Source organism: Rutidosis leptorrhynchoides, chromosome 2 (assembly GCF_046630445.1).
Source record: "Rutidosis leptorrhynchoides isolate AG116_Rl617_1_P2 chromosome 2, CSIRO_AGI_Rlap_v1, whole genome shotgun sequence".
In the NCBI taxonomy this organism is placed as follows: Eukaryota; Viridiplantae; Streptophyta; class Magnoliopsida; order Asterales; family Asteraceae; genus Rutidosis; species Rutidosis leptorrhynchoides.
Genome location: NC_092334.1, coordinates 76915129 through 76987217, shown reverse-complemented (window position 1 = coordinate 76987217; position 72089 = coordinate 76915129). Strand labels below are relative to the sequence as shown.

The 72089-nt window shown below is 33.6% G+C and overlaps 2 protein-coding genes across 2 annotated transcripts; both read left to right on the top strand.

Moving 5' to 3' along the window:
* Window positions 1-43623: 43623 nt before the first annotated feature.
* Window positions 43624-46226, top strand: LOC139891045 (uncharacterized). The gene is made up of 4 exons (XM_071873972.1): window positions 43624-43791; window positions 43898-43997; window positions 45048-45422; window positions 45927-46226. The coding sequence occupies exons 1-4, from the start codon at window positions 43688-43690 to the stop codon at window positions 46056-46058; spliced, it is 711 nt and encodes a 236-aa protein (XP_071730073.1). The 5' UTR covers window positions 43624-43687; the 3' UTR covers window positions 46059-46226.
* A 3594-nt stretch (window positions 46227-49820) lies between these two features.
* Window positions 49821-53585, top strand: LOC139891044 (zinc finger protein CONSTANS-LIKE 10-like). The gene is made up of 5 exons (XM_071873971.1): window positions 49821-49954; window positions 50662-51410; window positions 51979-52277; window positions 52913-53076; window positions 53154-53585. The coding sequence occupies exons 2-4, from the start codon at window positions 50721-50723 to the stop codon at window positions 53040-53042; spliced, it is 1119 nt and encodes a 372-aa protein (XP_071730072.1). The 5' UTR covers window positions 49821-49954; window positions 50662-50720; the 3' UTR covers window positions 53043-53076; window positions 53154-53585.
* Window positions 53586-72089: the final 18504 nt, after the last annotated feature.

The following is a 72089-nucleotide window of genomic DNA, read 5'->3' as shown; positions in this document are numbered from 1 at the left end:
CAAGCTTTTGAACAAATACACTTAAAAACACCATTTTAACACTAAAATGATCATGAAAGCTCATGATTCATACCTTAAAAGAATCAGTAGAGTGTAAAGAACGTGATTTCAAGACCAATTCGAGCTCAAGATCAACAATGGGGAATTAGGGTTTGGTTAGGTGGGAATGTAAAGGACGGGAGGTGGACTTGGGGATTTTTGTGAAAATGGAAGTATTACTTCTAAGATACTCACTTAAGGCTGCCTTTTCCCCCACTACACAACACACGGGTATTTACCAGTTATCTAACAACTTAACACAACTGGTAAAGTACCCTAACGAGGTCCAAATTAAATAAACCAACCACCCCCGGGACCCTGGTCACAAAGCGCATCTAACCATATAGATAAATAATAATAAAGCACAATATTAATTAAAAGCATATAAAACACATAATAAAACCCTAAGGGCAAAATAGTCCACTTACAACTAGCCCGGGTTTCAGTCTGTTACAGACGGTGAATATGTTAGTGATGTTATGACGATTATATAGGTGGTAATTGAAATGTCCCGTTCTTATTGATTAAAAACGTTCCATATTAATTGATTTCGTTGCGAGGTTTTGACCTCTATATGAGACGTTTTTCAAAGACTGCATTCATTTTTAAACAAACCATAACCTTTATTTCATCAATAAAGGTTTAAAAAGCTTTACGTAGATTATCAAATAATGATAATATAAAATATCCTGTTTACACACGACCATTACATAATGGTTTACAATACAAATATGTTACAACAAAATAAGTTTCTAGAATGCAGTTTTTACACAATATCATACAAGCATGGACTCCAAATCTTGTCCTTATTTAAGTATGCGACAGCGGAAGCTCTTAATAATCACCTGAGAATAAACATGCTTAAAACGTCAACAAAAATGTTGGTGAGTTATAGGTTTAACCTATATATATCAAATCGTAACAATAGACCACAAGATTTCATATTTCAATACACATCCCATACATAGAGATAAAAATCATTCATATGGTGAACACCTGGTAACCGACAATAACAAGATGCATATATAAGAATATCCCCATCATTCCGGGACACCCTTCGGATATGATATAAATTTCGAAGTACTAAAGCATCCGGTACTTTGGATGGGGTTTGTTAGGCCCAATAGATCTATCTTTAGGATTCGCGTCAATTAGGGTGTCTGTTCCCTAATTCTTAGATTACCAGACTTAATAAAAAGGGGCATATTCGATTTCGATAATTCAACCATAGAATGTAGTTTCACGTACTTGTGTCTATTTTGTAAATCATTTATAAAACCTGCATGTATTCTCATCCCAAAAATATTAGATTTTAAAAGTGGGACTATAACTCACTTTCACAGATTTTTACTTCGTCGGGAAGTAAGACTTGGCCACTGGTTGATTCACGAACCTATAACAATATATACATATATATCAAAGTATGTTCAAAATATATTTACAACACTTTTAATATATTTTGATGTTTTAAGTTTATTAAGTCAGCTGTTCTCGTTAGTAACCTACAACTAGTTGTCCACAGTTAGATGTACAGAAATAAATCGATAAATATTATCTTGAATCAATCCACGACCCAGTGTATACGTATCTCAGTATTGATCACAACTCAAACTATATATATTTTGGAATCAACCTCAACCCTGTATAGCTAACTCCAACATTCACATATAGAGTGTCTATGGTTGTTCCGAAATATATATAGATGTGTCGACATGATAGGTCGAAACATTGTATACGTGTCTATGGTATCTCAAGATTACATAATATATAATACAAGTTGATTAAGTTATGGTTGGAATAGATTTGTTACCAATTTTCACGTAGCTAAAATGAGAAAAATTATCCAATCTTGTTTTACCCATAACTTCTTCATTTTAAATCCGTTTTGAGTGAATCAAATTGCTGTGGTTTCATATTGAACTCTATTTTATGAATCTAAACAAAAAAAGTATAGGTTTCTAGTCGGAAAAATAAGTTACAAGTCGTTTTTGTAAAGGTAGTCATTTCAGTCGAAAGAACGACGTCTAGATGACCATTTTAGAAAACATACTTCCACTTTGAGTTTAACCATAATTTTTGGATATAGTTTCATGTTCATAATAAAAATCATTTTCTCAGAATAACAACTTTTAAATCAAAGTTTATCATAGTTTTTAATTAACTAACCCAAAACAGCCCGCGGTGTTACTACGACGGCGTAAATCCGGTTTTACGGTGTTTTTCGTGTTTCCAGGTTTTAAATCATTAAGTTAGCATATCATATAGATATAGAACATGTGTTTAGTTGATTTTAAAAGTCAAGTTAGAAGGATTAACTTTTGTTTGCGAACAAGTTTAGAATTAACTAAACTATGTTCTAGTGATTACAAGTTTAAACCTTCGAATAAGATAGCTTTATATGTATGAATCGAATGATGTTATGAACATCATTACTACCTTAAGTTCCTTGGATGAACCTACTGGAAAAGAGAAAAATGGATCTAGCTTCAATGGATCCTTGGATGGCTCAAAATTCTTGAAGCAAAATCATGACACGAAAACAAGTTCAAGTAAGATCATCACTTGAAATAAGATTGTTATAGTTATAGAAATTGAACCAAAGTTTGAATATGATTATTACCTTGTATTAGAATGATAACCTACTGTAAGAAACAAAGATTTCTTGAGGTTGGATGATCACCTTACAAGATTGGAAGTGAGCTAACAAACTTGAAAGTATTCTTGATTTTATGAAACTAGAACTTTTGGAATTTATGAAGAACACTTAGAACTTGAAGATAGAACTTGAGAGAGTTCAATTAGATGAAGAAAATTGAAGAATGAAAGTGTTTGTAGGTGTTTTTGGTCGTTGGTGTATGGATTAGATATAAAGGATATGTAATTTTGTTTTCATGTAAATAAGTCATGAATGATTACTCATATTTTTGTAATCTTATGAGATATTTCATGCTAGTTGCCAAATGATGGTTCCCACATGTGTTAGGTGACTCACATGGGCTGCTAAGAGCTGATCATTGGAGTGTATATACCAATAGTACATACATCTAAAAGCTGTGTATTGTACGAGTACGAATACGGGTGCATACGAGTAGAATTGTTGATGAAACTGAACGAGAATGTAATTGTAAGCATTTTTGTTAAGTAGAAGTATTTTGATAAGTGTATTGAAGTCATTCAAAAGTGTATAAATACATATTAAAACACTACATGTATATACAATTTAACTGAGTCGTTAAGTCATCGTTAGTCGTTACATGTAAGTGTTGTTTTGAAACCTTTAGGTTAACGATCTTGTTAAATGTTGTTAACCCAATGTTTATAATAACAAAAGAGATTTTAAATTATTATATTATCATGATATTATGATATACGAATATCTCTTAATATGATATATATACATTAAATGTCGTTACAACGATAAACGTTACATATATGTCTCGTTTCAAAATCATTAAGTTAGTAGTCTTGTTTTTACATATGTAGTTCATTGTTAATATAATTAATGATATGTTTACTTATCATAATATCATGTTAACTATATATATAACCATATATATGTCATCATATAGTTTTTTTACAAGTTTTAACGTTCGTGAATCACCGGTCAACTTGGGTGGTCAATTGTCTATATGAAACCTATTTCAATTAATCAAGTCTTAACAAGTTTGATTGCTTAACATGTTGGAAACATTTAATCATGTAAACATCAATCTCAATTAATATATATATAAACATGGAAAAGTTCGGGTCACTACAGTAATTTGATGATGTTACAATTGCAAATTAGATAGTGTTAATTAGGATTAAAATTGTAAGAGAATTATGATACGATGCATAATGAAAATAGACTCGATATTGATGACTCTATTTTGATGATGATTGTATGAAGATCATAATGAAGATGGCAATTATAAATGATGTTATCATGATAATGATACCCGTGGATGATGATGATGCGATCTATTGATGATGATGCGAATATGATTATGATTTGTGATTTTATGTGATGATATATGAAGAAGAAGCAGGTTATATATATATATATATATATATATATATATATATATATATATATATATATATATATATATATATATATATATATATATATCTGGTAATAGAACCGAAAAGCGAAGTCAGAGGAGTGAGTTAGGTTGTTATCGGGTTAGCGGGACGTCGCGGGTTCAAACCCGAACTTGGGAATTTTTTTTAAAGGGCTACTTCTTTGAGGTAGTTTACTTACTACTCACTTTTATTATTATTATATTTGTTATTATTAGTTATTATTGTTATTATGTTATTACTAATATGAAGAACATAATTATTAGTATTGTTAATATAATTAATATTATTATCATTATTGTTAGTATTAGTAATATCATTATTATTATTATTATTATTATTATTATTATTATTATCATTTCTATTAAAATTATTATCCTTATTATTAAAATGATTAATAAAATTATTATTATTATTATCACTAACATTGATATTAGAATTAACATTTTTATTATCATTTAGGTTATTATTATTATTATTATTATTATTATTATTATTATTATTATTATTATTATTATTATTATTATTATTATTATTATTATTATTATTATTATTAGTATCATTATTGAAATTATTATCATTACCATTTATATTAAAAGTTATCATTATCAAAAGTATCATTTTTATTATTATTATTATTGTTATTATTACAAATAAATATTCAAAATACATTACAAATATATTAATATTATATCTTACTAAATTTTTATTATTAAAATGACATTAAGTAAGCTATATATAAAGTATATTAACGAATATAAATATATATTCTTATCATATATATAAACTTTGAAATAAATTCTATTTGTAATATATTATGATAAATGATAAATATTATATTATTAAACTACTTTAATATGTATTTACTATATTAATATTAATAAATATAATATAGAAATAAATATTAACTACTTAAAATACATAGGATAAATATAACTTAATTAGTAATATGATATGTAAATTAATAATATATAAACTCGTTAGTTGTTATTATATGTTTTAATATATATATAACTGATATAGGTTCGTGAATCCGAGGCCAAACCTGTATTGTTCAGTTTCGCCATATGTATTTTTACTACAAAATACAGTATTGTGAGTTTCATTTGCTCCCTTTTTAAATGATTTTGCAATATATATTTTTGGGACTCGGAATGCATGCACTGCTTTTATAAATGTTTTACAAAATACACACAAGTAATCGAAACTACATTCTATGGTTGGATTATCGAATCGAATATCACCCTTTTTAGTCTGGTAATATAAGAATTAGGGAACAGACACCCTAATTGACGCGAATCCTAAAGATAGATCTATGGGCACTAACAAGCCCCAATCAGAGAATTTGAACTGCTTTAGTACTTCAATTTTATCATGTCCGAAGGGTGTCCCGGAATGATGGGGATATTCTATATGCATCTTGTTAAGGTCGATTACCAGGTGTTCGATCCATATGAATGATTTTTATCTCTATGTATGGGATGTTTATAAATGGAAATGAAAATCTTGTGGTCTATTAAAATTATGAAATGATTATTTATGATAAACTAATGAACTCACAAACCTTTTGGTTGACACTTTAAAGCATGTTTATTCTCAGGTATGAAAGAAATCTTCCGCTGTGCATTTGCTCATTTTAGAGATATTACTTGGAGTCATTCATGACATATTTCAAAAGACGTTGCATTCGAGTCGTTGAGTTCATCAAGATTATTATTAAGTCAATTATAGTTGGATATATTATGAAATGGTATGCATGCCGTCAACTTTCGATGAAATGAAAGTTTGTCTTTTAAAAATGAATGCAATGTTTGTAAAATGTATAATATAGAGGTCAAGTACCTCGCGATGTAACTAAATGTAATGTATTTGTCTAGATAGATTAGGACAGGTCTCTACACTTGCTCCTTTGCGTCCACCCAATAACTGAGACGCAAGGTGTTTCTTGCATCTTTGCGCTTGTCTTTAATTAACACTGAACTTTTGTTTCCAGGGATATGTTGAAGCCAAGCTAACGATGAAGAATATGTTGAATCTTCTACCTGTGGTTAAGAAAGCCTTGACTGAAAATCAACAAAAAATATCTATTTCTACATGTTTCGGTTCGTGGTTAGATTTAGTATACACGAATAATGATCCCGGACTAGTACATGCCATGCTCCAACGAAAAACTGAGCGGCCAACAGGAATAGATGATAGGTACCCAGCCGAGGAGGAAGATATATGGTTCAGTTTTCGTCATAATTTCCAAATTAGATTTGGTAGACGGGAGTTTTGTCTAGTCACGGGTTATATGTTTGGTCGCCGGACGGACATAGCATTATACATCTCTAGTAATTATGATGTACAGTTACCGCCGATTAGACGACGTTGCTTCCCGAAGCATCCAGCAAATTCTAACATTACGATTAACCATATCCAAAGATTATTCAATAATCATGGTGATGTTAGGGTTAGTGACGAAGATGTGGTGCGACTCGCAATTATTTTGATTATCAAGAGGGGATTCTTGGGTAAACAAGGGATTCATGTGGTGAGCAAAAAGTACCTTTGGTTGGTGGAAGATTTTCAAAAAGTTAATGAGTACTCATGGGTGAATCGTATTTGGGAACCCAATTACGCAACAGTTAACTAGGGGTTTCAATCTCGGGGAACCCAGTTAGAGGTCAATAGGGGGTACACTCTGGTGGGATTTATGTAGGCTTTTAAGATATGGATTCTTGAGGCATACCGTCGTACCATTAAATGTTTGGCAGAAAAGATGGGCAAGGATAGAGTATCGAGGGCCGTATTTTGGAAACGTTCATAAGCCGAGGCTTTTGCAATAACGGATTACCTTCGAATCCTTAACGTTATGGTTAGTTTTCAATTTTGATCTATCGTTCTTACGTTAATTCTACTTATCTGTTTTAATAAATTTATTGACTGGACAGGTGCAAGGTAGGTCTTGCGACCATGCGCCTCATTTTGTAGACGCAAGGTATGTCCTTGCGACCTTGCGCATTTGGCATGTTCACTACGCAAGGTCAATACTGTGACCTTGCGCAATGGTGATGCAGGTGCAAGGTAGGTCTTGCGACCTTGCGCCTAGTTTTGTGGACGCAAGGTATGTCCTTGCAACCTTGCACATTTGACATGTTCACTACGCAAGGTCAATACTACGACCTTGCGCAATGGAGATGCAGGCACAAGGTATGTCTTGCGACCTTGCGCCGAGTTTTGTAGACACAAAGTATATCCTTGAGACTTTGCGCGTTTGACATGTTTACTACACAAGGTCAATAATGCGACCTTGCACAATGGTGATGCAGGCGCAAGGTGATACTTGCGTCCTTGCGGTTAGTAATTGTGTCACTTTTTCTGACCAAATCTGTTTTATACAGGATAATTGTTAGAAGAATAAAAGACATCTTCGTGGCTTGAAACCCATTAAGATTGAGAGTGTGTGTCAATGGTGGATAAACAGTAACTCGTACTTTCAAGGCACAAATGTTGATGACGAGGAGCCTGTCAAAGAGCCTGTGAATGAGCCTATCAATGAGCCTGTCCATGAGCCTGTGGATAATGAGGAGCCCGTGCTTGATCACCCTACCAACAAGATAGATTTACATCGCCTATACTCGTAATTGGTGAAACGATTGGAAAATCAAAAAAAAGAGTTGTCCGAGTGTAGGAAACAAGTGTCCGAACAAGAAAAATGATTGTCAGATCAAGAAAAACGGTTATTCGAACTAGCAGAACATCATAATGAGAAAGATGATATTATTTCTCGATCACTATCTAACAATGAGAACGACAAATCAGCTCCACGGGTTAGACGTGGTAAACGCGAAAGACGACCAACTAATATCTTAAACTCCTCGTTCACAACAGCGGGCTACAGAAAACCCGTTGAGAAGGTTAGTGTATTTTACAAATATAAACTGATAATTCTTTTATTTTAGTTAGTTTTATAATTTGTACTTACCTGGGTATACGCAAGGTGAACCTTGCATCCTTGCGAATTGTTTTCTGCTGGGCGTAAGGTATTCCTTGCGTATTTTCGTGTTGGTTGCAAAGCATGCGCAAGGTCTTCTTTGCGACCATTCGCCTGAGTTGAGGCGCAAGATTTGTCTTGCGTCATTGCGTGTGTCTGCTTGACTTCTTATTTATTGTATTTTCACAGTTGGATGATGTTGTTGAACGGAAACTGAAAAGGATGAAGGTGACCAATGATCATGAAGTTCATCAGGAAGATCAAGTAGTGGTGAATCTAGATACCGAGGAACAAAACGATCCTCAGAAAACAGTTGAAGAAACTATTACGCATGCTAATGAGGTGCCTATGAAGACTATTGCTAAGCGTAAAAGGTCTCAAAAGGAGTGGGTTAGTGACGAAGAAATAAGGGCAATGGTTGATAAGCTAGTGAATGATCAAGGAACTCTACAACCACCACCACCACCTATTGCTTCGAGAGATGTGAGAAAGCATGTCGGCCCATCAAAAGATCCGAAGACTATGGCCGAGAATAATCAAAAAACCCGATGCATGTTCATTTTTCAGAATGAACAGTTTATTTACATCAACGCCGAGTTTTGGATCAGGTTACTTGGAGATGGATATTCCGGTTATTTGGAGAACTTAGTAAGTTTCTTCGTGATTAATAATTTATTTTTATTATTTGAAAATTTTGTAAGATTGTGTCTTAATAATTTATTTTAATCAAACATTATATCATATTAATGGATGGACGACATTCTTGCTGAGATATCGACAGAGAGTACTCCCCCGAGCCAGCCAGATGACTATGAGTCCTAATTACCCGATAGGGGACTCGTATACTTGTAGTTCTCAGTGGACAATCATGCCATTGGGTTTCCTTGATCAGCTTGCAAAGTTTTAAACTTTCTACGATTCCACTCAAACCCAGAATGAGATACAGGAGCAATTAGGTAATTTGGAAGAAAAACTAAGGATCACGCGAGAAAACCCTCTGGATTACATGTATGTTATTGGACTTGGGGATGCTAGTCAGGAGCTCTATCCATCTTGGGCAGACTGTGAAAAGGTTAGTCTTTCTCATCTTAAACTGTTTTGTAATAACTTTGTTTGTTTCTGTTTGGTCACAAGTTATCCTGTGCCCTTGCGTATGGTGTGCAACCATGCGCAAGGTATGTATTGCATCCGTCTGGCGTACTTGCGTATTATACAAACAAGCGCAACACTAATCTTGCAACTAGATGTAGGCGAAATATTATATTTGCGCCCTTGCGTACCTTCCTTACGTCCTTCCGCCTTTTTGGTAGACTGGACACAAGTCAACCTTGCGTCTTTGCGTCTTTTGGGTTGACCGGACGCAAGGTCACCTTGCATCCTTGCGCCTTTGAATTTAATGATTCTTTTATTGTTAATGTTGCACATAATTATCCCTGATCACATTAAGGATCCTGAACACTTTGTACTGTTTGTGTTGAGTTTGGAGGATCGGAAGATTACAGTATTTGATAGTTTACCGGGTATTGCGGCCAAAGAAATTGTCGTCGTCTACAAAAATATGGGAGATAACTTGCCTATCTACTTGAAGGCAATTGATTACTACAACAAAATGCAAGACTTCCAGATTGTTGATTACTACGAGAACAAGGAGAGCGTAGAGTTTATGATCGAGAATGCACCGGTCTTTCCAATGCAGTGTGATATTAATGGGGATTGCGGTGTTTGGGTATGCATCCACATGGAGGGAGTTGTTTTTGGTTGGGATGAAATCCCAAACATTGGAGATGCAAGAAAGGTGGCACAAGATTACAGATTGAGAATGGCGAGAACGTTCTTCCGGGCACGGTTTGATATGCTTGATATGCCACCACCGAAATAGGTTGCTGATAAATACTTTTTGTAACTAAAACTGTATATATGGTCTTTATAAATGGTCTGTATATTTGGTCTGTATATTTGGTTGTGTAGGTTAAAAAATTGGTCAGGCGCAATGTATGATTTAGATCTTGCGTCCTCTTTTTTTGGTAGGCACAAAGTTATCTTTGCAACCTTGCGCTTCCGGTGGTCAGGCGCAAGGACTGTTTTGCGTCCTTGCGTTTTGGTGGTCATGTAGGCGCAAGCTTTGCCTTGCGCCCTTGCGCGTCTTACTTAATATTAGGTACATATAGGAACATTAATTCTGATTATTTGTTACAAGAAACAAAATCACACATAAAATACATTAAATAATCCTAATCGCTCCCTAAATTGCACGTTGAATAAAACTAAGACTGATAAGCTTTAAAATCTTCGATTTTATCTTTACCCTTCGTTTTTGAGGCCGATTGTGTGATGCCCCGTACAAAACCATCATGTACGAATCATCAACAACAGGATCATTACAAGGTTAAGTACTATATGCTGTAATAAAAGAAGTTGCATTCACGATAAAAAGATGACGTCATAACCGACGTCAATTGTTTTACACCAACAGTATCCTTAGGTCGTTACAAAACATAGTTAAAAAGTATTAAAGTTTGAATGCAAGATAAACAGTTCATGCGGTGATAACACTAGAGCAGCGGGTGTCTACGGCAAGATTAGCACTACAGCGGAAGCAAATAACCTTAAGCACCTGAGAAAAACATGCTTAAAAACGTCAACACAAAGGTTGGTGAGCTATAGTTTAAGTATAACAGTATGTAAGGTAGGCCACGAGATTTCAGTGCTACAAAGAGCATTTCAAAACAGTAATCCAAATCCGTATGTTTAAGTATATGCTTAACCGTGGGCACTCGGTAACTAACTTAACGTTTAATAATATATCACCCCCTGAAAGTACACTTGGCAAGTGCGTATGTTTACGAAGTATTAAACACTTGTTAAATGCTAGCGCGACTAGCCCGAGTGGGGATATCAAACCCTATGGATCCATATCTAAGATTCGCGTTCACGGTTAAAAAACCAATGATTAAACGTTACCGAGCTAAAGGGAGTGTTTATGCCGTTGTATAACCCACACATATATAAGTTTAAGTACTCATGCCTAGTATGTAAAACATAAATCTACATGTATTCTCAGTTCCCAAAAATAGTTAAAGTAAAAAGGGAATGCTATAACTCACAATGATAAAGTAGCGGTAAAGTATGACTCGGAAAGTAAGCAAGTAATGAAGGTCGTCTAAACGGGTCCTCAACCTAAGTCAAATAGTACTAAGTCAGTAAATCATTCGAGAAGGTTTAAAAGTAAGTAAATAAGGTCTTTAAGGGTCATCATCATCCATTATCAAATAAAAGGCGTAAAGTAAATTTCGTTTATGAAAGTAGTTTAAAACAAAGGCTGACTTCGATCAGTCACCACGGCCTCTACCCTTAGTGAAATAAGGTGAGAACAGTGGCCATGGCTCCGTATATGAGTCCTTTAAGTGTGGTAAAATTTACAGAAACAAACTCGTCTTCATTTGACCGTGGCGACGGTCTAAGTGCGAGTAGGTCAGAAATTTCTGCACAACGTTAAAAGGACATAGTGATGATCGGAGGGCCATAAATCCTAAACCGTAACTCGGATTAAGATGAGTCCTATATGAAAAGTTATCTACTCGAATATAGCTATCTGAAAATAAACATTAAAACAGCCCAGGTGTGACGACCCGGAAATTTTCGACCAAATTTAAACTTTAATCTTTATATTATTCCGACACGATAAGCAAAGTTTGTTAAGTTAAATCTCAAGAATTTTAAACTGTGTTCATACATTCATTATAACCTCGACCAAATTCTGACGATTCACGAACCGTTATATATAAATAGATATGTATATGTATATATATATATTATAACTTGAGAATATTAATAAAGTATTAAACGTATAATACTTTACACGAACGTATTTGTTTCAATATGATTTTCGATGAAAAAAATATATATTAAATGATTGAATTATCAGAAACATTGAATTATGATTACAAGTCTCTGTTGAGAGGTCCACTATGATTTAAGAAAATCTATTCCTCTTAACGGTATTCAAAATAATTTGTAAAGCTATTTATAAATAAAAACAAAAAGTGTCATTTACGAAAGTTAGACAAAAGTTAGTGGAGAATTGGTTTCTATAATATTCTATTAATCTATTTTCAAACGTACAAAGACGTTTTCAGTTTAAAAAGAACTTTATTATTAAAACGTATATAACTTTTATAAATATCTAGAATCACTTTTGACAACTCATTACTTAACCAGTATAATAAATATAACGATATTTATATTTTATTTCATTAAATATATATAACGATTTAAATTAATATTATATATATTTATACTTGTATTATACATACATAGTTTTTTATACTTTTACTATACTTTAACTTTACCTTTACTTTACTTCTACTTTACTTTAACTTTAATAATTCACTTTAATAATTCATACTTTAATAATTCACTTTAATAATTCATACTTTAATAATTCACTTTAATAATTCATACTTTAATAATTCATACTTTAATAATTCACTTTAATAATTCATACTTTAATAATTCACTTTAATAATTCATACTTTAATAATTCACTTTTATAATTCAAAAATCTATTATAAATAGAATTCAATAGGTTTCATTATTTCATAGAAACTTGAAAATATATTTCTCTAAACTCTCTCAATTGATATATATATATATATATATATATATATATATATATATATATATATATATATATATATATATATATATATATATATATATATATATATATATATATTTGCTCTGTATTATTTCAAGATATTATTAGTATACATAAAATATTACGACGGAGTGCTGTCCGAGTGATTTCAAAATAGTTTATTTGAGTTAGTCGAAGCTAAGGAAATTATGGGTTATAGCTATGGAGGTGATGGGTATGGTTCATGGGTATGCTCGTGAGGTCAATCTAGTGTTTATCATCTCCGTTGCGTCTACGTACTTTCCTGCAATATTGAATCTCAATATTGATACGTTCGTGAATCCGAGGCCAACCTTGCACTTATTAAATGACGTTATATGTATTTTTACTACGAAATACAGTATTGTGAGTTTCATTTACTCCCTTTTTACATATATTTTTGGGACTGATAATACATGCGCAACTTTTATAAATGTTTTACGAAATAGGCACAAGTACCAAAACTAATTCTACGTGGGTTTAAACCAAAAATATACCCTTAGCTTGGTAACATTAAACTACTTGTCTATGTACGGTAGGCGCGAATCCTAAAGATAGATCTATTGGGCCTGACAAACCCCATCCTGACTATGGGATGCTTTAGTACTTCGAGGTTATTTTAAACACACCTGATCTGGTGTACTTCAGAGGGTAAAACATGAACGTTAAGGCTTGTTACCGGGTGCCTACAACTTATAGAATACTTTTATACACTTGCGAGTATACATATATTTATAAACGGAAATCTTGTGGTCTATTAATATATTGAAATGATTGTTATGATAAACCTATGAACTCACCAACCTTTTGGTTGACACTTTAAAGCATGTTTATTCTCAGGTATTAAAGAAATCTTCCGCTGTGAATTAGCTCATTTTAAGGATATTACTTGGAGTCATTCATGGCATATTTTGAAAGACGTTGCATTCGAGTCATTGAGTTCATCAAGATTATTATAAAGCCAATTATAGTTGGATGTATTATGAAATGGTGTGCATGCCGTCAACTTTCGTTGTAAAGAAAGTTTGTCTTTTTAAAACGAATGCAATGTTTGTAAAATGTATCATATAGAGGTCAAATACCTCGCGATGTAATCAACTATTGTGAATCGTTTATAATGTATATGAACGGGTCCTTTCAGTTGGTATCAGAGCGGTGGTCTTAGCGAACCAGGTCTGCATTAGTGTGTCTAACTGATAGTCGTTAGGATGCATTAGTGAGTCTGGACTTCGACCGTGTCTGCATTTCAAAAGTTTTGCTCATCATTCTTGTCAGAAATTACCTGCTTATCATTCTTAGTCTAGACACATCTTATTGCATTGATTGCATGAATAGTGTATAGATAAAATTCATATCTTAGCGTATCTGCTAATTCATATCTTAGCGTATCTGTTACTGTAAACTTTGCCTGGCATATTCCGTAAATTCCTCCGTAATCTACGAAACCTTTTGCTCTATATAATTAGAATACCACCCGATAGCCGGAAAATCATTTTATATCAAAAAATTCTTTATTCAATCGTACGAAATGGAATTTGTCATTAGTTCAAGTCCCTCGGATTCCGAAATGGAATCCTACTTAAGTTCCGAAAGCAGTGTGACCGGAATGGATCAACCAATTAGTCATCATCTATTCTGGATGAATTGGGGATGGGTTCGTAGCCTCCTTAATCATTGGAGACAAGAAGAAGGTGATCCCTTCCATCCACTACATTGCCCTCTTGGCGAAGAACCTGAAGCACTTACCGGCGAACCTATCCGAAACACCATTTTCTCTCTTATTTCTAGAGTATCTCATCACGATTACATACTACACCAAATTCTAGATTTTATTTATCCGCTCGTCCGAACCGACAATCACCCCGGTGTAATAGAAGAAGTCAACGAGCTTCGCGCTCGGGTAGTGGCTTTGGAGAATATGGTGCAAAGGTTACAAACACCAGCAGCAGCACCAGCAGCATAAATAGTACCACCATCAGCAACACCAACAGTACCATCACCACCACCAACAACAACATCCACATCCCACACCGCAACATCACAATATGTATCTCAAACATCAACGTCATACGCCCTGTAAATATCCAGGAATATCAACAACAACAAACGATGAAGTATTAATTCATAAACTTCATTGAAGAGATATCTCTGCGGCAGTTATGTAATCTCCAAAATCTTAGAGATTATTTAATTCTGACCGTAAATCGGATGAGTGAACGGAGATGGTAGAGTAGAAACTTTGATCGAAAATGGTGTACGATTTACAAGCTAGAATTGTTTTACCAACAGCATCAACAGGACCGTAGCATCATCAACACAGTCAGTGTCATCAGTATCGTCAGAATCAACAGCACCTGTAACATCACAAACTCTGTCAGTTCAAGAATCATTGTGGACATCATTACGAATCAACAACAAATATATTGTATCAACGAGTTATGAAGTATTAACTCATTTCCAATCGAAAGATTTATATGTATATTTTATATGTATAAATTTTTAAACCATAATAAATCTTCCCGTACTAAGCTATTATGTGTGAATCTTAACTACTCAGTTAATTCATATTACAAATATGCAATGATGTACGTCCTTTGTCCGTAACTTAACCATCGTTAATTACAATCTCTGTCTCAATTCAATAAAAAAAATCCAATTCATAATAAATCAAGTGTATTATTCGAATATATGTTTGATTTTACACTTTCATCATCGATGTACTCGAAACTTTTCAAATAACATCATTCGTACCTTGCGAAGTTCACAAGAATTTCACGAAAACCAACAAATAACAAAGTAATGATTCATAATTTCAATATTATTGAAGAAATACTTATGCAATTTATAAAGTTTTAGGGATTACTCAATTCTAGTTCCAACCATAAAACAAATGAGTTTAATTTAATATTAACTCATTAAATCTATATTACATCTAAAGAAAATATACACATATATTTTCATAAAGACTGTAATAAACTTCTTTTGTACAAAATATTAACTGTGAAAATTTTTTTAACGGGTAGGTAATACCCGAGAGATATATAAATTCACAATTAATATATTACATTTTTCGAAACTGATTCAGCAATCATCAACTATACTCCCTACTTTCACAACAATATCCATTCTTTCATATAAATCAAAACAATCATACTCATTCAAATTCAATTACATATTCTGATTTTGAAATCGCATAATTCAATTCGAAATATAACCAGTATCATCACTCTTAGATTCCTATATCTTTCAAAGCTATACTTTGGCTTCAAAACTGTGTTAGAACATCATATGTATTAACGATTACAATATGTGCTCAAACCCTTCGAAATTCCTGAAGACACTTCAACTAAGGAACAATCGATATGATGATCCAACCACATGTTACCCACAGTTATACACCTGAAAAACTCTCAAAACCCAAGTCATAGTTCGACACGTATCCGTGTTAGACCCTTTGGCATTTACTAGCTAAAATAACTTTTCAATTCCGTTTCAAAATAGACAGTTTTGTCACAGCTCCAGCAAGTCATCTTCGACTTCTCAATCAAAACAGTCTTATTATAACCTCGATAGATACGTTGCCCTTTCACCAACGTTACCGGGGAATCGTTTATATTCACCACATTAGCAATAAACTTACCAACAACTTCATAGATCTTTGACTTTCCAAAAAAAAAATCATTATAATTATCGAAACCCTATCATATACTCATTCGTACCTTATAACAAGAATTGCCATACCAATTATTGAGAATCGGCAATCAGTATTTTGAAACCTCGCAGCATGTCTACATCAACAATTACATATACACACAACGTCTACCTCGAAGACTTACATTCTTTGAATGAGAAATTTCTGAAAAACACCCTAAACTGCGAACCAGTTCTCGAAATTTTGAAAAATGCTGATGAAGCAGCAAAAACTGTAAACGACCTTAACAGTAAAAAGTTTGATGATAAAGGATAGTATATTGGCAAAGCTCAGAAAAAGAGAAGCTTTGAAACTGGAAAACGGATTGAGCAAAGTATGAAAGAGGCTGTGGACAAATCACAAAGACTGAACCTGCCTTCAAAGAATCCAAATGATTCAGTACTTGCTGAAGTCATTAACGAATACCTTGCTCCTGACTCTAAACCCCTGCGGACAATATCCTTCATTATCCTCTGATATTAGACATTCTAAGATATCATCGTATCATTCATTATAAATATCATCCATACTTCTGAAGATATTTTTATAATTATTCTTATCTGAAATCATTTACCTCTTCACGCTATCTGTATTATATCATAAAAGAAACTATTTTAGTTTCTAAATTCTGAAACATTCGAGTTTAAAATAGGAATATTCTTGAAGAAGTGTTGGGAGCTGAAGCATGAGTTAGTATAATATAATGACACTTGATCAATGTGATTATATTACAGTAATTCATGCTGAGTTTCTAAATGGAACATGATGATTCACAGATCATAACGTCATCATGTGCTATGTTACACGACTCTTGTATTCTCTTTGATCTCGAAATATCAAGAAAATATTTCTAGATGATTCGTCCTTTTCCGAGGTATTCTGGTAATTTGACAAGTCAAGATCGTGTCATTACAATTTCCTTCCTAGAACATTAACAATGTTCATTCCGAAATTTATATCTGCGAATTCTGGACCATTACAAGCGGTGCTTAATCGCAAGAAGAAGAAACGAAAGGACAAAGCTCCGAACTAGAAATGGGAGTATAAGTCATAGCAAATAGAAGAGAGCATTAACTGTGGATGACAATGATTATAGAAGAAGCAAGGACTTTGAAATATAAGGGAAGATATAAAACCCAACAACAACCCAGAAATCACAAACCGTATATATCAATGCATATAGCAATATAAAGACACGGGAGAACTAAAAAGACTATAAAACCAAGAGTATAGTAGAAGTAAATAGATTCTTCCGGAGGCAGATGAAAAAGAAGAGCGACAGATATGAAAGTGAGGACTATATCAAGAATTAGCACTGGATGAAGCATATTGACAAATACTTTAAAATATGAGTTGAGAAGGTGTCAGTTGTAAGAAAACAAATGAGGTAGATTTATAGTGAACTATCCGACAGAGAAATCAAAATGGATTATCGCATTAATTCAAAGAGGATCATAATTTCCTTAATCGCTGAATAATCAAATCCAATATAGATTACAAAGATTTTCTTTTCGGAGATCAATCGTGATGACGTCAAAAGATACGACGAATCACTATTATCTTATTTCATTCATTTACGATAACTTCACTCACACGCTTCGAGTAATCGAATTATTTTATCCATTCTTCTTGAACATGATAAAACTCTATAATCGTTATAATAACATTCTCATTGTTAGTCATGACGACCTCTATCAAATTTCGGGGACGAAATTTCTTTAACGGGTAGGTACTGTGACGACCCGGAAATTTTCGACCAAATTTAAACTTTAATCTTTATATTATTCCGACACGATAAGCAAAGTTTGTTAAGTTAAATCTCAAGAATTTTAAACTGTGTTCATACATTCATTATAACCTCGACCAAATTCCGACGATTCACGAACCGTTATATATAAATAGATATGTATATGTATATATATATTATAACTTGAGAATATTAATAAAGTATTAAACGTATAATACTTTACACGAACGTATTTGTTTCAATATGATTTTCGATAAAAAAAATATATATTAAATGATTGAATTATCAGAAACATTGAATTACGATTACAAGTCTCTGTTGAGAGGTCCACTATGATTTGAGAAAATCTATTCCTCTTAACGGTATTCAGAATAATTTGTAAAGCTATTTATAAATAAAAATAAAAAGTGTCATTTACGAAAGTTAGACAAAAGTTAGTGGAGAATTGGTTTCCATAATATTCTATTAATCTATTTTCAAACGTACAAAGACGTTTTCAGTTTAAAAAGAACTTTATTATTAAAATGTATATAACTTTTATAAATATCTAGAATCACTTTTGACAACTCATTACTTAACTAGTATAATAAATATAACGATATTTATATTTTATTTCATTAAATATATATAACGATTTAAATTAATATTATATATATTTATACGTGTATTATACATACATAATTTTTTATACTTTTACTATACTTTAACTTTACCTTTACTTTACTTCTACTTTACTTTAACTTTAATAATTCACTTTAATAATTCATACTTTAATAATTCACTTTAATAATTCATACTTTAATAATTCACTTTAATAATTTATACTTTAATAATTCATACTTTAATAATTCACTTTAATAATTCATACTTTAATAATTCACTTTAATAATTCATACTTTAATAATTCACTTTTATAATTCAAAAATCTATTATAAATAGAATTCAATAGGTTTCATTATTTCATAGAAACTTGAAAATATATTTCTCTAAACTCTCTCAATTGATATATATATATATATATATATATATATATATATATATATATATATATATATATATATATATATATATATATATATATATATATATATATATATATATATTTGCTCTGTATTATTTCAAGATATTATTAGTTTACATAAAATATTACGACGGAGTGCTGTCCGAGTGATTTCAAAATAGTTTATTTGAATGAGTCGAAGCTAAGGAAATTATGAGTTATAGCTATGGAGGTGATCGGTATGGTTCATGGGTATGCTCGTGAGGTCAATCTAGTGTTTATCATCTCCGTTGCGTCTACGTACTTTCCTGCAATATTGAATCTCAATATTGATACGTTCGTGAATCCGAGGCCAACCTTGCACTTATTAAATGACGTTATATGTATTTTTACTACGAAATACAGTATTGTGAGTTTCATTTACTCCCTTTTTACATATATTTTTGGGACTGAGAATACATGCGCAACTTTTATAAATGTTTTACGAAATAGGCACAAGTACCAAAACTAATTCTACGTGGGTTTAAACCAGAAATATACCCTTAGCTTGGTAACATTAAACTACTTATCTATGTACGGTAGGCGCGAATCCTAAAGATAGATCTATTGGGCCTGACAAACCCCATCCTGACTATGGGATGCTTTAGTACTTCGAGATTATTTTAAACACACCTGATCTGGTGTACTTCAGAGGGTAAAACATGAACGTTAAGGCTTGTTACTGGGTGCCTACAACTTATAGAATACTTTTATACACTTGCGAGTGTACATATATTTATAAACGGAAATCTTGTGGTCTATTAATATATTGAAATGATTGTTATGATAAACCTATGAACTCACCAACCTTTTGGTTGACACTTTAAAGCATGTTTATTCTCAGGTATTAAAGAAATCTTCCGCTGTGCATTAGCTCATTTTAAGGATATTACTTGGAGTCATTCATGGCATATTTTGAAAGACGTTGCATTCGAGTCATTGATTTCATCAAGATTATTATAAAGCCAATTATAATTGGATGTATTATGAAATAGTGTGCATGCCGTCAACTTTCGTTGTAAAGAAAGTTTGTCTTTTAAAAACGAATGCAATGTTTGTAAAATGTATCATATAGAGGTCAAATACCTCGCGATGTAATCAACTATTGTGAATCGTTTATAATGTATATGAACGGGTCCTTTCACCAGGTCTTACTGATCAGACCCAGAAACAACAAAACAGTAGGGTCAGTAGGTTCCGGTGGTTCTTGGTGCTCGATGCTTATCATGGTTCTCATCCTTGATGCATATAGCTTCAAGTGTACAACTCGTTGATGTGTTTGCATCATTTTCACCAAGGTTTGACCATCATAACCCAAGTGTAAGTCTAAGACATGAAGCACAACTCACTTAAGTGTTGCAAGTGTTTTGATGAACCAAAGTTACATCAAAGTCTTAGATCTAACACATACATGAACTATAAAAGTAATATTAACCAAGTTTTGACTATTATGACACAAGTGTAGGTCTAAGACATGTAGCACAACTCACTTAAGAGTTGTATGAAGTTTGATGAACCAAAGTTACATCAAAGTCTTAGATCTAACACTTACATGAACTATAAAACTAATAATAAGTTACAAACTTGAAAGTGAACTTTCGAAATCAAGATCTTAAGTTGTAGAACATAATTCTTAGTTTGATCTTGAAGATCCAAGATTCAAAAGTCTAGATCTAACATAAGTGTACCAAGTTCTAATTAAAGAAACTTACTTACATGTTCTTGAACTTTTAAAGTTAATTTTAGTTCAAGATTAATGAGATCAAAGTTAACTAGTAACATTTGACCAATTACAACCAACAAACATGAAATTAAAGTGCATAAGATGAAGACATAAACTAAGTAAACAAGTAATTAGTTCATGGTTTGTTCATACTTTAAAGATTCAAACCAAAGTTTGATCTTTAAGAAAGTAAACTTTAAAGTTTACTAACATGACTTACAAGTATGATTTGCAACACATGAACTCTAAATCTTTTAAAAACAACAAGTGTAGAACATAACTAGAAAGCTTATGTTCTTGTTTGTTCTTGTAAATACAAGATAAAAATGAAGAATAAACTAGAGAGTTGATTCTTGTAACTAGTAAAGAACAACAAGTAAGTAACTAGACAACATGAACAAATTTAAACAACAAACAAATGATGATTATGTTGTGTAGCCTTAGGCTACGGTTTAAGCAAAAAAAGAAGGGAAAGGAGAGCTCAAGTTGCTTACAAGAATGTAGAGAAATGCTTGAGAGAAAGAGAGAAAAAAGAAAGCTAGTAAGTGTGTGTTTTGAAAATGAGAGAAACAAGCAAATGAAGTGATGAGAAAATGAAACAAAAACTCCTCCCCATGCACTATAGGGCCGACGGTTTTTGGGGTCAAGAGGGGGAGGGGATAGTTCAATGGTTACTAGCATGAAAGGCTTAAAAAGGTTGGTTAAATGGGGTGGTTTCATGGGGATTATGTAGCAACTAGATTCTATGCAAGTTAACTAACTAGTTTATTTCTAAGTAATACTTACATATAGTATAAATGGGCTAGTTAATCCAATAAGGTGTAGGGTGGGTTTATAAGCCCATACTCATGAGTCCATTAACATTAACAAGGCCCAAGTTCAAGTAATTAACAAATAAATTCAATTAAAGCCCGAGTAATTAACTATTAACCATAGTTAATTAAAATGATTAATAAAACTTAATCATGAATGTAAATAATATTCAAAAATATTATTCGTGTAATGTACGTGTGCCACAAAGACGTTTCGGGCATCCAAAAGTCAAGTACGATAACAAGTAAATGTAATAACATACATTCGTTAAATCATGAGTATTAATAATAATAATTATTAATAAATAACGTTGGAAAATCCAAGGTTGTTACATTACCCACCTGTTAAAGAAAATTTCGTCCCGAAATTTTAAGAGTGACCAACAATGGTACTGCATTTAAATAAGAAGGAGCGTATCAAATTTCCGCGAGACTCGTGGTTCAGAAGTGAGTTATTTACCTTGAAAGGTACTTCGGCGCACGAAAGTAAGAATAGGTACATGCCATTAATTAAGTCTCTTGTCCTAAGAGGTCAACAAATTGCTTTCGTTTCTGATTAACAGGAGTATGTCATCTGAATGTATATCCACAAGGGAAAAATGGTGTGTTTTAGCCTTACAGGCATCTTCAGTAAGCTGGATGCGTGAAATGCATCATGAATGTTTCTAAACCCATCTAAAACATCGAGCGTTTATGTGGTAATACAAAGTTGACAGGTAGGATGGAAAATATGGCGATCACAACCCTGCGATTTGATGTCTGGATAGTGTTAGTCACGGATTTTACAAAACCCCTTCATTTCAGAAGGAGGCCATGGGCATAAGGAACCCGATATTTAAGAACATTTCATTTGAATAAATGAGCTGAAATTTTAGCTGAAAGTGATCAATCGGACTTGCAAGCCATAATTATTCATAGTGTCTTCATAACGGTCTAAACGATCAATGAGGGATATCACCTAGTTTACCATACCGTAGGTGAACCTATCCTTGGATGAAATGAAAACACAGTTTCGCAATGTAACTTTATCCTTTCAGTTACATGTTGAAGTTAGGGTTAACGTTAACTAGAGCAACATACAGTTGCAACCAATGAAAGAAGAAATATATAGAGTATCCACCTGAGTGTCGTAGATTTTTAAGCAGTCTCTTCCCAAATGGGATAACGAGATTCATAGGTTCTCAAAGTATCTTATATGACATTTCCGAAAGAAAGTCGCACGAAAGGTGTGGTCCTGAACGAGAGTGAACTCTTCGAGTGGTTCGTTTTGAATTTTTTTTCCGTGTACATAAGGGGATGTGCGAAGGAGAAGATACGTGAACTCTTGGTCCTAAAGAATGGTTTACTCCGAGTGGAAAAGAGTCTCCAAAAAAAATATCCTTGTGTTCTTAACATACAGTTTCATAGAGATGAGGTTTACGAGGGTGTTGTGATTTGCCGTGAAGTATTGAGAACGGTAACCCACCTAGTACCTTTCCTACAATAGGGTGACCAATGAGTGTACCTCAGAAAAACTGATTTATCGGCCCGCGTTTTTGTCATGTCTAGCTTTAAAAAGACATTTTATGGGTGTAAAGATTTTCTAACAAATTTTATAAAATCGCCATCCAAAGTGGCTCAAGAGTTTTTCACAAAAGATCTTAATAGTAAGTTTCATCTCTTAACAGAGGGTGAGAAAAAGTGTGGTCCACACATGGTGTAGTCTGATACGAAAACCTTTAATAAAGTCAACCGAGAGAGTTTTGAAAAGCAAAACCTTTAAACGTTTGTTGTGACAACATAAACGGAACGAAGTTCCTAGTAAATTTAGAAGTAGGTACAACGTGTACCATTGTGCACAAAACTATTTGACTCAAGTTGAATAACTCGGTACAGGAGCGGTTTTTAAATAATTTGAAGATATAACTTAGTGTCAAAATAAGTAAGTATAATTTATGCATATACGATTTTATAAATCGTATATGTGGCAGAAAAGTTTTTAGTACTTTCATTGTCTGTAAATCTTGTGAGGACCACACAAATAAACGACGTGTAAAAATTTTGATAAACATAGTTTTTCGTATTTCAAAGGTTACGAGTTGAAAAAGGTTGAGTGGAAAATCTTTGAATCATCGGGTGACCGGTTACTAGGTAATGAGAACTAATGACATAAATGTTGTTTTGGTAATTATCAGGACACAAGTCATTGGGCCAAAATATTCACGTGCGAGGCCGTTGCTAAAAAGTGAGGTACGAAGGATAGAGCACGAGGATGAGAAGTTAATTGCTTCTTGAATTTGTAAAATGCCAAACAGGTCGTGACTAATAATGAAGTCAAAATACCGATGGTGTTAATGTTACTAAATGAGAGTTTCTTGGGATGAGTTAGGACTTAGAGTTATGTAAGAAAGAGCATTGTTCTAACTGGTGTGGTGAAATAAATTCATGGGGTAACGCAATAGTTTTGAATGGTTTATGTGGATGTCCGAAGGCCTTGCATGACGTGGTAGTCAGTGACTTTATCACATATACATGAATCTCTCGATTTCGAAGGTTATAAAGCCTTTATGATGACTTGGATACAGATAAGCAACAAAAATTTTTATATAATAAGCAACAAAGGTTTTATAAAAATCATTTATGGTGACAATGTAAGAGAAAGAACGAAGTTCTTAGTAAATTAGGGTTATGTATAACACGTACCGTTCAGAGTATGATATCTTTTGAATAAAAGGTTTGATTTGTAAAAGTGAAGGTGAAGTTTCATATGTACTTGTCGAAAATAAGTACTCATTTACTTTATTTTATATAACGGGTACGATTTCAAAAAAAAAAATTTGCATGAATGGCAAACAAAATAAATTTATTTTTATAAAGCTTTGAGAGGATAGCACAGTAAAAATAATGTGTGTAAAGTTTTGGCAAACAAAATTTCATATTTCGGAGGTTACAAGTTGGAAAAGATTGATGAGAATCGAGTAAGAGACTTTTGAAAATTTCGAGTGATATTTGAGGTAATAAAAACCATTGAATTTATATGTGTTTGACGACTATTAGTAGGACATAAGTCCTTTGACCAAAAATGCTTAAGTGTGAAGTTGTTGCTTATAAGTGAGATACGAATGGGAGAGTATGAGGATGAGAGTTAACCACTTATTGATTTTAGGAAAATTTCGAACTGGTATGACTAATATCGAAGTAAAAAGGATGATGTTGTGGTTATCATCGAATAAGAAGTTTCTCGTAATAAGTTAGGATTTAGAGTTGCGTAAGAATGAGTATCAAATGAGATTCTTGGGAAATCTTCAATATAGCATTTGAATTGTTGAAGGGACGGAATACAATTCCTTTAAGTATCGTTGTACAAGTTTGTCCATTGTATCGGTTTCTTTCATGGCTAGAAGGTGAGCAGTTTTGGCGAGATGGTTAATAATAACCCAGATGATGTCCTAACCGCCTTACCGTCTTTGGTAGTTTAGTGATGAATTTCTTCCCATTTCCATTGTGGGATTTCGGATTGTTGTCATGTAACTAATAAGGTTCAGTTTTCGGGCTACATCTCCTCCCATAATAGTTTCACCATTCTTGCGAGGTATACGAATAAAGTTTTCCTCATTATAAATAATTTCCGCTTTCATCCTTGAAAGTCAGTTTGTTCCAACTATTTCATTAAAGCTTTCTAACCTGATGAGTATTAGGTTAATCCCAAAGTTCATCCCAACTATTGCATCCAATTTCCCAAATTGATGGGTGGTAGGTTAATTGTAGGGTTCATTCCAACCAATCTTATTATACTGCTGTGAAAATTTTATCAATCTTCTCAAATAACATATGCATGTACGTAGGTAACTAATCCTTCTCAACTACTACATTAAAACTCCCAAGTTTGGTTAACATGAGGTCATCTCCAAATGACCCACCTGTAAATCTTAAAGTACCACCTTAAATTATTCCTCTATCTATGCCAGCTTACCATTTGCTGGTCCTATAGAATACTTAACTCTCATGGTTGTTGATGGCTTATTATGCATAACGCTAAGGTGCTTAGATATAAGGTTTCTATCGTTCTAGTATTAGACAACTCCGAAACAATAAAACGTTGTGATGAAACGTACCCTAACCAAAATCAGGATCCATGCGAGTTTCTATAACTGAGATAACGATTGCTCTACCACAAGTTAGTACAAAGTTTTTCCTATTTGAGAACTTTTTCCTTAAATGTCCAGGGTGTCGATATTTATAACAAATTTTCGGGTTATCAATTCTGCAATCAAGGCCCCTCTTGTACAGTATCTTGGCTAAGTGGTTATTCTTTCCCTACCTTTAACAGGCTAAAATGTGTATGCTCAAGTAATTCCTGACAAAATTCTCCCTGGATCACCCCATATTCCTCATGTAATAACATTGGAACTTCTGCATGATTTACTTCAATATAATCACGCTGGCCTCGCATCATTATATTGTACTAAATCGTACGTTCATTCCAATATCATTTCATATGGTCAATGTAACGTGATCACTTCCAATTATACACAATTTCATCTAACGGTGCTTTATCTATGCCATCACAAAACGGAATCGACATAACTAATCTCACAGTTTCTCGATGTGGGTGCGTAGGTTCCGTAGGTCATGTATTAATGCCTAAGTGTCCCTAAGTTTCTTCAAAGGTTCAGATTCAGGTAATGTTGTTAGGTTCCTTCTAGATATTCATTCCGAGTCTCGCGTCGGGTTGTACGTGTAGCAAGTAGTGATACGATATGTCTCGAGGTGACTCGCAAGTCTTTGGGTATGGCTGAGTATTAGTAGAAGGCACTATAACCTCATTAAAGGGAATGCCTTCCCGACTTCTCCAATGTCTAGGAGTGGTAGGGACCTAAGTGCAGAAGTGTCGTTAGTTCGTTGAGCAGTCGTGAAGAATGAAAGAGTTAAGTGACGGTTATGAAAGCGTACAGTGTATGTGTCAACTGAACAATCTTCTATATTGCGTGAAGTAATGTTTCGATCTCTGGAACGGTGGAACAGTAGTAACAGGTGGATTACACTACTAGTTCTTAGGGTTAGACGAGTGGGAAAGTAGTTCAGGAAAACATCTGAACCGGGAAGGATAAGTTCTCCAAGTCGGTATAGCGGATAGTAGACAGGTAGCAAGAGCGTAATCAGGCATAATAACTACAGCAGCCTAGATTGTTTACAGCAGCACGTAGCATGGCAATAGTAACAGTATCATACCGAGGTAACATGCTAAAGGCAGATAGTGGCATGCAGTAATGTAACACAGTAGCATGAAATCGAAAGTAGGCAATATCATGCAGTAGTGTAAACAAGTAGCAGCATACGATATATAGTAGTAAAAGCAAGCAGCAGTATGCAGTAAGTTCAGCGGAAACAAGTAAACTAGCAAGTTGTAGATTAGTCCTATTAGTGAATCCTACTCGGGTCGGTCTTAGACTCACTAATGCAACCTAATTCCCTACAACCAATGCTCTGATACCAAATGTGATGCCCCGTACAAAACCATCGTTTACGAATCATCAACAACAGGATCATTACAAGGTTAAGTACTATATGCTGTAATAAAAGAAGTTGCATTCACGATAAAAAAGATGACGTCATAACTGACGTCAATTGTTTTACACCAACAGTATGCTTCTACGAATAGAAAGCATGAATAAATGTATGTGACCCTTAGGTCATTACAAAACATAGTTCAAAAGTATTAAAGTTTGAATACAAGATAAACAGTTCATGCGGTGATAACACTAGAGCAGCGGGTGTCTACGGCAAGATTAGCACGACAGCGGAAGCAAATTACCTTAAGCACCTGAGAAAAATATGCTTAAAACGTCAACACAAAGGTTGGTGAGCTATAGTTTAAGTATAACAGTATGTAAGGTAGGCCACGAGATTTCAGTGCTACAAAGAGCATTTCAAAACAGTAATCCAAATCCGTATGTTTAAGTATATGCTCAACCGTGGGCACTCGGTAACTAACTTAACGTTTAATAATATATCACCCCCTGAAAGTACACTTGGCAAGTGCGTATGTTTACGAAGTATTAAACACTTGTTAAATGCTAGCGCGACTAGCCCGAGTGGGGATGTCAAACCCTATGGATCCATATCTAAGATTCGCGTTCACGGTTCAAAAACCAATGATTAAACGTTACCGAGCTAAAGGGAATGTTTATGACGTTGTATAACCCACACATATATAAGTTTAAGTACTCGTGCCTAGTATGTAAAACATAAATCCGCATGTATTCTCAGTTCCCAAAATAGTTAAAGTAAAAAGGGAATGCTATAACTCACAATGATAAAGTAGCGGTAAAGTATGACTCAGAAAGTAAGCAAGTAATGAAGGTCGTCCAAACGGGTCCTCAACCTAAGTCAAATAGTACTAAGTCAGTAAATCATCCGAGAAGGTTTAAAAGTAAGTAAATAAGGTCTTTAAGGGTCATCATCATCCATCATCAAACAAAAGGCGTAAAGTAAATTTCGTTTATGAAAGTAGTTTAAAACAAAGGCTGATTTCGATCAGTCACCACGGCCTCTATCTTTACTGAAATAAGGTGAGACCAGTGGCCATAGCTCCGTATATGAGTCCTTTAAGTGTGGTAAAATTTACAGAATCAAACTCGTCTTCGTTTGACCGTGGCGAGGTCTAAGTGCGAGTAGGTCAGAAATTTCTGCACAACGTTAAAAGGACATAGTGACGATCGGAGGGCCATAAATCCTAAACCGTAACTCGGATTAAGACGAGTCCTATATGAAAAGTTATCTACTCGAACAGAGCTATCTGAAAATCAACATTAAAACAGCCCAGGTCTTACTGATCAGACCCAGAAACAGCAAAACAGTAGGGTCAGTAGGTTCCGGTGGTTCTTGGTGCTCGATGCTTATCATGGTTCTCATCCTTGATGCATATAGCTTCAAGTGTACAACTGTAACGACCCAGAATTTTCCGATCGTTCTATACTTATGAGATTAATATTTACACAAATTAAACCTTACCAACATGATAAGCAATTCAAATTGTTGGGACTTATATTTTTGAAAAGAGTTTTACACAACGTTTGACCGTCCAATTTGACCGATGATATCACGAACTATATAACACACGATAATTATACGATTATGTATATGTACATATCTATACATATTTAACATGATTTAAGGATGGTTTAACATCTCATTGTGAACTAACAACAATGAGTTATAAGTATACTTTGAGACCACTAACTTAAGTTTTCAAAACGATAACTATATGTAACGATCTTTGACATATATACTTACAATCTATAATGTGTTGTGATTTATGTCACCAATATGATTTAAGTGTAATGGGATTAATTTGTAACCAAAATAATCTTGATAAATATCGAACAAGTTTGGGGAAGTGTGGAGTGCACACTTGTTTGAACTTATCTTGATTATGACGGGGGTTCGGGGGCAGCGCCCCCGATAAGCGGGGTCCAAGGGGTGGCAACCCCTGGCGGAATCTTATTTGTATGCTAGCATACATTATTACTCAAAAATTCAACACAATAATTTGTCCTTGTTCCCTCAACAACCAGACTGTCCTATAAGTATCACCATCGCCCTGGTTTTTCATTTCATTCTTACAACCTTCTTTCTCTAACCAAAAACACACTCTTAGGAACTCTAAGTGTTCTTCACAATCTCAGCAAATACTCATGAAGAACTAGCTTCATGAACAACCTATAATCATCATAAGAAAGTTTGATCAAGATTATTTTCTATCTTTTCCAGTAGCTTTATCCAAGTAACTTGAGGTAGTAACCTTATTCATAATCTTATTCAATTCATATTTATATAGCTATCTTATTTTATGTTATAAATTTTTAACAACAAGAACATAGTTTGAATAATTTCAAACCTGTTCGCAAACTAAATAGATCCTTCTAATTTGATTTTTAAAACACTTCAAAACCTGTAATATATCATATTATGACAAAATCGGATTAATCATATCTTGGCTAATTAACATAATATTTAATATATATTTACTTATGATTTAATTTTATATATTCCAGGACCACCCGTAAACAACACGAGAAGATTAATCATAAGACCTCATGATTGTACGCAACACGTCATCTGACAACACGGTACTTTATGTACGCAACACGTCATTTGACAACATGGTACCATGGGTCGAGATTAATTCTGATCAATACGAATATGATGGGGTCTTTATTTATTTTATTGAGCAACTAATTGTGGACCATTAACAACAGACTGCTAACTACGGACTAAGAAAAATATTAAAAGTATTATAAGTATATATATATATATATATATATATATATATATATATATATATATATATATATATATATATATATATATATATATATGTAACGATTACTTGAAAAGAAAATATGTTGATATATTATATATATGGTTAGGTTCGTGATATCTATCGGAGACCAAGTCGAGTTAAATACCTTCAAGGAAAAGGTGAGTATATAGTCCCACTTTTAAACTCTAAATATTTCGGGATGAGAATACATGCATTTTATGATTTACGTTATGGACACAAGTGATTAAAAATATATATTCTACGTTGAGTTGTACCACTGGCATACTTCCCTGTAACTTGGTAACTACTATTTACATGAGGTATTGTAAACGCGAATCCTGTTGATAGATCTATCGGGCCTGACAACCCCAACCGGACTGGACGACCAGTATTCAACGGTTGCACAGTACTTCGTTTCGGTAACTACACTTGGTACGGTGTAGTAAGATTTCATAATAAAGGGAATATGCGACGTTGATTAAATGTTAAGTATGGTTATCAAGTGCTCAACAACTTAGAATATTTTTATTAAAACGTTTATATATGAAATCTTGTGGTCTATATTTATAACGCTGCCGGCATTAAAACTATATCTCACCAACTTTATGTTGACATTTTATGCATGTTTATTCTCAGGTGATAACTAAAAGCTTCCGCTACAACATGTTGAATTTAAGCAAGATCTTGAGTATGCATATTTGTGTCAAAAATAAAACTGCATATCGGAGGATTTGTAATGTAAAATATGTTGGAGGTCGTATTGTTATTATCACATGTAAAGTTTGTAAGTCTAAGATTATCGCTAAACGATAATCATTATTAAGTTGTTTAAACCTTGTATTTGTAATAAAAGCTATGGTTTGTATTGTAAAAACGAATGCAGTTTTTGAAAAGTGTCGCATTTAGAGGTCAATACCTCGCGATGAAATCATATGTTATTGTATTCATCCTTATGGTTAAGGTCGGGTTATGACATGTGGTATCAGAGCGTTGGTCTTAGAGAACCAGAGAATTTGCATTAGTGTGTCGTATCGAGTTTGTTAGGATGCATTAGTGAGTCTGGACTTTGACCGTGTTTGATTTCAAAAACTATTGCTTATCCTTGTTGGTTAAAAATTAATATGTAAATATTATGTGGTATTAACGTGCTAGTTGTTATGTGATAGATGTCTGGCTTAGAACTTATTATCACATTCAGCGACTCCGAACCAGACTCTTCAGATGGTGTTCCAGTCATTAATCTATCCGATGATGAAAACGACACCTTTGGGGAAGACTCACAAGTTTCGGATGAATCAATTGAAGAGGAACCGGAAAGTGATCCTGAGGAGGAAGAAATACAGGAAATTACAAAAGACAAGTTCGAACGAGGAAAGAAACGAAAGGCTACTGAAATGGAAAATCTAAATCCCGAGTCTAGAGAGGATGTTGTTGCACCAACTCCACCAGAAACTTCCACACCTATTCCCGCTATTCATATTAGTTCTATCCCGACATCTAGTTCTTCGGTTCCTCAGCCAAAACGCAGGGAGACAACCAGGATAACCTTTAAGTGATTTCTTTGAACACAAACGCTTTGGGTTAAATGATGCGATGTTGTTTTAAACCATGGGATCATATAATGTTTTGTATAATATTACTAGTGTGGTTTGCTTAATGTTTGATGTAAGATAAGCATATGTAAAATAGTGAAGTGTGAAATGCAATAATTTTCCATGGTTAAGTATTATTTGGGTGGTAGTAATTGATTTTCGTACTAAGCTATTAAGTATGAACTTTAACGGGTAGGTACTACCCTAGATATAATTATAAAATGCTAATAAGAAGAAAAGGCTTTTATAATAATAACTGGTTCATATTATTAATAAGCTACGATGTACTGTAAATACATACTACATCTATAATATTCCATGTGAACAATTATTTTTTCATTCTTATTGAAGATTATGGCGCGATGGAACCGAATGACGGAACAAGAAATCCAGGAACTCATCAATCAGCGAGTGAACGACAGAATGTTATGGGTCGAGGCTGCAAGAGGTGCTGCAGTTAACCCAAATCCTCGTGTGGGGTGCACTTACAAAACTTTTCAAGGTTGCAAACCCTCATCATTCAGTGGAACAGAAGGACCGGTCGGTTTAACCCGGTGGATCGAAAAGATTGAGTCTGTGTTTAAAATCAGTGGTTGTATTGAGAAGAACATGACCAAGTATGCATCGTGCACCCTACAAGATAGTGCACTCACGTGGTGGAAAAACTATGTGAAGGCAGTAGGAGGAGATGTAGCTTATGATACTCCTTGGGAAGAATTCAAAACAATGCTAATCAACGAATATTGTCCAAGGAACGAGGTTAGGAAGTTGGAAGCTGAATTACGAAGTCTGAAAGCTGTTGGTACTGAACTCACCAACTACAATCAGCGATTCATGGAATTAGCTTTGCTATGTCCCGAATTGGTACCAACCGAAGAACGGAAGATTGAACTGTACAAAGACGGTTTGCCTAAAAAGGTCAAGGCAAATGTTACAGCATCCAAACCCAAGACTATTCATGAAGCTATCACCATGGCGAACGAATTGATGGACCAGATTATTCTGGATAAGAACACCGATGTCAAGACCTCAGGAAACAAAAGAAAGTGGGAAGGTAATCATCAACAATCCAACAAGAAACAAGAAACCACGCAAGGTGCGCGTAGCGGTTCAAACTCAGGTTACAAAGGACGAAATCCTTTATGTAACAGATGCCACAAACATCACTCTGGTTATTGTAATGTGGTGTGCAACAATTGTAATCGAAAAGGTCATCTTGCTGAAGATTGTAGGGTTCCTGCTACAAATACAAACGGTACCAAGACTCCTGCCACCAATGCAAATAGAACTGCCTTGGCCACTGTTACTTGTTATGGGTGTGGGAAACAGGGTCATTATAAGAGCCAGTGTCCGAATCCAGAGAAGAATAATGGATCTGCACGTGGAAGAGCATTTGTTATTAATGCTAGAGAGGCGTGTGAAGACCCGGAGCTTGTTACGGGTACGTTTACCATTAATAACTTATCCGCATCTATTATATTTGATACTGGTGCCGATAGAAGTTACGTGAGTAGAGACTTTTACGCTAAATTGAATTGTTCATCATTACCTCTAGATGCTAAGTACATGATTGAGTTAGCTAATGGTAAACTAATTAAAGCCGATAAAATTTGCCGTGATTGTAAAATAAATTTAGCCGGAGAAACATTTAAGATTGATTTGATACCCGTAGAATTAGGAAGTTTTGATGTAATAGTCGGCATGGACTGGATGTCCAAAATAGGAGCTGAAGTTGTGTGCGCCAAGAAGGCAATTCGCATTCCTCGTAAGGATAAAACGCCAGTAATGATTTATGGAGAGAAGGGTAACTCAAAGCTAAAACTCATTAGTTATTTGAAAGCTCAAAAGTGCTTGAAGAAAGGGTGCTATGCTATCTTAGCATATGTTAATAAAGTCAAAACGAAGGAAAAAGTGAAGAGCATCAACGACGTGCCTGTGGCAAGAGATTTTCCTGAAGTATTTCCGGAAGAGTTACCAGGATTACCTCCATTTAGATCTGTAGAATTTCAAATAGATCTAGTACCAGGAGCTGCACCAGTGGCTCGTGCTCCATATAGACTTGCACCATCTGAGATGAAAGAGTTACAAAGCCAGTTACAAGAATTACTAGACCGTGGTTTCATTCGACCGAGCACTTCACCGTGGGGAGCTCCGATTTTATTCGTCAAGAAGAAAGACGGATCTTTCCGAATGTGTATAGATTATTGTGAATTAAATAAGTTAACTATCAAGAATCGGTATCCACTACCGAGAATTGATGACTTATTTGATCAATTGCAAGGATCATGTGTTTACTCGAAAATCGACCTAAGGTCGGGCTATCATCAACTACGCGTCAAAGAAGAAGATATTCCGAAAACTGCTTTTCGGACACGCTATGGTCATTATGAATTTTTGGTCATGCCGTTTGGGTTAACGAATGCGCCAGCTGTATTCATGGACCTCATGAATCGAGTTTGTAGTCCGTATTTAGATAAGTTTGTTATCGTTTTCATTGACGATATTCTTATCTATTCCAAGAGTGAGCAAGAGCATGAGCAGCATTTAAGATTGGTATTAGAATTGTTAAGAAAAGAACAATTATACGCAAAATTTTCTAAGTGTGCGTTTTGGTTGAAAGAAGTGCAATTTCTTGGCCATGTTGTTAGTAGCAAAGGAATTCAGGTTGACCCAGCTAAAATTGAGGCCATTGAAAAATGGGAGACTCCTAAGACACCAACGCAGATACGCCAATTTTTGGGTTTAGCTGGTTATTATAGAAGGTTTATTCAAGATTTTTCTCGAATAGCTAAACCATTAACAGCGTTAACACAAAAAGGGAAGAAGTACGAATGGACTTCTGAGCAGGAGAGTGCATTTCAATTACTGAAGAAGAAGTTGACTACAGCACCTATTTTATCATTACCTGAAGGGAACGATGATTTTGAGATATATTGTGACGCTTCGCGATAAGGTTTTAGTTGCGTCCTTATGCAACGGAAGAAAGTTATAGCATACGCATCCCGACAATTGAAGATTCATGAGCGGAATTATACGACGCATGATTTAGAATTGGGAGCAGTAGTGTTTGCATTGAAGATATGGAGACACTACTTATATGGGGTTAAATGCACTGTGTTTACCGATCATAAAAGCCTTCAACATATCTTCGATCAGAAACAGCTGAACATGAGGCAACGTAGGTGGGTCGAGCTGATAAACGACTATGATTGTGAGATTCGCTATCATCCTGGGAAAGCGAATGTAGTGGCCGACGCTCTAAGCAGAAAGGAACGGGAACCAATTCGAGTACGAGCAATGAACATAAAAATTCGCATGAATCTCAACTCACAAATCAAAGAGGCTCAACGAGAAGCTCTTACTAAAGAAAACATAGGAAATGAAATAATGAAGAAGTATGGGAAACAACTCGTTATACGGGAATACGGAATTCGATATTTTGCAAACCGTATTTGGGTACCAAAGTTGGGTGGATTAAGGAAGTTGATATTGAATGAGGCACATAAGACAAGATACTCGATACATCCTGGAGTTGGAAAGATGTATCAAGATCTTAAGACGCATTATTGGTGGCCTAATTTGAAGACAGACGTTGCAACGTATGTTGGGGAATGTTTAACTTGTTCCAAAGTTAAAGCAGAACACCAGAAGCCGTCAGGGTTACTTCAACAACCAGAAATCCCAGAATGGAAATGGGACGGTATTACCATGGATTTCATCACAAAGTTACCTAAGACTGCCTGGGGTTATGACACCATTTGGGTAATAGTTGATCGTCTCACCAAATCTGCACATTTCTTGCCTATAAAGGAAACGGATAGAATGGAGAAACTATTACGATTATACATAAAGGAAATTGTTTCAAGGCATGGAATACCTATTTCCATTATATCCGATCGTGATAGTAGATTTACATCAAAGTTTTGGCAATCACTACAGGAGGCCCTGGGAACTCGTTTGGATATGAGCACCGCATATCATCCACAAACTGACGGGCAGAGTGAAAGAACAATTCAGACTCTTGAAGACATGCTCAGGGCATATGTGATCGACTTTGGAAACGGATGGGATAAATATCTACCATTAGCAGAATTCTCGTATAATAATAGTTATCATGCGAGCATTAAAGCTGCACCATTCGAAGCACTGTATGGAAGGAAGTGTAGATCCCCTATCTGTTGGTATGAAGTAGGGGATCAACAATTAACTGGTCCCGAGATCATACACGAAACGACTGAGAAGATAGTACAAATCAAGGAGAGATTGAAAACAGTCCGTAGTCGCCAAAAGAGCTACGCCGATGTCCGAAGGAAACCATTAGAGTTTCAGATAGGTGACATGGTTATGTTAAAGGTGTCACCTTGGAAAGGTGTAATACGTTTTGGAAAAAGAGGTAAACTGAACGCAAGGTATGTAGGCCCGTTCAAGATCATCGAACGCATTGGATCGGTAGCTTATCAACTCGAATTACCACAACAACTCACCGGAGTACATAATACATTTCACGTTTCAAACCTTAAGAAGTGTCTTGCAAAGGAAGACCTCACCATTCCTCTTGAAGAAATCCAAGTCGACGAGAAACTACAATTCCTAGAAGAACCAGTCGAAATCATGGACCGTGAAGTTAAACAACTCAAGCAGAGCAACATACCAATCGTTAAGGTTCGTTGGAATGCTCGAAGGGGTCCCGAGTTTACTTGGGAACGAGAGGATCAGATGAAACAAAAGTACCCACATTTGTTTCCCGAGAACGCAAAATAGGTACAATTTTAAAATTTCGGGACGAAATTTATTTAACGGGTAGGTACTGTAACGACCCGGAATTTTCCGATCGTTCTATACTTATGAGATTAATATTTACACAAATTAAACCTTACCAACATGATAAGCAATTCAAATTGTTGGGACTTATATTTTTGAAAAGAGTTTTACACAACGTTTGACCGTCCAATTTGACCGATGATATCACGAACTATATAACACACGATAATTATACGATTATGTATATGTACATATCTATACATATTTAACATGATTTAAGGATGGTTTAACATCTCATTGTGAACTAACAACAATGAGTTATAAGTATACTTTGAGACCACTAACTTAAGTTTTCAAAACGATAACTATATGTAACGTTCTTTGACATATATACTTACAATCTATAATGTGTTGTGATTTATGTCACCAATATGATTTAAGTGTAATGGGATTAATTTGTAACCAAAATAATCTTGATAAATATCGAACAAGTTTGGGGAAGTGTGGAGTGCACACTTGTTTGAACTTATCTTGATTATGACGGGGGTTCGGGGGCAGCGCCCCCGATAAGCGGGGTCCAAGGGGTGGCAACCCCTGGCGGAATCTTATTTGTAAACTAGCATACATTATTACTCAAAAATTCAACACAATAATTTGTCCTTGTTCCCTCAACAACCAGACTGTCCTATAAGTATCACCATCGCCCTGGTTTTTCATTTCATTCTTACAACCTTCTTTCTCTAACCAAAAACACACTCTTAAGAACTCTAAGTGTTCTTTACAATCTCAGCAAATACTCATGAAGAACTAGCTTCATGAACAACCTATAATCATCATAAGAAAGTTTGATCAAGATTATTTTCTATCTTTTCCAGTAGCTTTATCCAAGTAACTTGAGGTAGTAACCTTATTCATAATCTTATTCAATTCATATTAATATAGCTATCTTATTTTGTGTTATAAATTTTTAACAACAAGAACATAGTTTGAATAATTTCAAACCTGTTCGCAAACTAAATAGATCCTTCTAATTTGATTTTTAAAACACTTCAAAACCTGTAATATATCATATTATGACAAAATCGGATTAATCATATCTTGGCTAATTAACATAATATTTAATATATATTTACTTATGATTTGATTTTATATATTCCAGGACCACCCGTAAACAACACGAGAAGATTAATCATAAGACCTCATGATTGTACGCAACACGTCATCTGACAACACGGTACTTTATGTACGCAACACGTCATTTGACAAAATGGTACCATGGGTCGAGATTAATTCTGATCAATACGAATATGATGGGGTCTTTATTTATTTTATTGAGCAACTAATTGTGGACCATTAACAACAGACTGCTAACTACGGACTAAGAAAAATATTAAAAGTATTATAAGTATATATATATATATATATATATATATGTAACGATTACTTGAAAAGAAAATATGTTGATATATTATATATATGGTTAGGTTCGTGATATCTATCGGAGACCAAGTCGAGTTAAATACCTTCAAGGAAAAGGTGAGTATATAGTCCCACTTTTAAACTCTAAATATTTCGGGATGAGAATACATGCATTTTATGATTTACGTTATGGACACAAGTGATTAAAAATATATATTCTACGTTTAGTTGTACCACTGGCATACTTCCCTGTAACTTGGTAACTACTATTTACATGAGGTATTGTAAACGCGAATCCTGTTGATAGATCTATCGGGCCTGACAACCCCAACCGGACTGGACGACCAGTATTCAACGGTTGCACAGTACTTCGTTTCGGTAACTACACTTGGTACGGTGTAGTAAGATTTCATAATAAAGGGAATATGCGACGTTGATTAAATGTTAAGTATGGTTATCAAGTGCTCAACAACTTAGAATATTTTTATTAAAACGTTTATATATGAAATCTTGTGGTCTATATTTATAACGCTGTCGGCATTAAACCTATATCTCACCAACTTTATGTTGACGTTTTAAGCATGTTTATTCTCAGGTGATAACTAAAAGCTTCCGCTGCAACATGTTGAATTTAAGCAAGATCTTGAGTATGCATATTTGTGTCAAAAATAAAACTGCATATCGGAGGATTTGTAATGTAAAATATGTTAGAGGTCGTATTGTTATTATCACATGTAAAGTTTGTAAGTCTAAGATTATCGCTAAACGATAATCATTATTAAGTTGTTTAAACCTTGTATTTGTAATAAAAGCTATGGTTTGTATTGTAAAAACGAATGCAGTTTTTGAAAAGTGTCGCATTTAGAGGTCAATACCTAGCGATGAAATCATATGTTATTGTATTCGTCCTTATGGTTAAGGTCGGGTTATGACAACAACTCGTTGATGTGTTTGCATCATTTTCACCAAGGTTTGACCATCATAACTCAAGTGTAAGTCTAAGACATGAAGCACAACTCACTTAAGTGTTGCAAGTGTTTTGATGAACCAAAGTTACATCAAAGTCTTAGATCTAACACATACATGAACTATAAAGGTAATATTAACCAAGTTTTGACTATTATGACACAAGTGTAGGTCTAAGACATGTAGCACAACTCACTTAAGAGTTGTATGAAGTTTGATGAACTAAAGTTACATCAAAGTCTTAGATCTAACACTTACATGAACTATAAAACTAATAATAAGTTACAAACTTGAAAGTGAACTTATGAAATCAAGATCTTAAGTTGTAGAACATAATTCTTAGTTTGATCTTGAAGATCCAAGACTCAAAAGTCTAGATCTAACATAAGTGTACCAAGTTATAATTAAAGAAACTTACTTACATGTTCTTGAACTTTTAAAGTTAATTTTAGTTCAAGATTAATGAGATCAATGTTAACTAGTAACATTTGACCAATAACAACCAACAAACATGAAATTAAAGTGCATAAGATGAAGACATAAACTAAGTAAACAAGTAATTAGTTCATGGTTTGTTCATACTTTAAAGATTCAAACCAAAGTTTGATCTTTAAGAAAGTAAACTTTAAAGTTTACTAACATGACTTACAAGTATGATTTGCAACACATGAACTCTAAATCTTTTAAAAACAACAAGTGTAGAACATAACTAGAAAGCTTATGTTCTTGTTTGTTCTTGTAAATACAAGATAAAAATGAAGAATAAACTAGAGAGTTGATTCTTGTAACTAGTAAAGAACAACAAGTAAGTAACTAGACAACATGAACAAATTTAAACAACAAACAAATGATGATGATGTTGTGTAGCCTTAGGCTACGGTTTAAGCAAAAAAAGAAGGGAAAGGAGAGCTCAAGTTGCTTACAAGAATGTAGAGAAATGCTTGAGAGAAAGAGAGAAAAAAGAAAGCTAGTAAGTGTGTGTTTTGAAAATGAGAGAAACAAGCAAATGAAGTGATGAGAAAATGAAACAAAAACTCCTCCCCATGCACTATAGGGCCGATGGTTTTTGGGGTCAAAGAGGGGGAGGGGATAGTTCAATGGTTACTAGCATGAAAGGCTTAAAAAGGTTGGTTAAATGGGGTAGTTTCATGGGGATTATGTAGCAACTAGATTCTATGCAAGTTAACTAACTAGTTTATTTCTAAGTAATACTTACATGTAGTATAAATGGGCTAGTTAATCCAATAAGGTGTAGGGTGGGTTTATAAGCCCATACTCATGAGTCCATTAACATTAACAAGGCCCAAGTTCAAGTAATTAACAAATAAATCCAATTAAAGCCCAAGTAGTTAACTATTAACCATAGTTAATTAAAATGATTAATAAAACTTAATCATGAATGTAAATAATATTCAAAAATATTATTCGTATAATGTACGTGTGTCACAAAGACGTTTCGGGCATCCAAAAGTCAAGTACGGTAACAAGTAAATATAATAACATACATTCGTTAAATCATGAGTATTAATAATAATAATTATTAATAAATAACGTTGGAAAATCCAAGGTCGTTACAGATTATCTTACTACCTTTTTAGAAGTAGATTCACATGTTCGGTCAAAAGGTGCACTGCACGTATTCCTACCATGACCTGCTTCTTTGCAACGAGTACATATTCTTACTCTTTTTTCAGTTTCTTCACCTTGTGACGGAATACGGTTTGTACTTTTTGGGCGTATAGGTTTTATTTTCACTGGAATGGGGGGGTTTACAATTTGTAAAACGCCGGGCCCTCGATCTGACCATTCTGACCGATGGGGTAAAGGAAGGATGTGTTCCACATACGTATTTATATAAGTTTCAGTCGTGAACCAGCGTGATAAATAACAAGTAACATCCTCAACTTCGAAGCGTCGTGCTGATGCAATAACATGTCCGCAAGGCATGCCCAATAATTGCCACTGGCCACATGAACATACTCTATCTTCTAGATTAACCATCCCATTTTTTCGTCCATTACGCACTTCTATTAGATTGTTTGTCGACGGGATTGCTTGCCACCTTTTAGATTTTTTTGTCCTTTTGGCTAGTTTACGTTCAGCATATGGAGTAACCGTGGAAGTAATACTAACCAATGTGTTGCGATGTTTGAAATACCAATCTTGTACTGAAGCGCGAAAAAATTCCAATAACATGCAAACAGGTAGTTTTCGAGCATGTTTAGTTAGTGCGTTCATAGACTCTACACTGTAGCTAGTAAGATATGAATACCTAACATGTCCAGCTCTATTTCTGGACCATTTGTGGAAACCAATGTCTTCTGGATATTTGTAAGTCGCTTTCAATCTTCTTCGAAATACACTAAGATGATCCCGAAAATCCGACGCACGGTAATCTTTAACCATTTTTCAATAGTGTCATTCGAAATATTTTAATTTGCTGGATTTTCCCTTGATGTTCATGAACAAATGACGTGCGCAGAAAGCATGAAACGCTTCGGGAAAGTCATTTGAAATACCATGTGCTATTGAAGGAGCACGATCAGATATAAAAGTAAGCTCTGACATACGATCACCCATACCACAACGAGTTAAATGATCTCTTAGGTTGCCAAAAAACCACGACCAAACCTCGTTTGTCTCGCCTTCACCAATTTCATAAGCCAATGGCAAAATTCCATTATTACCATCCATTGCAATAACAACTAAATTAGTCCCCAAGTACCCCGACTTCAGATGCGCACCATCGACGATGATTATCGGACGACAACATTGAACAAATGATCGAACATGCTTGTTAGATTAAAAAAATAAGTAAATTAAAAGCAATACGCAAGGACACGAGAACTAACTTGTGTCTAGCATATTCTGTAATTAACGAGGCGCAAGACACAATACAAGGCGCAAGACTAATCTTGCGCCTTGCGTCCTCTGTGATCTTCTAGGCGCAAGGCCTTGCTTGCTTCATTGCACATGGTTAGGTAGGCGCAAGGCATACCTTGCTCCCTTGCGTCTACCTTAATGATAAATATAAATAAAAGTACAATTATTTTTATATTTACAACTACGCCAAGGGAATAGTAACACATCAGAAATTTATTTTCATTGTTAGTGATCACATTAGTTACGCTTCTCGGGTCGTGGATCCGGATGTTATGTAGGTAATTTGGAAACATTCGGAACGGGTCATCACTACTGCCACGAAGCATTTGTAATGTATGACATTTGGCCCCCCATGCTTGATTGTAAGATATGCTCACACCAAACCGATTGCCTATATCCTCGTGTATATCTTTCGGTTTATATTCTCGATTTGCAGACTTGAATGAATCCATAAGAATATTACCCAACACCCTTTTGCTTGCATGTTTAGTGTTACCCATAATTTGTATGCGTGAACATGTGTGTACGTCATGCAATTTTTTTACCATAAAGTTCTAAGTGTGTCTTATTTTGTAAGCACTACATTTCCAATCACAGTTTGGCAACACACATTTAGCTGTGTATCGAGATTTGTCTGACTTTACCGGCTTGATTTGGAAGTTTTCTTCAAGGAATTTTCTAAACAGATTGTTTATAAACTCATCCTTATTCAAAAACGTCTGACGAACTTTAATTAAATCAGATACCTTATACGTGGTTGGTATTTGGGTGGTAAATTCAGGCTCTTCCTCTTGCCGACTCAAAAGACGTGGCATATTCCAGAATAAATCTTGTTTTTCTTCTTCATCTTCACTGTCTCCGTCTTTTGCTTCACCCGAATCACTAGATGCGATAACAGATTCAAACGGGTGGTCTGTTTTTTTTTTAATTTTACATACGTTCTCAACACCATGGTTAAACAAATCAAACTCTTATGTGTTTGGAGGTGGTATTTCAGGTAGATCCTCTTCTAAATTGTTATTATAGAGGTTTGGTTCTGGCAGGTGTGTTTATGGGTTTTGTTGGTGATGGTGTGTTTTTTGGTTTCGTTGTGGGTGGTGTATTTCTGGGTTTGATTGTGGGTGGTGTGTTTATGGGTTTGGTTGTGGCTGGTGTATTTCTGGGTTTCGTTGTAGCTGGTGCATTCGTACTCTCTCGACAATATAAATATCAATAGGGGCGTTTGCGATTGCGTATTGTAAAAACTCATGAAAGTCTTCATAATCATCCGTAATATCAAAAACATGATTATCTACCACATATCTCATTGAAACAGGTGCATTGAGTGGCATATCAAGCTTATTAAGAACATTTGATAACAATATTCTTCGATTCATGGATTTTTGGGGTGCAATTGGGAGTTTTAATCGAATTCTAAAACAATCTAGGGGCAAATATATGAAAATGTTGTTAATAAACTCAAAAGAACCCCCACAACATAGATGAACAACAAATTTATCATCATTACCACAATTCATTAATAATTAAATAAGTGCAAAAATGCTTAAATATGTACCTTTACGTGCATATAATCTCTGAAATTAATTTGAAATAATGGAATATGAGAGTGTAAATAAACTCTACCAAGGCAATTCTATATATCTCAACAAAATATTATCCCTAAAAATCTAAGAAATCCAACAAAATCTTATCCAGAAAATCTCATCTTGACAGGATAAGACGCAAGGACGCAATGTGCAAGGTCGCAAGTCCATTAGTTTTGCGTCTTGCGCGGGCTTGGTCACAAGGTGTCTTGCGACTTGCGCGGACATTTTGTCAACTTTTTTTTTTCTGAGCTCTGACTTAAAAACCTGGTAAAACTTGGAAAAAAAGTGATAAACCCTCCTCATATTAATGTGCCTAGAAACAAGATTTTTTAAGCCTAGCCCAATAAGCTACACAACCAAATCACTGGCTACATTATTCACCCAAAACCCAGAAAACAAACAGATAGCAAAATGAAGACTGCTGCCCAAGTAATCATATTCATCTCCGACGACGTCGACGGCGGTTTATCCACCGCTATCATCGACGGTCTTCTGTCAAACTCCCTGAAAACATCGTCAGATTTCCACTCATTCATCTTTTTATGTACTCTCATACGCAATCATCGTTTCAATTTATAATATTCTCAATTATTTTTTATTTTTTTTTTATTTTTTTTACAGAAAAGAGTTGTTCGATCTGTCACTAGATGGATATGGAATCAAGGATACCACAGCTTCCGGAAACATTACTCATTTTATCGATTCCACTGGTCGTCCTCAAGTAAGTATCTTATTGCTCTAATTGAAATTAAATCGATATAATTGAAAATTACTTATCTATCACATTATCAATTACAATCAAACAACCTAATTTTCTATGCGATAGTTAGGTTAGTTTTGTGAGATATTTAGATTTTACGCGATTATTGCAGATTTCTAGCTATTCATTTGCTTAATTTGGCTCTTTTTTGCTAATTTTCTATGCGATAGGTTAGTTTTGCCAAATTTGACTTTTTAGCAAATTTGTTTGTGAAGTTTAGAGGTGTTTGTTTGGTTTTGGTTTGATTTTCGGATCGAGTAAAACTGAAACCGAATTTGAATTCGGTTTTCGGTTTTGAAAATTCTGAATTCTGTTAAACCGAAAACCGAGTTCAAAACCGAGTTCAAAATTTTTAATATATTTAATTGTATTTTAATGTTTTAATGTCATTATATTTTGTGATCCAATCATCTAAATATGTTCCTACTCATATGACGATTTGGTAGTCCACATTATAATTATGTTATTCAAATTATTATGTTTTTCTTCTTAATAACAGAAACAGTAAACGTCACAATTAAGTTGTAAATATTAATAAATCATTGAATAGTACATCATTGTTTTAGGTTGTAAATAATTAAGACATTAGTAATTTAATAGTACATCATTGTTTTAGGTTGTAAATAATTAAGACATTAGTAACGCCACAATTAAACTACCATGGTTCTGAATTTTTTCATGGTTTTCGGTTTTAACCGAAACCGAACCGAATTCGAATTGGGTTTTCGGTTTCGGTTTCAGTTTTGAATTCGGTTTTCGGTTCGGTTTTGCCCAAAAAACAAATTCAAAACCGAATACACCGAACAAACCGAAAACCGAACCGATGAATACCTCTAAAATGACCGCTAAAAAATGTTACTGAAGTAATACAATTATGAGTATTATATATATGATCATAACGTATGCCATACTTACTTCTGTTACATGTTCCTGGTTTAAAACTTTCTTATTTAAAATGTAGGATGCTATATATTTTAAACAAATTTTATTAGACTTTTGAACTTTCACCAGGTGTCTATTTTGGTTCTACAAAAGTACGAGTCTCCGGTGTTGGCATGTGCGATCAATGAAGTTTTGTCATCTTTAGTAGTCGAAGACACATCGACTATGCCTACGTTGATTCTTCCATTCATTCTAGACTCGTCAAAGATAAAGATGGAAATGAAAAATGCAGCGGATGCAGATAACGTTTTTGGGATTCAAATTGGTCCTCAAACTGATACGTTACAAACCTTGGCTAAAAGACATGAAACTGCACCCTCTTCAATGCAGATTCATCATGAACCTTTATGTACTGCTCTTCAGCTGGTTCGTGTGTTGAAAACACCGACGTGTATTCTCGTTGGGCAAATTGGTCATCGTAGAACTCCGGGGGATGACCTTGAGGTACTTCCTCTTTATGCTTATGTTTTGTGTCTGCGCTTGTTTTTGTTGATATGTGGTTCTGTTGGCTACTCATGAAATAAGTTGTCTTAAAATTAAAACATTGGTTGTCAAAATGATCAGGGTCATAATGGGTATAGGTAAAATGGGTAAGTTTATTTGTGAGTCTGACTGGGGCACGAGGTTGTTGATTCATGACTTATAGCTATGAACATGAGATATCGTATACTATGGCAACAAAAGCCATCATTTAAGGACTCAATTGTACAAATACAGTACGATAAAATTTTAAATGAAGAACAACTTTGCATATTTTTCAAAAAATCCTATTATATACTTATGATGAAATGTCAAGGTGTTGTAGTCGTTGACATTCAATGATCTTGCCGAATATAAGACATGCTTAAGGCACCTGTTTTTACCGAATAATCACGGTATCCATCAAGTGATCAAGTGCTAGCAGACTATATGCAGCTATTTACGTTTTCCTTATGGTTTCTTTCACAGGTAATATGTAAGATCGGAGAAACATTGGCAAGTGTTTCATCCCTGCGTTTTGTGAAAGAAATTGTCACGTGGAACCCGACCAAGATGTCAAAAGAACAGGAGAAAGAGCCATGGCGTGCACTGTATGGTTGAACTCAGCTCTCCGAGACGTTCGTGTGCAGTCCATTTAAAACTTTCTTTAAGTGTTTTTTGTAGTTCATGTTTCTTGCTAACATTAGTATGCTTACTATACTTCTCGTTGTTTTATGTTTAGAAACAGTGTGTTTGCATCTTACTTTGGTGATCACCAGATTTTTTCCACTGTGTTGCCAATCGTTCATTAAAGCCAGCGAGTTTTTAAAAACTCATTGATACGTAGTCGACAAGAAACAGAACAATATACAGTGTTTGATTTGATTCATTGTTGCTTTTGTGCCTGTGTGTGTTATAGAAACCCTCTCCTCTTTCACATTAGCAATGCCTATTTCTGAATTATTAACTTCACTAATATATACTAGTGTATATTAATCCAAATTGTCCATAAAGTTCCTAATTTAGCTTATAATTCAATTTAATTTGATTTAAAATGAAACAATCTATTGCTCCATATGTCGTATATCTTTGAGCTCCATATGTATCTCTAGATTCAAATAGTATGGTTGAATCAATTCACAAGTGTACTCTTTATCCATTAATTTGTTGTTTGAATAGTCTACAAAAATAGTAGTATACATTAGGTTGATAGAGACTGATGTTTTATCATATATTGCTGTTAAATATCTGCATTGAATTATGATAATGACCTCCACTAGATACTTCTGTTGAGTACTGTTGTGCTGTTGAACTTACCTTTCGACATTATCAAATGCCCCTAATTATGGGGAAAGCTTCTAATTAATGGGACTATACACTCATAAATGCCTTGTTCTTATCCTTGTTGATAGTTTTGTACAAGAAAAATAACTTAGGGAATGAATAGTAGATCTAGTTGCGAATGTGCGTTTACTTTAGTTAGCTCTTAACTTGTCCGGCCTGTACTGTTGCAATCCTAATTTTTTTTTTCCTACAAACAACGTTTTTTGGATTAACCTGGTATCTGATCCGGTTCCCTTTGCGAACCAACTACTCTCAGGGCGACCACTCGCATTGTGGATTGCCCGTACTCATTGTGGTTTAACCTACATGGCCACAAACATGTATACTTATTTACTCATACGATTCGAACTTGGGACTTGTGTGTCAAATTACTCTTCAACTGATTTCAATTTCTGATGAGCTCCTTCCATGAATATAAAGGGGCCGAATTTTGGGATCACTTGTGAGGTTACTCTTCAACTATTGGCAAAATGGACTGGCTAAGTAACAGGTCAAAACAGGCTAGCTAGTAACAGGTCAAATTGGGTTGGATCTTGTTTGTCTGACCCACATGCATTTGTTAGTCTTTTTCCCTGAAATTCAACAAAAATATGAATAATGTTTTACGTATTATAACGAGGGGTTTTGCTAATTTGTGCCCCTATTTCTTTGTTAGTTTCCGACAAACCATGGCTTAACTATTTATTTCGGATAATGATTTGTACACAATCATTTTTTATTCATACACAACCAAAGAAACTTTACAGTGTTGTACTGTACAACACGATAAAGTCTGTTTGATTGTGTATGGATAAAATATGGTTATGTACGATTGTACGAATCACTCCCCATTTATTTCAAGTGTCTTTAGCCGTCATTTCAAGTCATAAAAGACTGAAGGCTAGAAATTGGACATTTTTATTTAAATAGAGTAATGTTAACAGGCTAACAGTATTTCATCTACTTTAATAACAAACAAATACCAAACTGATCCTAGATACATGTAGTAACTCATTCAAATGTGGAAACACATTACATATTAGTTATGTGTCTTGTCTGTGTGGTGCATGATGATTGCTTAGTGATTTTACAAAGTGAAGTGGAGCAGATATGACAAGTATTCAAAAGTTAAGAGCAAGCAAAGCAAAAATAGGTTGGATGAGGTTACAAAGACATGTGAAGTGTGTTTGGAAGACGACAAATTAATTAATACTAACCCAATATATATTTATAGAAATAAGCAACAGGTTTGGTTAGGATTTAGGAGTAGGGCTAGGGTTAGGACTACGGTATGTAGGATAGTTGGGGTTCAACAGTAGGGTTAGGTTAATGTTTACGTTACCATTTTAATTAACCAACTAATACACATTATTCAAACTGGCGAAATTACCCGTGAAACTACGGGTTTGTTTAAACGAAATTAATAATATGTTTTAGATATTAAGTGAATGTAAATGCTAAAGATCACGGATTTCGATTAAGAAACTTGTCGTTGTTAACTTGATGAGAATAAATGAACTGCATTCATTTTCTTACCACTATCTTCAAATTTTCATTACAATTAACTATTTTCCTTGTCATAAATGATAATTATTTAACATTAAAAGAGGAATTGAAAATACCTTGTAAAACCTCGCGAAAATCATGATTATTTTTGAATTCTTCTATCGTACTATATACCTTCATTTTAAATAGTCGCAATATGATTTGACGTATGTTATTGGTTTTTGGATTCTTGTTGTTTAACAAACATACAATAATATAAAACATTCAAGGTGTGATAAATTTCATCGTCAAACAACATATAAAAGAGAGTAATTCTTTGAAAAAACTATTAAAACGTGAAGATTTGTACCTACTTTTTAGAACAAAAGGTTATTGGATAATATGGTGGAGATTGAGAAAAAGAGTTGTAAAGGTTTGTACATATTGAGAAAAAGAGTTGTAATAATATACGGCGGAGATGCACCGAGATACCTATATTTATAAAACAGGTAATACCGTATTAAATATTAAATGATATTTTATTAGTTATTTTTGCCTTTCAAGTTGGCGTTCATATATTATCGGCATTTATTTATTTTTATTTTGTATCTTTTTTAATTAAAATTAATATAAAATAATGATATCATCATTATGAAAATTAAAGGATAATTAGTGAAACGATGACATTATCATTTTAGAGCTTTATATGAATATATAGATAGATTACATTACATGTAACAATAAAATCAGACTAAAAAGGCTTATTGTTGCCGTTAAAAAAAGTTAATTATCAAAACATTGATAACTTATATTAATTTAGTAATTTGAAATTTATACTCGTATTAAGGAATACTTCATATCATAGTGGATGATTACAAGAAAACATTAAATTAGATGCATGTGATTTTAGTGTCATTTAACAATTTTTTTAGGTAGCTGAAATTTACTTGAAAAGCAAGAGATTTCTAATTATACTTAACAACAAGTTTGAAAAATGTTGAGGTCACGCTCGTAAGAATTGGACTAGATACTATCACAAAAATAGTGGGGGTCAAAGAGTTTGCGTCTTTTTGCGAGGTCCAAGGGGCAACGATTTTCCTGCAAACACGAAGGGTTACACCATTTGATTTATTAACCAAATTAAAACCGATTTTCCTTCCAGAAAATTAGTTTACTTTGTTTTCAATCCAAAACACAGAAATACACATTCTCGTATTGTTCTTGCCTGTAGTCGAATCATGTTCTTGTCTTATCTCATTTTAAATTTCGTGATACCTGAGACTTGTTGACTTACTGGGTCGAAAAACTAAATTAAAAAGATAATTTTACGATTCAAGAATTGTTCAGATTATGATTTACAACTCTGTTTTCTAACACCACTAGTAATTAACATTAACATTTCTTCTGATTGCAAATCATCTTATAAATGTGATGAAAGTGACAAGGTCCCACCTTCCAAAACAGCCTACACACCTCTCTCTATTTCACTTTTTGCACTTTTTGTGATATTTTTATATTAAAAAAACAATAAATTGTACTGGTATTTGTCAAGATATCTTACACAAATAACAGTACCAACACCTACCTCACAAAACATACACAGATATTATCAAGAAATCATAAATCTTGAAAATTTCTCTTATTACTTTGTTAGGGTTTTAAAGGCGGCAACAAAAACCTATCTGATTTCATCTCAATTTACAAACTTGGTAAGCTTTTCTGAGTTTTGTTTATGTATGTTTTTCCAAATTGAGTACTACTGGGTGTTGTTTAATATCTTCGTAATTCAAATTTACAACAGCCTTTAATCCAATTTATTTGGTAAAGATCAAATCTTTTTAATGGGTCTTGCTATCTCCCCTCCCCCAGTTTTCTTTTGGTTCTAATCGATTTGAACAAAGTTTTGGTTTTTATTCTAATCTTGATCTGTTAAACTTGATATGGAGTACTCAATTACTAATTCATATAGGGGTTTGGCAAATTTTATAGTTTCTTGATGTTTATTCTGTAATTTATCTGTATACTTGTTGAATTCTCCAACTTTTTTAGAAATTAAAATACACAAATCGTTTTCAATCTTTTGGGGTGTTTGGATTAGCTAAATCTTTCAAGCTTATACGGAGTAACATTTTCAATAAGCTACACAGAGCTAATAAAGTCACAATAATAAGCTTACCCAAACACATTTCAGAGCTTATTTGCTTAAAATTCATATGTTAAAGCTATAAGCTTAAGAGATAAGCTAATTGAAAAATAAGCTTACCCATATTGGAATCTTTGTATATGAACCATTTGCCCTTAAAAAAAGTTCAACCTTATCATTACTGTTGTAGAACATATTCATAGTCAATAAAGTTTGTGCCTTTTTGGTCAAGATTCCAACTTTCTAACTTACTTTATCATTTCTTCTATACAGAATTCATAATCTTGCACAGTGGGTGTTATATGATTTTACCAGTGTTTTGAAAGAAGGAAATGGGTTACAATTGTGATTATTGCCATGAGGCAAGATCAATGGTATATTGTAGATCAGATGAAGCTTACTTATGTTTATCGTGTGACCGAAATATACATTCCGCAAATGCTTTATCTAAACGCCATTCAAGAACGCTCGTATGTGATAGATGTAACTCACAACCAGCATTTGTTAGATGTGTTGACGAAAAGCTATCGCTTTGTCAAAATTGTGATTGGGAGGTTCATAATGGATCTGATTCAGCAACTGGTTCACATAGTCGACAAACGTTGAATTGTTACTCGGGCTGCCCTTCAGCCGTTGAGTTATCTTCAATTTGGTCATTTATGTCCGATTGTGCTATTGATTCCACTTGTGAGCAGGAAATGGGGTTAATGACCATTGCAGATAACAAGAATGATCAAGATTTATCCGGGAAAATTGAGGATAATGATTTGCAAAATGTACAACAACAAGCTGATCCAAAAGATTCGTTTACAAAAGGGACTGAAAAAACTATCGAGGACAGATTCTATGATGACTTCAATATGGATGAAGTTGACTTGAGCATTGAGAACTATGAGGTGCTGTTTGGTGTAGGCCAAAATGATCCTGAACATCTTTTTGCAAAAGATGGGATTGATAGCTTGTTTGGTTCAAAAGAAATGTCTGTTGCTGAATCCGTTTGTCATGGTGCATATGCTGCTAAGGTAACAAAATCGTACTCCCTTCGTCCCATTATAAGTGTACTGTTTTGACTTTTGAAAGTCTTTCTTTTTCCACTTTGACTTTAAATACTTTTGTTTGTGTGTTATAATATGTGATGATTTATATGAATAGATTGGGTTTTAAATGTATTTTCATTAATAGAACTTTCATCAAGTATCATATAACACAAACAAAAAAAGTATCAGTCAAAGTTGAGAAAGAAAGACTTTCAAAAGTCAAAAAAAGACACTTATAATGGGACGGAGGGAGTACTAGTTGGTGTATGTTAGTCGTGTAATGTAGTTAATACTATTAAACAGGATTGATCTGTCTTATGATGAATACAATTTAACTACGTGTTCTGACTGTCTACTTGATCTTGATGAGAGAAAATTGATGAGTACTTTTTGGTATAATGAAATGTATACATGAAATTACCTTTATATAGTTTGTTAGGAGTTTACAAACTTATAGGGACCATTTAGTAATTAACCATTTTTGGAACATTATCATACTTGCTTATTAATCTTCAACGCATAGTTGCTCATGGTTTTGCTTTTTTTATATCAGGAAACTTGCATTGGACATGGAAATGGGCCGGTTCAACCTGCGTGCAGTAATACTGCATCAGGTGATTCTTTATGGAGCTGTAAAACGGAGCCAAACCCTCGTTATGGAAGACAACACTCTAATATTGCGTTTTCGAGTCTAACGTGGGACAGCCCTGCTACTGCGGGTGATTATCAAGATTGTGGAGCTTCGTCTATGGTTCTCATGGGTGAACCACCTCCGGTTCATAATAGTACCACTCCATCGGGTATCCGGAACGATGCCGTCCTTCGTTACAAGGAGAAGAAGAAGACCAGAAAGTGAGTACCTAGTAGGCTAGTATGAACTTCTCTTAGCAGCTTGCAATGTAGTTTTAAATATACGGTGTGAATATGATAGATCGGGCGGGTTAGGTAATGGGTCGAAACAGATAAAAAAAAGTTTCCTTATAGAAATGGGATGTGTATGCCTGAATCTCTTACGTGCTCTTTGTTTTTTAAGATGCTTTTGTCTTTAGACCTGCGACCCATGTCTGTAGAGAAGATGTGGCCTAAAGGTCTGTGTGCTGAATGGTGAAAACTTTTCGTTTTTATGTCTACAAAATAACTTAATCATGTCTACAGCCCTAAGAAGCATATTTCTAAGTATGCGAGAGAATAAGATATTATTTTATCTTATGTCTTTAGAACAACAAACAACACCTTATTTGTCCAATATTTAAATAAACGTGATTTAGTTCCGCCAATAAAACTATTTTTTAGTAAAATAATTTAGCTGATTCTGTGCATGTAAAAATATACTTTGGGTGGTCTGTTTGACCTGTTTACTTATAAATTATAAATTATAAGCTAATGTTTAATCTATAGATAAAATGCAACCCAAATGTGCAGAAGTTGTCACCTCTAGTTGTTGCAGATTTATTTTTTGAATATATAATATTTCTTATCTATGGTAGATTTGACAAGAGAGTAAGGTATGCTACACGAAAGGAGAGAGCGGATGTACGAAAGCGTGTGAAAGGGCGTTTTGTGAAAGCGGGTGATGCTTACGATTATGATCCCATGACTCAAACCAGAAGCTACTAAGAGTATATACATTGCTTGATCATATATTTATGAGGTAAGTTATTAAATCTAATCACAAAAAGGATTACTTTATTTTAGCAATGACAAATGTTTGTATGGTTATTATCTCAGGTGTCGCCTGGATTATAGGCACCAAAGAACGCTGATTTCACAAACTGACCTCCCGATAATCAAGATTCAAGATTCATCATTTAAGCTTGGTTTCTTTACATGAACAACAAAAAAAGAATGAACTTTTTGAATCTCTTGAGCAAAGATGTGATGTTAATCTGTTTCTGTCCTTAGAAATCATATTGAACGGTTCATATTTTGTTCTATGAAGAAGAAACTATCATCAGAATGAGCAGCATTCTGGGTTGGCTAAACATAAAGATCGCTGTGATAATATTTTGTGATGGAGTAATGAATGTATTAAGCAGAGAAACTTGTAATGGTAACATATTCTGTTTGTGATTGGTATAACCTAAAATCGAATTAGGTTTTGATCGATGACCATTTTTGTAGCTCGTTGTATGGAACGAATCAGTTAATTTTTCTAGTTCATTTTTGAGCCTTCTTCCCTTCACATGTTTTTGTAGTTACATAAAGAAAAAATTTCATGGTTGGTCCATAAACTTTGTATAAAAAATCATATTGAGACCTAAAGTTTAAATCGATCATGGTTGATCCTAAGTTTTAAGCATCATACACGTTTGGTCTGAGATTTAACTGAGCATTAATTGAGCGTTTATTAAGTGTTAAAGTTAACTAGATGGTATTAACGCTCATCTTTATCATTACAAATGTAAACCCCGACAAAATCAAAGGCAAATCCAGAAAAACAATCAAACACAAAGAGAAAACCTAATCAAATAAAAAAACAAATTTAGATACAGATCTCTTGAAATCCAAAAAATAATAGAGAAATTGATGGTGGCGACAATCTCACGAACACATACACAAATCCTTTATATACAAACCTAAACTAGGCTATGTTCCTAAGTTTATAAAAATAAAAGAAGAGAAGTGAAGTGAAATGAAGACGAGTGAAAGGAAGGTAGTAGGATCTTTCCAATTTTGAAGGAAAGTTAGGCAAAATCATCAATCCACTTCCTTCCATTTCCTTCCTACTAAAACTCAGGAACACAATATTTTTTTAGCTTCTTTCTACTTCCTTTCTTTTCCTTCTAAAACAAAACTCTGGAACAGAGCCTTAGTAACAAATCATTTCAGTTTCATTCTAAACTATCAAGTCGTTTAAAAACAAATTCAAGCTATAGATCTAAACGACTTTGGCAATTTTAATGGTTCTACATCAACAACTCGGAACCGATTTACAAGGAACAAACTAGATCCACCTATGTTCATAATTAATTTGACGGAGATGATAGTTGTATCCGGGTCGGGGTCCTCGTCCTCGTCCTCGTCGTCGGCACTAAAGTTTGGATAGCTACACGATTATTAACTGGATAACGTTGGAGCTCGTTACGAGTTTAAAGGTTATGATTTTATTTGCAGGTTTTAATAGGTTAGAACTGTAAGCACTCCGATGACGAACTTGTGATTGCTACAATTTGTGGTGTATCTGATATAATGAAAAACAAAGGTTCGATTTCCAGTAACGAAAAAAACGCGTATGATGGACGCGTATGGGTGGAATGGAATTGATTTGAATATCGTGGAAATAAAAATTAAAGATCTTGAATTGAATTATGGTGTTATGAACTTCGGAGTATAGATCTAGAGCTATTAAGAATCCATTGAACAAAAGTGTTCCTTTAACTGTGAAATCAATTAAATGATAATAATCCTATGATTTGAAATTTAATAATCTTGTTTTTAAATATGTTTTTGCTAATTGTGAAATCAGTTGTATGATGTTGTTATTAATAATCTTGATCTTGATGTTCGATGTTATGATGATGATGATAACTTAATTGGGAAATCAGTTTCAAGATAACTTATGGTTGGTCCAAGTTTTAAGAATAATACACGTCCTTGATAGTTAACTTTAACACGTGATAAACGCTCAGTTAAATCTGGGACCAAACGTGTATTAGGCTTAAAACTTGGGACTAACCATTTTTCAATACAAAGTTCGTGAACCAACCATGAAAATTTTTCTTACATGAAAGTATTATTCATTAATCACCTTCTCTTTGGGAACTACTTTGTTTAAGTAAAACTTCTTTAAGTAAATATAAAAATTTTCCTTTTGGATTTACTAAATGTAATAAATCGTACCCAACAAAATTGAATATTCGATGTATAATGTACTGTGGTTTTAACTGATGGTGGACGAAATATAATGTTAGCCCAGCCCATTTAACTTTGGTATATAACGAAAATATATCAGATTGCTATTAGGCTTTTGTCCCTAATCACGTCGACTTTACATTTATCGATCCATCTTTCGGTAAGTATAAACGATTTTTCAAGGCCTGGAAGACGTAAGTAATATTCTTAATGGGGACAGAAGTCACTAACGGGGTCCGAATACGATATCGGACCCATCCACCCGATCATTTTTGAGACGAACTATTATAATCATACCGCCCTCAGAAGGAAATCCCTCAGGAGAATCCATTCGGGCGCCGTGTGTGATAAAACCCCCTCGAGTGTGGCTCGAAAGCAAGACGCCCAAGACCTCTAAGGCCCATGAAATGAGCGGTTAACCTCAAAGGAAATATTTTACAGCTCACGAGGATTGAATCTCTGACACCTCCCATATTGAAAGTCTGGTCACCACCAATACACCAACATCTTAAAGTTAATATTCTAATATGTTTGTTAGATATATAACTAATATAAGTTTTATTGATGGCTTTTAATGTACACAATTTGAAGTTTGGTACTACAAATATGTTTTTTTTAGTATTCTATAAGTAAATGACTTTTCGTGGTGATTAAATAACGGGGCTTACAAATTGTAATAATTAATAAAATTTTGTAAGCTGTTATAAAAGTTAAATTGGATGTTAATTTTATTATTATTATAGATATTGTATAGTAGATTTTTTGAGTATAAATATGTGTGTTATGAGTTTATAAAAGATACACTAAAATATATATTCTCTCATATTCTCTCATATTCTCTCTATATACTTATTAGTCTACAGTCAAGAACTAGGCCACTAAAGGTAGTTATAAGCCTACTGAATTATAACACGTTATCAGCACGAAGTGCTCTGTATAATCAAGGTTTATCTAAGCAAGCACACGTCACTAATCAAGGTAAGAAATTATCTAACTTTTATTAACTTCACTAACATTTATATTTATGTTATATATGGTCGGTTATACCGCCTGAATTATATTTCTGTAATCTAACTTTTATTAACTTCACTAACATTTATATTTATGTTATTTAAGTTATATATCGTCGGTTATACCGCCTGAATTATATTTCTGTAATCTAACTTTTATTAACTTCACTAACATTTATATTTATGTTATTTAAGTTATATATGGTCGGTTATACCGCCTGAATTATATTTTCTGTAATCTAACTCTTATTAACTTCACTAACATTTATATTTATGTTAATAAGACATCATGATTGTACACAACACGTCATTTGACAACACGGTACTTTATGTACGCAACACGTCATTTGACAACACGGTACCATGGGTCGAGATTAATTCCGATCAATACGAATACGATGGAGTCTTTATATGTTATCTAACATTTATGATTACTTATGCAATTAATCATTATTTATTTCATGCATACTAATGTTTATTCTTAAATTTATAATCTTAAAAGTTAAAATAAGAAAAAGTAGTTTGTATTTTTATTAAAAGTAAATCTTAAAAGTTAAAATAAGAAAAGTAGCTTGTATTTTTATTAAAAGTAAATCTTAAAAGCTAAAATAAGAAAAAGTAGTTTGTATTTTTATTAAAAGTAAATCTTAAAAGTTAAAATAAGAAAAAGTAGTTTGTATTTTTATTAAAAGTAAATCTTAAAAGTTAAAATAAGAAAAAAAAAATCTTGTCCTTTATATTACTCATACGCGTTTTGATATAGTGACTTTATTCGTTAACGTCAACTAACGACGTTACAACGGTCATATATACATAACGGTTGTTAACGTCAACTGACGACGTTACAACAACTATATTTTTCAAATATAAAATAAACATCTCCGTTTTCACATTTTCACAAATCAATCTTCATTTTTCAGATTACTACTCTCAAAAAGTTTTTGTAAAAATGATTCACACAAGGATGATTTTTCCTATTGTATTGGTCATATTAACTATCATCATTGTTGCTAATATACCACCGGGTGAACCTATATTCTATCATGCCCTTGTAGTTTTATTATTTGAAATCATAGCATTATTCTGTTGTTTGCTACTTATGAATTTAAAATGATTCTAATTTCATTTTATTATTTGTCTATGAATAGAAGTTGATTATGATTATGATTTATGTTATTCATCTTTTTGATAATAGAAAATGTCGAATTTGAAAAGGCTTAAATTTGCTCATTTAGAACAAGTGGGAACAACTACTTAACATGGGTTATGAATGTTGAAAAACATCTCGAATCAAACGGTATTTTAGAAACCCTGAATGAAAATAACAATTATTCCGAACAAGAGAAAGCAATAGTAAGTATTTTTCTTAGCAAACATATTGACGAGTCCTTAGAATCTACATATTATATGATCGAAAATCCAAGTGTATTATGGAAAATACTCAAAGATAGATACGATATTAATTATCAAAAAAAAAAAAAAAAAAAAAATTAACGGTGATCCATGAAAGAATAAAATTAAAGATATTAGTAGACGCTCTTATAAGAATTCCGGAGATTCTTATTAATGATCTGGTAACGTGGATCATCAGTCTAGTATTTCTTGAATACATGAACATCTTGTTTAGCTCTACAAATAAGTCCTAAAAGAAAAGAAAACGAGAGTGAATCTGTTGACAAATCTTGATTAAATTAACCCTGAGCTACCTTGAGACTTGAATGGTTTGAATTTTCTAAGATGCCTAGTTTTTTATGTATCACTCATAAATAAATGGCTTTAGACCATAACGCATATGTTTTATTAAGTGTTATCTTTTATGTACTTCAGATTATAACTTGTTTGCAGGTAATATAATTTGATTATCTTGCTGAAATATAACTCATTATTTGCTTATCTTATTTGAAGTTTTAGTATGAATCCTGCTGAAATACAACATCAATTAAATGGTAAAGACCTGTGTATTGCAGATAGTAGTAACATACACACTATGATCAAATCTAAGAAATATTTCATTGATTTAAATCAAATGAAGGAATTATAAATACTATATCAGCTCTTGCAAACTTGATATAAGGAACGAAAAAGGCAAAATTTCATATTACCAAATGGTACGAATTTTTTGGTAAGCAATGTCTTGTTTTCTCCCAAATCAAAGAGAAATTTGTTAAGTTTCTCTGATATATATCATAATGGATATGATTATCAGTCAATGATAATCAAAAATGAGAAATATCTATGTAGCACCGAAAAGCGCATATGATAAAAAACGCATATGATAAAAAGCGCATATGATGAAAAGCACAGCGCATATAATTAAAAGCGCATATAATGAAAAGTACATATGACGAAAAGCGCAGCACATATGATTAAAAGCGCATATGGTGAAAATGATATATGATGAAAAGCACATATGGTGATTAATGAAAATCACATATGGTGATTAATGAAAAGCACATATAGTGATTAATGAAAAGCACATATAGTGATTAACGAAAAACACATATGGTGATTAATGAAAAGCACATATGGCGATTAATGAAAAGCACATTGAGAAATAATCACCAATGTTTCTTGAAAGAATTCAAGGGGATATATATGGACCAATTCATCCATCATGTGGACCATTTTTCTAATAGACGCATCTAACGCATGGTCTCATGTTTGTGTGTTATCAAGCCGTAATATGGCATTTGCAAAGTTTCTTGCACAAATTATTAAATTGAGAACACATTATTCTGATTACACCATTAAAAAGGATGAGACTTTATAATGCTGGTGAGTTAACATCTCAAGCATTTAATGATTATTATATGTCTACAGGAATTGTTGTTGAACATCCAGTTGCTCATGTGCATACACAAAAATTGGTTTAGCTGAATCAATAGATAAACGCTTGCAGCTAATAACTAGACAATTGAAAATGAGTACAAAACTCTCAATATTTATATGGGGACATGTAAATTTACATGATGCGACATTAATTCGCATTAAACCAAGTGCAAGTCATAAATATTCTCCATTACCAACTTAATTTTGGTCGACAGCCAAATATTTTCTATCTTAGAACATTTGGTTGTGCGGTTTATGTTCCTATCGCACCACCACAACGCACTAAAATAGGTCCTCAAAGAAGGATTGGAATATATGTTGGATATGAAACATCTTCAATAATAAGATATATTGAACCCATGACGGGTGATGTTTTTACAGCACGTTTTGCTGATTGTCACTTTAATGAAACATTATTCTCTAGATTAGGGGGAGAAATAAAAAATAAAGAAAATGATGTTTCATGGTGTGAACCTCAATTAATGTATCTTGATCCTCGCACAAAAGAATGCGAGACCGAAGTTCAAAAAATAATGCATATGCAAGAACTTGCGAATAAATTGCCTGATGCATTTACAGATACAAAAAGAGTGACTAAGTCATATATACCAGCAGCAAATGCTCCAGCTCAAATTGAAATTCCAAAAACTGGCAATAATGTCATTCTTGAGTCTTTGCCACGCCAGAAACGTGGGAGACCAATTGGTTCCAAAGATAAAAATCCTCGAAAAAGAAAATCAGCTGATAATGAGGTAAAAAAAAGTGTTCAAGAAGAACTACAAATCAATACTCCTTCTGCAGAGGAGATTGATGATGTCAATACGGAATTTTCAACCAATTATGCACATTCAAAAATATTATGGAACCGAAATGAAATGAAAAATCTTGATGAGATATTTTCATATAATGTTGCATATGACATCATGAATGATGATGATCCAGAATCAAAATCTATCATAGAATGTCAAAATAGACATGATTGGGATCATTGGAAAGGAGCAATACGAGCTGAATTTGAATCGCTCAATAAAAGAAAAGTTTTCGGATCTATCATTCTCACACCTAAAGATGTGAAACCCGTGGGATATAGATGGGTTTTTGTGCGAAAAAGAAATGAGAAAAATGAAGTTACAAGGTATAAAGCTAGACTTGTAGCTCAAGGTTTTTCTCAAAGACCAGGAATTGATTATGAGGAAACTTATTCTCCTGTTATGGATGCAATTACTTTTAGATACTTAATCAGCCTGGCAGTTTCTAAAAATTTAGAAATGCATCTCATGGATGTTGTGACTGCTTATCTTTATGGATCACTTGATAGTGATATATATATATATATATGAAGATACCTGAAGGATTTAAGGTATCAGAAGCAACCAATGCAAAACCCAAAGAAATGTACTCAATCAAGTTACAAAGGTCTTTATATGGGTTGAAACAATCGAGTCGCATGTGGTATAAACGATTAAGTGATTACTTGATAAGCAAAGGGTATACCAATAATCTTATTTGCCCATGTGTTTTCATTAAGAAAACAACATCCGGATATGTGATCATAGCTGTTTATGTTGATGATCTTAATATCATAGGTACAAATAAAGAGATTCATGAAGCCATTCAACTTCTAAAGAAAGAATTTGAAATGAAAGATCTCAGAAAAACCAAGTATTGCCTTGGTTTACAAATTGAACATATGCCTAATGGTTTACTTGTACATCAAACAACATATACTGAAAAGATTTTAAAACGTTTTAATATGGACAATGCAAAACCATTAAGTATCCTATGGTTATTAGATCACTTAATGTTGACACTGATCCATTTCGTCCCTGTGAAGATCATGAAGATATCCTAGGACCAGAAGTACCATATCTTAGTGCAATTGGAGCTCTTATGTATCTTACAAATTGTACAAGACCTGACATTTCTTTTGCAGTTAATTTGTTGGCAAGGGTTATGTTCAGCTCAGCTCCTACCAAAAGACACTGGAATGGGATCAAACACATATTTCGATACCTTCGAGGAACTACTGATTTAGGATTATTTTATTCTAACGAATCGAAACAAGATTTGGTTGGTTATGCAGATGCAGGTTATTTATCTGATCCACATAAAGCTAAATCTCAAAATGGATATGTATTCCTAAATGGAGCTACCGCAATATCATGGCGTTCTTAAAAACAAACACTTGTTGCAACATCATCAAATCATGCCGAAGTGATTGCATTACATGAAGCTACTCGGGAATGTTTTTGGTTGAGATCAATGACACAACTCATTACTGATTCTTGTGGACTATAACGCGATAAAAGTCCAACAACTATCTATCAAGATAATGTAGCTTGCATAACACAGATGAAAGAAGGGTATATCAAAAGTGACCGAACAAAACACATACCTCCTAGATTCTTCTCATACACTCAAAATCTCATTAAGGACAACCAGATTGAAATGAGATATGTTCAGTCCAGCAAAAACTCTGCTGACCTTTTTCACCAAAGCACTTCCAACTGCTATTTTCAGAACACACATTCATAATATTGGCATGAGGCATGTTCAGAAGATGTAACAAATCAGGCGTTGCCTACTTGAGGGGGAGTCAACTCTATGCTGCACTCTTTTTCCCTTAGCTAAAGTTTTATCCCAATGAGTTTTCTTTAGCAAGGTTTTTAACGAGGCAGTACTAGTTATTCTCTAATAAAATTGTCATCCAAGGGGGAGTGTTATAAAAGTTAAATTGGATGTTAATTTTATTATTATTATAGATATTGTATAGTAGATTTTTTGAGTATAAATATGTGTGTTATGAGTTTATAAAAGATACACTAAAATATATATTTTCTCATATTCTCTCTATATACTTATTAGTCTACAGTCAAGAACTAGACCACTAAAAGTAGTTATAAGCCTACTGAATTATAACATAAGCCATGTTTTGGTTCATGTGATGTATGATATATATCTGGTTACTATTGTGGGATGATTTACTCAACATGCCCCCCTCACACGAGGGCGCGGTCCCAACATCAATGACCGGGCGTGGTCCCAACATCAATAACCGTAGCTCTAATATCATGTGAAATAAATGACTTGAGTCCAATTCAACCCCAAAAGTTAATTCAAGAGGATGAGGAACCCAAGTTATTATAAACACCACAATGTTTTTACCCAAGGCCGATGTGGGATGATTTACTCAACAGTTATGCACCACATTTAAAGGCAGTAGTGCTACTACTTCCAAAGGCATTAGTGCTACGACGAATGGTGAAAAAATTGGGCCAGAGTAAGCTAGGTGCTTTGTACTATATGATAGTCATCACATAAGACAACTTTTTTTTTTTTTTGAACAGCAGTACGGGATCGCCCAGTGGATTAAACTACCCACACGTTCATCTCCCTCAATTGTATTCGGACAACTTTATTAGGTATTGTATTCTTTTTAATACAAACGGAAAAGTAATGTCCTCGTGCATTAACTGTATTCTAGGAATATAGATTTTTGTCACCATTTTTTGTTCCTGTGATAATTTCCGCCTTAATGACTTCGGGTTAACAGTTGCGTTACTATTATTCATGTGTCGTTACCAGGAGGACAGCCGAGACTTGTATCTTTAATTGCAGTTCATGTGGCCATTTTCATTCGTGTGATGTTAAAGTTTTATCTGGAGGTTCAAACATCCCTTATCATTCATGGGTGCAGACGGCTAGAATATTACGTAATACATACATATAAGATGATAGATAAATAGATGAGTAAATAATGCAGAATGAAACAAATCTCAAACAATGAAAGCATTAGTAACGGTTAAGAATAATATAGAGCCAACTTATTAATAAATGATAAGATAATATGACATTATGTACCTTCTCCATTGTATGATTGGGAAGAGCCGAAAACATTATATTAAGGTTGGACAATAGCAGAACTTGATGTCTTGATCCAACATTAACTGTTAAAAAAACATAAAAGAACTAATGGAAAGAAAAAAATGGTAATTCATAAGCGTTACATTTGAGTTTCTGGTGGCCGATACAGTCTTTGATATATATGCTTAAGGTGTTTACAAAAGATTGTGATCGCACAAACGACAAACGGAAAGAATAAAGTAAAGAAACGTAAACGACACAAGAAATTACGTGGTTATATGCAATCGGTTTGATTGCTTTAGTCCACGGCCAACTAGAGTGATTTTTATTGATATTTTCGTGCATATAGTACAGGGTTACAATAAGATGTATTTATAGGCGTTCAACGACTTAAGGAGCAAAAAACTAAATTCTGGAAGTTTCCTTCCTGTCAGACAACCCGCGTCGCGCCTCCACGCACAAAATCGAAACAGAAGATTTCTTCAATTTGTCTCTCGTTTACTCTCTAGGCCGCGGCGCGCCTCCATCTGCATCCTGTCTCCTCCTTTCGTTTTGATATCCTTCACACATCTGACAATCTCCCACTTGAAGATAGTCAAAACAATAACCCAACTCCAACCATTTCAACAAGAACGTCGAACCACCTTCTTTATACCGCCAATCAAACATGGGACACGCAAACTCAACATCGTTGGCAGAGCAGACTTTCGATACAAGGTCTTCAACACTACTTGTCGAAATCTAACATCAATAACCCTTTATCACTCTAGTCGACGTCTTCTATTTTCAGTTAACAAGAAGACCAGTTGAAGTTATGCAAAACTTCAACTTCCCGATCGTAACCACCTTGGTACACATATCAGCAGGATTCTCCGTACCAGAAATTTTCTTAACAACTAAAGTACAATCTTCAATGCGTTCTCTAATAAAATGATACCTCAGTTTAATGTGTTTCGTACGACCATGAAACATCGGGTTCTTCACCAAATGAATAGCACTTTGATTATCACAGTACAAGACATAATCTTGTTGAACTCGTCCCAACTCCAACATAAAATTCTTCAATCATACAAGTTCTTTGCATGCTTCTGCTACTGCCATATATCCGGCCTCCGTTGTTGACAGCGGAACGCAACTTTGAAGTTTAGACATCCAACTAACCGCCGTCTTACCAACCGTGAAAACTACCCCGTAGTGCTTCTACCCGAATCGTCACAGCCACCCAAATCAGCATCAACGTACTCTCTCAAAATGGAATCACCTTTAGTGAATTGCAACCCCATTTTAGAAGTACCTTTCAAGTAGCGCAAAAGCCACTTTATACCTTCCCAATGCTCTTTACCCAAATTCGACATAAACCGACTCACTACTCCCACTACATAAGCTATGTCGGATCTTGAACAAATCATTGCATACATAATACTACCACTGCCGACGCATACGGAATTTGAGCCATCTCCTATTTGTCTACTTCCGTTGTAGGTGCTTGACTTTTCGTTAACTTTAAAGTACCGCCCAAAGGTACATATATTGCCTTTGAATCACCCATGTTGAACCGCTCTAACACTTTCTCGCTATACTTGTTTTGAGACAAAGTTAAAGTACCTTCAACCCGATTCCTTTCAATACCCATTCTGAGTATCCGTTTAGCAGTCCATAAGTCTTTCCTCTCGAACGCGTGAGACAACTTTCTTTTCAACCTGTTGATCTCTAACATATCCGATCCTGCAATCAACATGTCATCAACATAAAGTAACAATATAACATAGGAGGACTTGAATTTCTTCACGTAACAACAATGTTCTGACTCGTTTCTTGTAAAGCCATTCCTTGTCATAAATTTATCAAACTTCAAGTACCATTGCCGTGGTTCTTGTTTTAACCCATACAGACTTTTCTTTAATTTGCAAACCCATCTCTCTTTACCAACTACCTGGAAGCCCTTTGGTTGCACCATATAAATCTCTTCTTTAAGATCCCCATGTAAAAATGCGGTATTTACATCTAATTGTTCTAGATGTAAGTCATCAGCAGCAACAATACTCAAAACTAATCGAATAGTAGTCATCTTCACAACCGGCGAAAAGATCTCATTATAATCAACTCCTTCCCTTTGTTGAAACCCCTTGACTACTAAACGAGCTTTGTATCGCTTTTTTCCGTTCAACTCATCTTTGATTTGAAAGACCCATTTACTATGCAACGCCTTTTTCATTGGAGGTAATTTCACTAAACACCATGTCTTATTCTTGATAAGTGACCCCATCTCTTCTTTCATAGCAAGCTCCCACTGTATGGATTCTTTAGATTGTATTGCGTCAAAATAACTCTCGGGTTCACCATTTTCGGTATAGAGTAAATAGTTTGCCGATGGAGAAAACCTAACAGTAGGTTTGGGCGTTCTACTAGAGCGTCTCAATGGTGGAGTAACGGGTTGTGGTGATCGAGTTATTTCATGACCCGTCCTAATCCATCTGGACGAATACATTACATTTGGTTACATCGCGAGGTACTTGACCTCTATATGATACATTTTACAAACATTGCATTCGTTTTTAAAAGACAAACTTTCATTTCATCGACAGTTGACGGTATGCATACCATTTCATAATATATCCAAACTATAATGACTTGATAATAATCTTGATGAACTCAACGACTCGAATGCAACGTCTTTTTGAAATATGTCATGAATGACTCCAAGTAATATTTCTAATATGAGCAAATGCACAGCGGAAGATTTCTTTCGTACCTGAGAATAAACATGCTTTCAAGTGTCAACCAAAAGGTTGGTGAGTTCATTAGTTTATCATAAACATTCATTTTCATCATTTTAATAGACCACAAGATTTCAGATATTCAATTGTACACGTAACCCGAGTACATAATAACACGCGTAACCCGCGAATTAAAATTCATTCATATGGTGAACGCTTGATAACCGACTTAACTTTAATGCATAGAATATCCCCAAACAGAACCTCTCGTCTGTATAATAATAATAATAATCTCGAAGTACTAAAGCATCCATACCCCGGATGGGACTTGTCGAGGTCCATAGATCTATCTTTAGGATTCGCGTCGATTAGGGGCCATACCCGTTTCCTAATCATTAGGTTACCAAGCTAAAAAGGGGTGATATTCAATATTCATAATCCAGCCATAGAATGTAGTTTTTGATCACTTGTGTCTATTTCGTAAAACATTAATAAAATCGACGCATGTATTCTCAGTCCCAAAAATATATATAAAAAGGGAGTAATGAAACTCACAATACTGTATTTTGTAGTAAAAATACATATGACGAAACTGAACAATGCAGGGTTGACCTTGGATTCGCGAACCTATATCAACTGTATATATTATTAAAACATTTAATGGAATTCACATAAATTTTCATTTATTAATTATTTAATATTTATTTTTATTTGTTGTTGTAGTTTATATAGGATTTGTACTATATTTTGCCTATATATTATATTATATACTATATATATATATATATATATATATATATATATATATATATATGTTAATATGTTTATTATATAATTATAGGTAATATAAATATATTTTTGTACAAAATCTTTATTTGTCATAATATAATAATAATGATAATGATATTACAAATAAAAATGATATTAACAATAATAATATTACTAGATGTGATAATAATTTTATATAAAGTGATAGTTTTAATAAAAGTGACAACTCTTATAAAAATGATACTACTAATAATATTCTTATTTATAATACTATTACTAATGTTAATAATAATCATAATAATCATAGTAATAATAATAATAGACTTAGAATTAGGTTAATAATAATAGTAATACTAATACTAGGAATAATAATAATAATAACTATGATAATAATAATAATCGTAATTCTTAATGATAATATTAGTAATAACAATAATTAGTAATAATAATAATAATAATAATAATAATCATAATTGTAATTATAATCATCATAATAATAATGAATTATACTTAATACTTATATTGGTGATAATAATAATAATAATAATAATAATAATAATAATAATAATAATAATAATAATAATAATAATAATAATAATAATAATTTTAATAATAATAATAATAATAATAATAATAATAATAATAATAATAATAATAATAATAATAATAATAATAATAATAATAATAATAATAATAATGATAAATAAAACTACCTTCACAGCTTTTTTTAAAAAAAATGCCACGAACCGGGCTCGAACCCGAGACCTCACGTTAAACCTTCAACACCCTAAACCATCCGTCTGTTTAACGCCCTAGAACGAATTTTTTTTTTTTTTAAGATCCCACTACAGGATCCCATCATCCCACTATGGGATCAGGTTCTGATCAAATTTCTTGAAAATCACCTTTGATCCCATTCCGGGATCTTTTAATCCCATTCCGCGACCCATATCGTCTTATATGTCAAACTTGATCCATTTTGACTCATTCCAGTATCTATCACGCTTCATTTGAACATACTTAAGCCTTTCATTAACCTTATTACAATATCTTTGACTACTAGTTTATTCCAAAACGTTTAACGGACATAACTAAAAACGTCAACACATGTAATTACCTAAAGCATGATCCAATTTCGAGACTCACAATTCCAATTACAAAACCAATTTGATCATACTTGAAAACTCTAAAGCAAAACAACCTTGAATTGTGAACATTTGAACACATGATCATCCGCATTCAATAACATAGATCATCATAATAATAAAAGCAAGATTCAGAAAGTTGCTTTTACTTACTTGAGCTAACTTCTTACTTAAATTTCTTGCAAAACCGCTACTTCTTCGACGCTTGCTATATACCCTTTAGGAACTTGCAAGATCTGTTTTCTTCACTTGTCCCAATACATTCGTGAAAGTCTACTTTATGATCTCTCGCCGCTTTTAAGAACCTACATACATGACAACAATGAATATGGGTAAGCTCAATGCTTAGTGAGTAACATAGAGAATTAAGAATAAGTGTCCATAAACTTGGCACACTATAAATAACAATAATTATCCTTCGTAACCCGTCTTCTTGGTAACTATTCTCTTTTAGGAGATTTTGTATGTCCTTGCTTCACGAACACATCATACACTTCATCACTAATACATCATAACAATACATATCTACAACATATTACATTCATAAAAGAACTCAACACTAATCATAAATCATCAATCACATAATACTTACCTTGCGCTCCCGTATATATACAAGTGTATCCCCACTTACCTATCGTGGCCCTCATGATCGGCTTGTCACGGTGTAATTCCTTCTTCATTGGTTTATCATAGACTCATATCTCGTCACTCTACTCAAATTCCCTTGCTATTAAAAAAATTCTTGAAAGACTTCTTTAACATCTTGAAATTGTATTAGCAAACTTAACACATCATAATATCATCTACCACATTCATCATTAAGTACCCATTAACAACCGTAACATAAACTAATAAAATTGACTTCATCAAAATCTTTAACTTGATAACTTACCGTCAACAAAATACTTGTTCTACTCGATCACAATATTCATGATACAACGAAAAACACATCATAATATCGAATACATAATTAAATCGTTAACTGAGCATAAATTTACCTATGTACTCACCTTGGCCTCTTTTGCACACTTGGCTGCTTTCCTTCCCTTGATTAGCTCCTAATCACAATGCTAATCACATTAATAACTTTCTTAACACATAAATCTGCTCATAACGCCATTAGGCATCAAAGTGTCTACTAGCGTAATTTTAACCCAATTAAGCTTTTGACCGATTCTGACTCAAGAAAGGAACTTGAACCACTACACTACAAGTGGTAACTCATGTCCAAATAACTCCCTAATAACATGGACACTTACAACATGCCCAAAATTCCAAACAATAATACTTTATACAAACTTTACACAATTCTATCATTTGGACAGCCCTACATTCACAGCATATTCTGACCCATTTAAGTCTCTGTTCAGAATTTAAAGACTTGTTCATTTGAAAGGACACTCAAAGTCCTTTCCGAAAAGTGCTCACACGCCCTAAACGGAGCTACAGTTGATTTTATATGATTTTTACAAAATCAAGTTTTGTGCAGTTTTTCTTAGTGACGGGTTTGACATCATTGACTCCATTTTCAACTCAATTCAACACAAAAACATTTTCAACAAATCAAGCTGCTTACATATACTAATGACACTATTATGAATGATTTTTAACACAATTTAATCATCATACATGGCTAATAATATCATGAACATTATTAGTTCTTCTCTTAGGCATTTTAACAAACACCTTATATGCATAAGTTTGTCATGTTCTTTAACATCACAACAATAAATCTTTAATCCATAATATCACTTATGAAACTCAAATTCATGAATAATTAAACATAAGCATCATCAAAGATTCATTTTTAACAATTAAAATCATCATCATCAACATCAACTCTTCTTTGAGGCATTTCATCAAACACCTTACATGCATGCCCCAAAAGAAGCAACACTACAACTTACTAGATGTTTAACTCACCAAGAACCCTAATTCAACCTCAAGAACGAAATTAAAACATAAAATTCGGATTAAGAACTTACCAAAGCATTAAAATTGAAGCCCTAGATAGCTAGAACAAGAATCCAAGTCAAGTGAGTCAAGATCACTCTTTTTTTCTCCATGTTCTTCCTCTTTCTCTCTCTAAAAACGCCCCACTCTCTCTCTAAAATGAGAGTAAATTTCCAGAAGTTGTTAGAGCTGGAAAATGAGCTCTCAAGACTGATTTTTATGGCCAAAAACGTTTTTAGGCATTTTACACTTTCAGTCCCTCAATATACAAAAGCTGTCAAACCCCACTTTAACTCGTATTTGGCCCGTTTCCCGACAATTGGGGCCGAATTTTGAAAAACTTAAAACAAGAAAGTTGTCACATATTTAATTACGGACGTCTGCGTTTTTAAATCACCTCAATCCGAGAAAATATGAGCAAGTTATGCTCGTTTTACGAAACAGCTCCAAAATGACAACTTATCGAAAAGTTAACCGTTAAGCATTTCGACTTAATATTTTTGGCCCACGACCACCAACACTTATTATTATTAAAAATAATAATATTTCAAGAGACTTCTAACCTTTCTTTTACATTTATTCTTAGATCATACATATAAAACGTTAATAAAAGTTACTTATTTATTACTAGAAATATATCTTGAAATTTGGGGTGTTACAACTCTCCCCTCGTTGGATTGTTCGTGTCCTCACGAACCGATTCTATAATACCAATCATAGCTAACCATCATTTATTACACATAAACGAAGTGAATTCACATCACTTTCCTTTATACCACTACACTGTTCACTAGTCTTTAACATAACTTTTACTGTGCAAATCATGATTTCTCTTCTTTTAAACAGTTTCTCTTAAATCAACATCTCAATCAATAACCATATTTTAAGAGCTATTTCTATCAAATGCATTTTCTTATGAAAATACACGAAAGATGTCATAAAAATACGTCAAGTTCCTTGGTATTGCCTTACTTCTTTCAATTTACAACAATATAACTTTAGTTCAACGACTCTACATAACTTAATTATCTTCTTCTTTGTGGAAGCGTACATTTATCTCACTCTATTTCTTTCCAATTACTTGCATAAAACTCATTTACACCCGTGTGGTACATCCTCTTTGAATCTGTTCTATCAAAACAGAAACGTTAAAGTGACTTCCCGTCTACTCTTACTCGTTTTCAATTAATTACAACTAATCATATTCATTTATGGAATCACCGTTTTCCTTTTTAACTTCATCATGTAACTTTCATGACAATGTAAACAATCTTATTTATTAAGGAAAATCTTGCTAACTATCTTCATTTACCTAAAATTAAACGCTTAAGCATAGAATAAGGGCACCCATCATGGCATTATGGCGTGTTAACTCACACGTTTATTCTAAGGATAATATTCATTCTTCTCTGGCATAATATATTACATTTCTAAGTCCATTCTACCTTAAGGCCATACTTCCTTTCTATCTCAGTATTCCCTTTAGTTAAAAGTCTATCTATATACATCGTCTGGTGATTAGTTCTTTCATCTCATAATTACCGTTAATCATGCTAAACTTTCTTAACACTTGTAATCCCACAACACTTGTGTGATAATATTTATCATAAATACAACCCTCGGGTTTTCTTAAATCAAAATATACATATAATCAACATCATGTATAGTATAAAATTTACTTATCTTATCGTCGCATTGAGTGTTCCAAACGTACGGATTCACATTCACTTAGTCATTACAGGTTCCTGTCTTTGCGCTTTAATGACCATTATCTATACTTCTCAATCGTATCATCATTCATATGAATAATTAACATAACTTACAAGAAATCGTACCTTGCTTAATGTGTGCACGACATGAATTTGGTAGTCCTTTATTACGTGTCCTTCCTCACTTAAAGTAAAACTCTTTTAAACATTAATACTCTAATCGATAGAGCCCGTCAGTTGTCTCCATCAATTATGCATTTCATAGTTCCTGCACCTTATGATCCTTACACTTTACATATTCTTTGATATAAAACTTAGATTTCATCATTTACATAAATATCATTTAACGACCACATTAACATTTATATCTTTGCAACTCTGACGTTTCGTATAACCATAAAGAATCCCTTGCTCGGTGCCATCCAGAGACTTAAGTCTACCTTTCACAATTTTAACTTTTTATCAAGCATACAACTTTAACTCATTTAACATTTCTTATCGACTCGTTCTTAAACACCATTCAACTAAGTCAAAACTTGTTTAGCACATTATCGTTACATCGTTATTAGTCATCATCACTTAAGGGTACATTCATTATACTTTTGACAACTACTTTACATGACAGTTTCTATTCATTCAATTTTTTTTTTGCTTAGTCTCACGCTAAGTCTTACACCTATTGATGTGTTTGTTCATCCTAAACTTGCAACTTACATCATCCTATATAGAATTCGTGGTCATGAAAACCCAAGAGAACTCTTAGCATTAGCATAATCATAACCAAAAACATAACCTGTCAACCCGCAAGTTTCTTATA

Bases quoted from the DNA above. Each gene is read 5' to 3' on its own strand.
- LOC139891045 (XM_071873972.1), top strand. From the start codon at position 43,688: ATGAAGACTGCTGCCCAAGTAATCATATTCATCTCCGACGACGTCGAC. The intron at 43,792-43,897 runs GTCAGATTTCCA...TTTTTTTTACAG, and splicing joins TCAAACTCCCTGAAAACATC to AAAAGAGTTGTTCGATCTGT. The intron at 43,998-45,047 runs GTAAGTATCTTA...AACTTTCACCAG, and splicing joins ATTCCACTGGTCGTCCTCAA to GTGTCTATTTTGGTTCTACA.
- LOC139891044 (XM_071873971.1), top strand. From the start codon at position 50,721: ATGGGTTACAATTGTGATTATTGCCATGAGGCAAGATCAATGGTATAT. The intron at 51,411-51,978 runs GTAACAAAATCG...TTTTTATATCAG, and splicing joins ATGGTGCATATGCTGCTAAG to GAAACTTGCATTGGACATGG. The intron at 52,278-52,912 runs GTGAGTACCTAG...TATCTATGGTAG, and splicing joins GAGAAGAAGAAGACCAGAAA to ATTTGACAAGAGAGTAAGGT.